We start from the raw sequence: 72,089 nt of genomic DNA on the forward strand, positions 1-72,089 counted from the left end.
AATTCTACCTGGTTTGGGATTGTATGTGTTTTAAATTCATGTGCTATTTCATATAAATTCATATTCTATTGCATCATCCAGATTACCGTGATTTATACAGCATTGAATGCAAGACCATTCTGCCAGTCAACGGTTACCAATTCTCTGCAGTATTTTATTCAACTAGTTTTAAGTATCACTTAAAGTTCAACTGAGATTATTTTCACCTAGACAATACTTCCTCGATTTGCTTCCCTCCTAAGTGAACCAGTGTCTAGGGCTTGAGTGGGGTCAAAATATGACAGTAGAGGTCCCTTCCAACCCTACCATTCTGTGATTCTGTGTCACCATTTCTCCTTTGTTTGCCTTGTTTCTAGATGGAAATTAGATTGGCTCGACCCAATGTTCGTTGTTAACCCATTCAAGCAATTGTGGACTTATACACTATATGTTTTTTTGTAGCAAAATTACTGTCTTGGTACACTATTCTATGGTGGGTAATGAGAAGACGAATAAGATACAAAAAGATTCTTTAAGAAAAACAGAGATTCCATATACCATACATAGCATCAGTAAGACCCAAAGATCAAACAAGGTGGACTGTTGCAGGTCAAACTAAAGGGAAGTCAAAGATACTTATTAAAAATATAAAACACCTGGATTGTTTTTTTTGCTTCTATTGAAATATTCTTTAGACTAGTTAATGAGATATAACAAGAATTGGAAAGAAGATACTTTCAGGAAGTTCAATGGAGGTTTTTCAAAATCACATAATATATGGAAGTTGCAAATTTAAATTGTCGTGAAATGATCCCATATTTATTTAAGTGGATTCAGTGGCCAAGATTGGACTATAGAAATGTTTTGATATAGTGTGATGTGAGAGGGGGAGAGCTCTAGATGCATATGTTCTGATTCTTATGTTTATATGGCTTATTAATTCTAGGAAAAAATAATATGAAATATAGCTGAACGAATGCACAGAAAAAAAGTGGGACAGCCAGTCATCCCTGGAGAATACAGTAAAGTAAAATGATGTGATAGTGCAACTGCAGTATCTTACCACAGAAAAACAAGTATCAACAGGTTTTCAAAAAGACTTTATAGTATAGCTATTTCCGTCAGATCTCAAAACAGGTAGTGTTTTTCTGAATTTCAACAGAAATGACCTGCTTAAATAAATCAAAGCTTTTATTATAAGGGGCGGGGAGTGGGGGAAGGTACTCTAGCCCTTGTCATTGTTGAGAAAAATTAAATGTAACCTCACTTCAAAGTAAGGTCTGAGAACTCAGGATAAACACATGAAACTCAAAGAAATTGGCATAAAAATCAAGATAGTACTAGTCTTTGAGTGTATACAAAGTTGTAATACTGAAATGTACTGCTAAAGCTAAACATACTGTGTTATGTTAGCAGAGCAAAAACCAGATCACAGAGAGCCGTATAGCAAACAGATGATACGTATAGAACAATTAAAGAGACAGTAGTGTGGTGTTGATCACTAAAAAGTTTGTCCAATAAATCTAACTCAAACTCTCTTGAAGTAAAGGCATAAATATTAAGGGGAATAAAAGTCGAGTCTATAAGGGTAACAGACCAAGAAGCAATAAGCAGCATGAGCTGATGATGGAGGAAAAATCATGTCAGATAAACTTGATTAATATTTTGGAGATTGAATTACAGATGGCTGCAATGGAACAGATGTAATTTGTATGGCTGTCAGATCCGGCTCCTATTTATACAGATGAAAATCCCGACTGATTCTGTTGACATCTATTGAGTTTTTGCTGACTGAACTTGGAGAACAGGGAACACATCCCTAGCGTTCACTGAAACAACGTTCTCATTCAAACGTGGCTATACGTATTAGCACAGTCAGGTAATACATCATAGAAAGAGGATAAATTTATAGATCTGTGGTTCTGGGGGATGTAAGAAATGAGCTGTGGATAATAATAACGTAAGCTTGTTTTAACTTGCAAACAAGATGGTCTAAATGAGAAGTTCCTAAAAGATAGTGTGCTTACTGAGAGGACATGGTTGGCTTGAGGAGCTTGTGCCATGTGTTTTACGGTCTGCGATGTGGTATGAGGGTATGCCAGGAGTGACGGAGAATGAAAACCATAACGGGGTAATGCCACAGGATTGCAAAGGCTGGAGGGAGACAAACCTGTAACCTCATTCATCCTGCATGGAGTAGTCCTTAGGAGTGCTCTTCCCTCAACGTACTTCCTAATTTTGAAGGGCACTAGCTGGAATGCCCCAGAACAGAGCTGCGGCATAAGGCTGGGAATAGCTCTCAGTCTCACTTCCAGTGCTTGCCTGTTCAGCAACAGAGATGCATCCTGAATCACAGGGTAATCCAAGACAATTTCCTGAATGAACTTGTGCCATGCTCACAGTTCCAAAATGTGAGTAGTTTCCTTTTCGCAATGGGAATTAAGGTCCCCTAGACAATGTCTAAACTGCTGATAAAATACGTACTCAGATTATCAAGAATATTAAGGTGTGAGGTAGTGACAGGACAGTAATATTGCAGAAACTAATCTGATTAAAGTTGAAATATGGGTAAAAAAAAAGAAAATTACTTTATATAAAAGTTATTTTTTAATGATAAGGAATATCAGGATTATTTTTAAACTGGTTTGAGTAATGCTGGATTTCAAATTCCCTGGAGCAGATTCCAGTGGAATGTGTGAGAGAGCCATCAGTGTATAAACACAGGTTTTGAAGTAACATTTTGGCTCACTGACTCCCATGTTACTGGTGCCGGCCATGGCATACAGTTCTCTCTGTAAAATGGAAACACAAGTGCTGGTAAGCTTCAAAGTTATGAAGTTAGTGCAAAGGGATAGAATAATTGGAATTTAATAGTGTCTACAGCATCGGGATATTTTTAAGGATACTCAATGTGCAGTGCACCAAACACTGAGGAAAAGACAGTAGGACAGACGCGCACATAGTTGTTGCTATATAGCTGGAAGGAATTATTTGATTGCCATATTACTGCTCACCCTGAGAATATTGCTAATTTGATGTTTATGCATCAAGAGGTAATATCTTGGTACAAAAGCAATTAAAGTGGCAGGAATCTTTTTCTTAGTCATCTCCGTTCTACTCTAGATGTCTTTTTCCCAGTCAGGCACCTGAATTTTCACAACATAGAGTGATTAGAGAAGAAAAGTTTCAACACAATAACTCTTTAACTCAGAGGACTATGCAGTCTTTGTTTCTCGCTGCTGGATACTTAGGATAAGTACTGAGCATACAGACCTTCGAAAATGCCAACTCTGAGAAGAAACAAACATATGCTGTGGGTGAAGCAAATGGAGGGCTAATGACACTTTTGTCAGATGCCTTTCTCTGCTTGTTGTGTAGCTCCCTTTCTCTAGCTTGCTATTTAGCCTACAAGCCTCAGGGAAACAGATTGTCTCAATCTAAGTTTTTACAGTGCCTTGCTGAGAATGGAAGCCTTACATCATAGAGTATTTGCTTTATTGATCACTCAAATACAGTGAGATTTGCCTTCTGTGCAGCTTTGTTTTTCCTTCCTGGTCTCTGGCAATAGCACAAGCCTAAGCAGAGAAAGGCTTAGCTTTTTCCTAGAGGACAGGGAATCCTGAACAAAAACTCCCCTGAGCATGCAGCAATAGCAATGTCTATCCAAGCCACATGGGACCACACTATGTCTTACCCACCTGCTTTGTAGCTGCATGTGGTAGTGAATGCAGTAAAAAATGTACACATAGCATGTTCTGGAACTCAATATTTTCATCCCTGGTGAAGAAAAGCACTTAATGAACTCAGTGGGAACAAATAAAGACAAGGAGGATATGCCATTCTCCAGTGCCCAGGTTGAGAGGCAATGACATTAGCTGCGGGGGGCAGTGAGAATAAATATTGCCCCCCCAGTCACCTCTGGCAATGGAGTTTTTTCTGTGCCACTCAGTTCCTGCTTTCTGGACCCTAGCAGATGAGCAGGTATAGGAATTTGTGCATTAACTCTTCCTTTGTTCTTCTCTAGCTCAGTCTCACTTGAAGGCCACCCAGAGCAAAGGCTCTGCTGCCTGTCAGTGCAATCCGGGGGCAAGTCCCTTTAATCCTTCCCATCTTCCTTTTTCCCAAGAGAATAAAAGTTAGAGTATTTTCAGTGCTAAAAATAGGCAGAGTAGAATTGTTCAGGGAGTTCATGTGTAGCCTGGATGAACGTGGCTTCCTCCAGCTGACGTGTTTGCGGACAGTCTGACTCATTGCTCTTCCTTCATACATTTCTCCACCACTATTATGTCTTTCATGAATGAGTCCTTAAATGTCCTTTAAAGGGAACAATATGGTTTTGTCATTGTTTGACCAGTCAGAGGATAAGAAGATGAGATAGTATATTACAGAGAACATTTATTTCCAGGCACTTTTACTGTAAGAAACTGCCTCTGTGAGCATAGCTCTGACAAGTGCTTATAGGAAAAAAAGGACATCTGTTCAGGCCTTCCATGAAGTGACAGTAATATCAACTTAATGGAGAAAACTTCCAATAGGAGACTATTAAGCTTTCCTGAATAAATTAATGTTACGCAGTTTTAATGGAGGTCTGAAATAGATGCGAGAATTAAAGAGAATATAAAACCTAGGTATTCTGTGGAGCTTTACTTGAGTTGATATAAAATTCTCTCTTTCAGATGATTGCATAAAAGTAAACTGTATTTTCCAAGCTAGCTTTAATGATCTGTATCAACTGAACTATACTGCAGAAAGAGAACTTTTAAAGTATGACTTAAGCTGACAAGTAAAGGTATCAGCCGTCAGCTCTGTGAGATGAATACATTCAGCTGGATCAAGCAATCACCATGAAGACCGGGGCTGAGAAGAATTAGTTGGGGCCAAGTGGTTTTAGGACTTGTTCCCTATCATCCCATTATAAATTAACCTTGGATTGCATCTATGCTGGTTGGTTGTGATCTCTAAAGTGTCTGCAGGTTGGGATTGGCAGAGTGTGCTTAATTCCTGCCCTTAACTCATGCCTGGTAAAATCAAGACTGCACCTGGAGGGAATAGAAACAGGTATAAAGGATCTGGCTGATCCAGTTTTGTGTTTGCTGAGGCAGGTATAAGTTTGTTTTTTCTTCTTTTTCACTCTGGAGCAGTGCTTATTAATTTAGGTTCCCCTTTTTACTGCTATATCATGACAGAACTTCAATTTGTTGTAGCAGCTTCAATAGATTGGTGAGTACTTGTTTTCTAAATATTTTAATAACTGTTGAGGGATTGTCATCTCTTTGGAATCTCTTTGCAGGTCAATTTCAATAGACTTGGAAATGTTCCACAAAATCTGATTTTGTGCCTCTTTGAGTTGACCCTGGTATAATCTTCATACAGACTTTCTATACGCTGCCTGATGTACTGTATAGTAGGGAATTTAAGGAACTCATTATTTTAGCTATATGTGTATATGCAAATGCATTCTTGTTTCTTGTAAAAAAAAAAACAAAAAACACAAAGTTTTTTGAACTTAATGAATGCTTCTGGAGTTGGTTCCCATAGAGGCAGAAGAAAGTTAGTTTACTTGGCCCTGAATGAAAGATCTCTGTTTAGGTGGTTTATTTGGTATTATTACTGTAGCTAACCATGTCCCTGGGCTTTCAATTTCAAAATTGAACACTTATGCCACTTTAAGTAGTTGCCATGGAAATCCTCACAGCATGAACCTCTTCAGTGAAGACCTTATGGCAGATAACTTAAATTATGTCTATTATTTCCCTAAACACATCAGGCACTAGAGTGAAAGGGGTTTTGCGTGCCTTTAAAACACATGCACAAGAACTACTACTTGCTTGTTCTAGCATACGTTTCCTAACCTTCTTCAAATCAGATAAATGAATGTCAGATTCTAATAGTGTGCATTTATTTGAGAAAGCAATAAAACGAATTGGAGAAATCTCTTTTAGCTCTTAGTACCCTAAAATATTTTCAAACGAACCTGTTTCTTTTCTTTAAAAGACTTCTGTATGCTGAGCTTTTAGGAATACAAATATGGGAGACGTTACTGGCATTTGAATGCTTTCCATTGTTCTACTGCAGGCTCTGCTCTGAGCAGGTGTAATCTTTGCTAGGGCAGGGTCAAATCTTAAAAAAAAAAAAAAAAAAAAATATTAAAATGAATGGTCTTTCAGTTCCAATTCATAACTCTCTATCTTTAGATGATTAATAAGCTAATTTTAGAGATTGCTTTGAACTACACTTAACTTTTAGTTGAATTCCAAAATAATGAGTAAGAAGTTAGTGAACTGAGATTTTTATTATTTTTTTTTAGATGTTCTCATTGATTTCCAGTTCTGTCTTCTGCATGTATCTAGGTGTTAACACTGGCATCTGGAAGCTGTTCCTTTTCAACAGAATGCAGCTAATAATATCTGTTTTTCTAGCATTTCTGTAAAGACTAACTCATCTATAATAAGTGTGTTAAAGCACCAAGTGTTTTGTTCTTTTATCTTGAATAAGGTGCGCTATTAGAGTAAAGTTACAACCTGCAGATTAGAAATGTCGCGTTGGAGTGTACCTTGTGTTAAGGAGCCTTCATTAACTGATGCAGTTCCATCATTGTGTCAGGCTTTAGCTATAATGCCTATGTAGATAGAGAGCCAAATTGTCCTCTTGTTCCAGTGCTGTGAGATCAGGGTACTTCTGTTAGCTACGTATTTACACAAATACAGCTGAAAATAGCATTTGTCCCAATACAGACATATGAGGAAATTAATAAAATGGGCTCAATACAAAATGTTAAGGAATAATTATGGAAAATAACAGTTTAATGACAAAATACACAGGCTGTATAAAATAATCAGTAACACGGGGTTTCAAAATATTTTCACCTGTTTCTATGTGTCTTATTTTTAAGCAAGACAAATATTAATACCTTTCATAAAGAGTATTTTTATTAGTCCTGTATGGCAAGGAACTTGAATATGACTGTTCATGTGATCATACAAACTGTGTTTATCTCTGTCCAGTTCCCACTGCCGTCATGTGGATGTCATGGAAATAGCATCTGTGACTAACTTGGTGCCAGCTGCAGCAAAGGCCAGTCTCAAATACGAGTGGAGATGGCACTAATGGTAGGTTAAAGCACACAGATGAGCAAGAATAGAAAAGAAGTTTGCTTTTCCACTTAACAGCTCCCCCCATAGTAGATAACAAGAGTACTTCATTCTCCTGAGCCTTCAGTCTGTCTCTCCATTCACTATACTCCTTTTTAAAATTGAGTCTGTTTAGCTTCCCCTGCCAGACGATCTGGCACAGTTCCTCAGGCACTTAAATATCATTGTGGATTTGGTCTTCCAAGCCTACATCTTATTTCCCTCTGAGGGGGAGGAAGTTTTGCAAGTAGAGTTAATTTTGCTATAGAGGAACTAAATGCCACGAAACCTTTCTATTAGATTAAAACTGATATGGAGGGCCAAAGGTTGGGTTTTAATGAGGAATGTTTGTGAGCTGCACAGCCCCGCTGCCTGGGATGCTGTGAAAGAGCTGGGTTAGGTGGAACGTTTAGTGTAGTCATCTTCCAGTGAAGCCCAGGATAGCGCTTCCCTCTTGTACAATCTGCTTTTTCTGTCCTCCAGCAGTATGTATGGAGTGGTTCCAACCACCAGAGAGCACAGATGTAGCTGCTCCGTAAAAGCTTCTGAAACATCCTGTGTCTGACATAAATAAAAATGACCTTTAGTATCAATCTCTATCTCTCTGACTGCCAATAATGGGCTAGTCATGTTACAAAACGCCAAGCACGCACAGCATGCTTGGCACAAATTTCACCAGTATGAGCAAGATACAACTAATTACTCCATAAAAATACTCATAAGGCATATATAGGTGTGTGTGTATATATGTCTGTGTGTTTATATATATATATAAAATATAAATAAACTCTATGAAACTATGCGGTGGAATTTTAGGGGATGCAGAACACAGCAAAGCAACATTTGCATTATTGTAGTGTAGCAGCCTGATTCTGTTTATATACTGGCAGAAATCAGGGCAGCTGCATCTAAAATGGCAAAGATGTAAGTGGTGGCAAATTGCTTTCAGTGAAGAACTGGGTGTAAATTGCCTACATTATGTCCAAAAGATGGAAGAAATAGCTTTAGACAACTGAACGTTGTCATCCATACTGGAAAGAGAAGCCAGAATTAGTTAATTTTCATTTTAAACTCTGTCTGATAGGATAAGGCAATTTGATTCCTGATTCCAGTGCTGTCATACAGTTTCCTATCTTGGTTTAAAAGTAAAGCTAATCTAGTAGGTTTTGGTGGGTAAAAAAAATTAAATGAATTCCTGTCATTCCGTGAAGCTTTTACTCGGTTTCATTCAGTGTTTACCATTCTCCTCCTGAAGAGAATAACAAGATACTGTCTAATGAGGAGACCTGTGCATTGAATGTTTATTTGCCACTCGGTAGTAAAGCATATAGGGTTTGAACCATGTGGGTTGTTAGTTGCCAATATCAGGCAGCTATCAGTAACTGTTAACATTTTTCTCAGGTTGTCATAAACAAAGCTGATCTATTTGTGGTTCGACAATCTGCTGATGATTTTTTCCCAAGTCAAAATGTGTTGTTCACCTTCATTTTGTAACGTATGCCAAGATGCTATAGACAGCTCAGATCACAAATGTGTTCAGGCAAATAATTGCTGCTGGAACAATGGCTTTGTAATGATATGTGCTTTCTGTCAGTACTTGCTTTTATTTTATAGACTAAATTTTCTGTAACTGCATTTGGGGAGTAGGAATTATCCTTTAGCTCACAAGCAATACTGCGGTGCTTCCTGCAGGGTTCAGTTATCTTGCCACAATACTGCGGAGCTGCACCAAGAAGGAGTGGAAATGCCCCTAACAGCAGAACCTGTGTCTGAAATGTTCCTGCGGGATAGCAAAAATTTGAGTTTGACTTCCTGCTCCTGTGTGGAGATGGGAGCTATCCCTGGGACTTCTGCTGCTTGCTATACTGCTCTTTTCCCAGGACAATTGGGTAAAATGAAGTTATAGCTCTCTGGCTGTGATTTGCAAGAAGAGAATGAACTTTGTTTAGCTCTTAGAAAAAGTAAAGTACAGGGCCCTGTGGCTCCTCAGTGGAGGTGGCTCTCTGCAGCACCCTGAGAGCAGAGCACAGCATTTAAATGACCCTCCAGGCATTTCCTTGCAGCTCAGCTGTGGACAGCTGTGTGTTGTGTGTGCCATTCTCTGCTCAGCACATTGGTTATTGTGGAGCCTATTTGGAGGTGCCCAAATCTGCCTTCTGCGTGGAGTCCAGATGCTGCCCTGGGGGTTTTGGAGGGAGAGAGAGATACCAAAGAGCTAGGTAAGGTGTAATGACTGTATTTCGGTATCAAACCCCAGCTGTGTTTGGAAATTGTATGCTGAAGCTTTCGAGCTTCAGTTCTACGCATTGGCACGTGTTTAGTTGCTTTGTTCAATTGGATTGTCAAATTTATTTTCAAACCATAAAGCATATGGTTTGAACTTACGGGCAACTTACATAGAAGGTTTAAGACTGCTATGAGTGAAGTACAAGCTTCATCACCTATGTGCTTTAGTATTGCCTTCTAAGCAACCTAGTTTCCTTCAAGGGGAAAAACATTAGAACATCTTTAATATTTTTTGCTGGTACATATAGTTGTACAGCACTGCAGAAGTCCTATCTTTCTCTGACATGATAAAGATGTACCCAAATTGCTCACTGAAGCTCCCAGCGTGCTTATGCTTACTTTACTTTGTCACAGCCATGACATCTTTCTCCGTGGCTTATGAGGTTATATAATGTAGTGCTTTTAGAACCCAGATAATTTTGCTTCAATTTCAGTGCAATTTATCTCCCAAACCAAGGACATAATTTTTTATTTAGCTATGTAATGGCCACATACGTGCACCTATTTAGCAACTCTAAAAATACAAAACAGTGTTCAAATCTTCCAGCATGTGGTCCTGATGCAATTTATAATGAATTACCAGGCCAAAGACCTTGGAGATGTAGTTAACCTAGAGAAACAGCAATTGAGAAAGAACTGTTCTACAATTTGCAGACCCCAAAGAGGAGAGCTGTCTGCAGAAGGGAATCTGATGTGTACGTTGGGATTGATTTGCCTGATGACTTTGCCATTAGGCGAAACATCGCCAAAATGTCTGACTTTGTGTGTGTGTATATTTATATCCCTAGCTTTCAAGCTTCAATTAAAATTCCAGTAACATTAAAAGGGAGAGTTTTTATGCACTACCATATTTTCTGGACAGTCACTGAAAATATTGCTGATGGGATCCAGCATAAGATCCTTCTGTACCAGATAGTGCTAGGGCCCGTAGGTCAGGTATTTACTGTGAGCTGCAAGGCAGATATTAACTTTGTCTTATTCATTATTACTTTAAAATCACCACTTTTACTTTGGGTCCCATCAACTATTATTCTGCATACTTTGATATTGAAGAGTAGATCTACAATTACTTTTGTAGTCAATCAGAAACAGACCAGGAGGTGATGACCTTCATTAGCCTGAAGCATTCATTCAAGTGCACTCTGGATTATTAACTGAAAATAAAATAAATAAAACAAAACCCCAAAGCCCTAAGATGTCTGCATTATGAACACAAGCTGTTTTTGTAGGAATTTGTTAAATAGCTTAAGTCATTTTTCTTCCTTTACTTATATGCAGTGATGGTGGGAGGGTTGCTTTCTGTGCATCTGTTCTATAAAATCAATGTGGCTGAAGAACTGAAATCAGTGTATGGTTAATGTTTTTAACAACAGAATGAAAGTATTTATTATCTTCAGGCAACAAGATAACATTGGTTTACAAGTGTGAGTAAATGCTGCATAGATTTGAGGAAAGAGTTTATTATAACACCTGATTTTACTAGTTTACTGATCCACCTAGTCCAGTTTTCTGCCTTTGGTAGGGTTTGTTACTTCAAAGGAACAAGCAAGATCTAAAAATAAAGCAAGCATGGAGGAAGAAGAGTTCCTCTCTTGACTTTTACAAGCTGTCAGTTTATGCACTGCAAGATGAAATGTAGTTACCATTAGATCATTGTCTTGCCTTAACTGTGTTATTTAAAAAAAAAAAAAAAATAGGACAATCTTGAGCTCTGCTGTTGATCTGTGATATGTTTACTACATGATCTGTGAGGGTCATTGTTTTCCTCTAGTAGTTCTCTTGGAACCACAAATATATGTGTTTTGCATAAAGTTGCTTTTTATAGGTCTTATTTCAATATTATAGAAATAGCTGGTGAAGATTAAGCTTTATTTACTGTACCAGGATTATTTAAGTATTATGATTACTTCAATCAATACTAGTTTTGAACTGGTGCTAATGTATAATGTAACCTTGCTAATCAACATATTTTTGTTATTGTCTCATATTTCAATACTTAATAAGGATGAATATAGTGAGACACTATCAATTTATTTCCATAATTCATGTAAGTCAGCATAGCTCAAAATAAGAATATCAGTACCCTATCAGGTCAGACCTGCCTAGCTTAGTGGCAATAGGAGGAGACACTAAATGATTTAAATATTTTTGATCTATATGGCTAATTTGCATGAATTGAAAGACTGACTGTAAGATGTAAGATACTGGCTCGATTTGAAGTACTGTAATAATGCTTATATTGCTCATTATACCATTTAAATGCTATAATAATAGAAGTCAAAATATATCAATAGTTAAAAAGGAATGTTTTATCTTTCTGTTCACAAAATTTACCAGTTTTTTCATTGGGATTAAGCATTTTAAAGGCACTGAACCATGATAGCCTCCCTTGATACTTTTCTCAAGAGCTGGCAGGATTGCTCTGCATCACCTTTTTCCACTCGAAGTGAAGAGGAAAGCTCCTGCTGACTTGTAGGATAGGTGAGATTCAGGCTTGGAATCTCTGTGGATGCTTGTAGGTAGACTCAAACTCCTTTGTGGGTGTTTCTAAGCTTTCAAGTCAGCTCCAGCTTATGATTCTAGACAGTCTTCCGTGTATTTAAGGTAATAATTCATTTATGCAGCATGGTACAGGTATGGCTTCTGGTCTGCGTAGGCTTTATTATAATACTGCTTAGAATATACATTTTTATAAAGGCTTTGCTTTTGAATCTTGGAGAAACAGCAAGCAACAGATGGACAGTCTATGCAAGACCATAAAATGAGGTTAGCACAATCCTGCCAAAATGTATAAGTTTAGTAAGTGAGAGGTGACACAATATCTGTACAATTCAGATGGAAAATGGGTTCCCAAATCAGGGTGCAGGTACACTTTGCATAGAAAAGAAAAAGTCCTGTATATACATTTGACGTGGTTTTGGGCTGGTGTGTTGTCATGGACACCCATGCACAAGCACGTTGTCAACAGGAGTGCATTAGGGCACTTTGCAGACATCATGCCTAACTAAGCCTTTAGGACGACCTGCTCAGCCCTGGTTTCTGAGCACTGGCAGTGGCAGAACTGCAGGTGACGGAGCTATGGCTTGATGCTTCTGGTCTGGGTGCCCTGATTTGAGGTGCCTTGTATGGGACTTGGGTAGAATTCAGGTGTTCAAGCACAATTTGTGATAAAAGGACTTCAGCACAAACGTAGTTTAAGTGGAGCCTTTATTTTAAATCCTTAAGTCTCTAAAGCTGGAAGAGAGGTGCCTTAATTTTTATTCTGAAATTTCCATGGCTCACAGTGCCTCTTGGTGGGTAAAGAGCTGTTGATTATTCTGGATGTTGTTCTACATGTTGCTGTGTTCTGTCCACTTGTCATTCAGAGTGAAAAATAGAAACGTTTCTGTGATATGAAGTAAATCCATAGCTAGCATTGCAGTGGTTACCCTGTAACTGGTGGACTAAAAATATAACACTTTGCTACCCTAGATCCCTCAACCATAGATGTTCACTCAAGGAGCAGGCAATTCTACAGACACACCAATACCGATGGTGATGAGAAGAATGACTCCTTTGTTCAAAGGGAGTGTTATATCTCCTTTTCATGTGTGATAGCTCACACCCAATATAGCCTTAAGGACTGGGCTCAATATCTCAAATTAGGTCCCCAGTTTTTAGGAGGATGTAGCAAAATTCTGCTGTATGCTTTACTAGAAAAGCTAGTGAACTTAAATGTAAGTTATAGATTAAAGCCAAGCCGTCTTTCTTATCAGATTTATGAACACTTGAAAAAAACCCACACGTGACACCTCAGTTTAATGAGCTTTGTAGCTAAGAGATATATTAGAGAAATATTTTCTGATCTTAATTAGAATTTTAAAAAAATCAAGAAATGGTAATGCTTTGCTTTCTCAAACATGCTATTGATAATAGTTGCAGATGTTTAAGCAACTTGTTTTCTGATGTTAATAATGTCAAGAACAACAAAAAAAAAATCATACACACCTCCTCCGCCCCCCACCCGGAGAGTTCCTGGAATAAAAGCAGGAAATGATAATTTGACACTTGTTATTTCTGCAAGAAACATCATTGTTCAAAAAGAATTAGCACATAGCAGAAACATTATAATAATTTTTCTGCTGCCGTGTCCTCCAACACGCTTAAGCTACTTTGACTGGAGATTGCTGCTGCACCAGAACACCCGTGACTGGGATGCTCCTGTGTTAAGTCATATTGCTGTGCTATGTTCTTGATAGCATAGTGCACAGACAGCATCCAGCATGGTATGTGTGACTGATACTGCACTGTTGGATTTGGTAAACCGATAAATTACCTGAAGCAAGTACGGTGGTGATCTAAGTAATGCTTGATATTGTGGCAGATACGGCTTGTTGCAGATACTGCTTCCCCCTTTACGTTTCTCTCTTTCACAAAGCTCTGAGATCCTCGAGCAGTGCAGTGGACAGTTTGTTTTGGTTTTTAAAGGGCCTTTTAGCTAAAGAACTCGGAAGATCTGTGAGCTGCTGCCAATAAAGCTCCCTTACTGTGGGCTGGGTAACTAACGTTATACCCCATTTATTACAAATGACAAAACTGAGACAAGGAAATTAAGACTGCACCCTAAGTAGGCATAACATTACCTGTCCTATCTCATTTTCTACACCTTGTGGCAGGGAATTGCATTTGAAAAGATTTAACTTATTCTAGGTAGTATCATATATATTATTACATAAGTAATCCCGCTACTTGAATCTATTTTCATTTTCTTTCAGATAAGAACTATTTTTTTAAAGAAATTACTGATTTTGCTGAAACTTTAACTACTTGGGGGGGGGAAAAAGTTTTAACTGGGCGCAGCACTTGACTCCTCTTAATTTAATGTAATCATTGTGCTAGACTATTCAAATTTTCAGGCATTCCGGCTAAAAGTTAATTAAGATAAGGCAAATAGGTTAAACTTAGTTATCATCAAAGTCAGCTGGCACAGGAGCCTAGGTATAAGGCTGCTTGCGTTTTGGATCCTGAGCAATGCAGAGCGCAACACATTCTTCTGCTCTCTTCCAGCAGTACCTGGAAAAATAGAGAGAGAGATGATCTGATGCATATGGGGGGAACCACACACTCAAACCAACAACTAAAAACATTGATGCTACTGAAAAGTAGGGGAAAACAAACAGGTTCTGTTCTGATTACGCTTGCTCTCTTTTCATGTTGATATATCTTGTGATATTTCAGGGAATTACTCTTCACCATCACTAACGTAACCCAAACATCATGACTCGGCAGAGATGAACGTACATCTACTTATGGATGAGCCAAGGGGGAAGGCATCTATTCTGATCTCAGTAACCTGAGGATTGAAACGGAATCACCTCAGTACAGATAATATTTTAATGAAATAAGTATCTACAAATTCAATGGTATTTTCCTTGTGGTCATTGCTTTTGCATTAGCTGCTTCTGCGCCAATTGCAAAGATGGCCAGAGATCAATCAGTGTGCAATAGTGATGCATACAATAAAAGATGCCTGCTGTGCAGATCTGATAAACGTCTTAATCCAATATGAACTGTGCTGGTAGATCTCTGCATGTGCATCATGCCATGATTTTGAAAACACACGCTCATTGACTAGACTGCAGGACTAGGAATTAATTTAATTTAAGTGATTTCACATAAGTGGTGGAAGTAATGGTGAAGGGAAGAGGTGGCTACATGTTGGATCACAGGTGCAGAGAACAGTTCTGTGCACAGCTGGATGGTTTCAGCTCTTTCAGCAAATGTTTTCAGTGCTCTACAAAAGGTGTACAAGAGGGCCACAAGTCATCACTACTATTTACTAGATCTTTCCTGTAGAAAAGAAGGCCGTTTTTGTTATCTGCCTATAATCTGTTGCGCTGCATTACCAGTGAGTATACATCATCCTTCATCTTCAGGGTGGGCACTTTATCAGCTTATGCCACTCATCATAAGGCTTGGCAAGTACTTTCCCTTTCCGTTCTCTCTGGAAACTATTTTCACTGTTGTTTTGTTTTGTTGTGGTTTTTTTCACTTTACATATATCACGTGTGATTAAGATTATGAATCAGTCATATGCATCCTACACCAGGAAGAGACCTGTGTTCTTAGTCTGAACCCCAAATCTTGCTGCACTGATGTTGATTAAGCCTGGTCTGAGGCTTAGAAGATCTGTTGTGACTGCCGATTCGTGTATTTGTGCCGTCTACCTTTATGCATGGTCTTTTGCATGCTGCTTTTTCTTGGTATTGCTTATCTTTTTTATTTTCCCAGCTTTAATAGTAAGAGGTGAACGTCTGTCTTTGTTTCCTCCTGAAGACACTTCTGCCCTGAGAAATAATGGAGGCTATTGCAGACACTGTGTCTCTGCACCAGCTGATGCCCAGACTGGTGTGGACCAAATACACAGAATGTATGTTGTTGGAAGCTGGGAAATCACACATTGAACCACTGTTTGTCTCTACTCACGTAGACTGGGCAAGGACAAGCAGGCTGTCACCAGCAGACAGAGTCAGGGTTTTACCATCCATGGTAACAGTTGATGTGCCCTCCTGAAGGGAAAGAAAGATAACCAGCTTTTAATTTTCCATGTCCTGTCACTAGCAGAAAGAAAATGCTGCAGGTAAGTATGGAAATATTTCCTACTAAAAGAGCACTTAAAACCTGCTCTGTTTCATGAGGCCTAGCTAAATATTCAGTTGATCTTTTCTGTTCAACGCTATTAGCATCAATAAAAACATGCTTCGTGATTCACTGTTGCCTATCATAAAGCAGCAACCCGTTGCCTGACTCTTGGTCGTACGCTGCTACCTATCTAACCTAGCAGCCTGCAAGTCGGTACAGCTCTGGAAAGTGGAGATAACTTCCTGGAGTCCTTCAAGCTCCTCTTCTACTTTTCTGATTCCTAATATCTTTTTAAATGTTGAAAAGCAGTTCATAAGTCAGCAGGGAACTGACAGAAATTGCTAACAGGAGTACATCTGCACTGGCATGGACTCGTCATTATCTTGTCAAGCAGAGGAGCCAGGTTCTTGCCAGCAACAAGGTCTTGATTGCACAGGCTGCTGTAAGCAGCAGTGTAAACAAATGTATTTCAAGATTATTATGTCTTTAATTAGTATTTGATGGTCCCTGTGAATTTCAACAGAACAGGAACTGATAGAAATATCTGCTTCCCAAGCTAGCCTGACTTGTGTAAATGAAAAGTAGCTTTTCTCTGTTTTTTCCCTTGGGCTGCAAATGTTTCCTAGAAGCCAGCTGAATGAAGGGCATCTGGATTACTTACCACTGTGCTTTAGTATAAACAAGTTCTCAGTTAAGCCTTTTTTATTAGCTTATTCTACCTGATTCTAGTTTGACTTCAGTAGGAGGAAAAATGCTTCAAGGCAGAAGTAACAGGTGATGCTCTTTTATTGTTTGGAGGCATTCTGATGTGTTTACAGGATATACCCTAGGTAGGGTATATTAAAATCCCCACCAAAACCTGATGAAGGATGCAGGTATCTCTGACCTCAACACACAAAATGAGGAAAGAGACTATTTTTATGGTAGCTGTAGTTCACAGTTATTTTTCATGATAGTTTAAAGCTGAAGGGTGGTGCCTGTTGATGATGAGAAGGAAGGTAATAATTTTAATTTCTGTTGCTGGTGCTAGAAGGCTTTACTACTGTTCAGATTGAACTGAAACATGAACTCATCAGTTCACGAGTGTGAATTGTCACATACCAGCTGCCATATCCAGGTATCTGAATTCTTTTTACTTTTCTCAGTTGTTCCTGGTCCATAAGCTATAACCTTTAAAAAAAAAAAAAAATTAAAAAAGAGACAGAGAAGAAAAGTAACAGATTCATCCCAGTGACCAAAGTGTACATATTCATCTTCCTACAGCATTAAAAACATTCTATTTTTACACAAAAATATTCATAGAAGATGACGTTATTTTTACAGACATTAAAATTCACATTACGTTTGGTATTCTCATATTGATTCTTACTGATAAAACGGGAACTGATCACACCTGCCACTCCTTATGCTCCTCTGCATCCTCACTTATCTATTCCTTCTGCCTCCTCCCACTCTCAGCTTTGCATCTATATCCTTCCTACTTCTGTTCTTGGAACAGGCACTTCCTCCTCATGAACTCTGGGCCCTGTCAAGAGCCTGTTGAAGTAGAAAAGATTCTTCCATTAACATTAAAAAAGCTGCAGATTAGACCTTATTTTTCTCATTATCTGCCCTTTCTTCTTCCTGATGGTCCCACACTCTCTGTCATTTTGCTGTAAAATGTATTGGATTCTTCAGAGCATGACTTCAAGTAAGCCAGGGAAAGAATATGTTTTGTAAACTATTGTGTATACAGCACAGTATCAAATGGTGACAGCTTCATTTACACCCAAACTAGGCTGTGCTTGACTAAACTGGGAAGTGCGATGCTTTAGCACAGCCCGGGCTCTCTGATGCTGTCCAGTTTTCCTTGTTTTCACTTTATGTATACTGAGGGGGAGGAAAAAAGTGTATTTACACACCCAGATTAGACCTGGCACCAAGAATGCTGTTCAAACATATAGGGAAGCCAAACACACTTGTGAGTAGTATTTGCATTATTCTGGTATTTTTGATTTAGGAAATATGGGTAGGTAGGGGAGTGGAGAGAATGAGCCCTTTTAATCCTAAAGGAAATGAATGGAAATAAGGTTCAGGTTGATTTGGCAAATGGAAGAATCTCAGCTAGGAAGCCCCTGTCCTAAGCTAGTCAAATCAATGGATGAAGACAGGCGCTTCCGAAGGACAGGGCGGATTAGGACTGAGTTGTTCTGTAGGGGTGCGTCATTTTCTCTGCTGACTACATATTGTTCCCAGGCCTGGATTCACAGTCTGAACAGTAGGCACCTATTATCTCTACCTTTAAAAATATTCCTGTCTTTCAGAGAAATTAGACCCCTCCTACCTCTGTTTCAAAGTTATCTCCAAACATACTCAAGGATTTCTTCTGTTTTATTTCACCACGATGATCATTTAACCAGCCTTGGAAGGAAAACGGCTCCATAACAGAAGTGGAATTTAGTGGGAAAGGTGTTTCTTTCAGGAGTTCATCTGTAAGGAAGGTAGTGGGGTATCAGTGACACTTGCTTCCCTTAATCTTTGCAAACATTTTACTGTTGTTTTACAGTTTGAAGGGCTCAATTTACAGATATTATCTGTAAATTAGTTAAGTCAGTTGTAACAGTGAACAGTTCTATGGTCATTATCAGCACCTTCTAGTTGTAAAATGCATGTATTATTTGTGTATCTTTATGGAGCTGCTTCTTTGAAGCTGTTGTGCATCCACGCTTGTTAAAAATGCATTCAAACAGTATGCAACAGACTACCTACTTCTTGCTGGCATATTCTTCAGTCTCTTTCAGACCTGCTTTTGCACTGGTAAAATCTGATATATCATCTCTGAGCCTTTGCTGAGTCACCCCTAACATATTCCCATGTAAGTGGAATTAGGCCCATGGAACCCATTTACTCAACAACTTTCATGTAGTTACTACTGGCTTTTATGTTTCTTCTCCCTTATGTGTTTTTAAATATACTGACCACAGTGAAGCAAACAGGTTATCACAACCTCAAATTTAATAAAATGCCTTTTGTGTGGTGTTCCTGGAGTTGTATCTGGACTTAATTTCCAATAATTCTCTCTCATAACTGATTTGATTTAAAATAGCTGGAGGACCGAATGCAGTTTTAGTGTAGCTGGTGAAATTCATGATTTGTGCTGTGTGTTGCTGGTATATGAAATTAGCTTTTTATGAAATTAGTAATTTACCATCTTACAGTGAAGTACAGAGACAGCGCAATCGCCTTGGTGATCCTAAGTAGTTTGTTCTGAGATGCCATGGGGGAACATCCATAGAGTAATTGCAAGTAATAATGCCAACTATGTGCCAGAAAAACTCACTAGAAGGCTGTCTCCCAAATGCATTGAGGTAATAAACTTGCAGCCAAATCTTAGTCTCGGTACTAGTAGTACAGTAGGTCTTTTTAAAGCACTAGTGTATTCACTTTGCAATGTTCTTCTGGTTCTTTTCTGAAGCTGTATTTCACTGCTCTGCAGTGTTTTGAATGCATCATTTCAATTTTTCATGGAAGGCCATTTCATATTCAGTCTTGAACACTACGTGAGAAGGTCAGTGCATCCAAGGGATAGCAGTGTACTGAATAATCTACTGCTGCTTAAAGGATCATAAACACTGCGTATCTACATCCATCTCCAGATAATCTGGATGGGATGCTAACCCTTTTATTCTACAAACAGGTTTTGCCATTGACATTTTTTCTCCCATATATTAAATTAAATGGAAGAAGTCAACATGTTTCTGCAAACTATTTGTCTCAGCAGTGCCTCTTTCAGGAAATACCGAAAGCAATCTGAAGAAATTTGCAGCAAAAGAAGGAATTTTTTTATTTGAAAGCTTTTTGCCTTCAAGCTTTCTTTTAAAAAAAGAATTATACTATTACATTATTTAACTCAAATATTTAACACACTTTTATTGAAAAGCAAACTCCTCTGGAGAAATTAAGAAGCACCAGAAAGAAAAAGAAAATCTTTAATCTATATTTATTCTAATCTGGGCCTGGAAACATTAACAAGATCTAGTCTGAACATTCTGTATTTTATTGTTTGGTAAAAATTGGTGTTAAGGTCACTGGTGATTTATTTTCACATCGCAATATGTCTGATTTTTTTTTTCTTAATTTTCACAGGTTCATCAAACTTATTTTGGAAGTAGTTAGGAATACTTATACACTTCATCCTTAAATTATGGATATACTCAACTTTAGCTGTATTAGAACGTTGCTTTTTGGCTAGGGCAAGAGGAAAAATAAAGGTCTATAATATTATGATATATATACACAGACAGTACAGAAGAAGAAAAAATTAAGACACTTTATCAGAAGGTACTCAGTGCAATTAGTATTCAAATAGATTTTTAAGTGTTTTGTTTCATTTATAGTAGCAATCTTTACCTTCTAAAGTAATGTGAAGATGATAGAGGTTTTTCTCTTATCAGAATAAAACAGGTCACTCTTGAATTTAGAAAAGTCTCTTGGAATACAAGGAAGTTACCCATTTGTAGGGCTTTCTCCTAAAATGCACATCCTAGTTGAGATAATTTAAAAACAAACTAAACCCACAGCAAAGCAAACAAACAAAAACACCAAACCTGATATATAGCACACAGTGGGGTAAGAGACACATACTGAGATGCCACGGGTATCCTGCTCAGCTCAAGGGGATACATCTTCTCCACAGGTTAAGAATTCCAGCGTCAAGGTAACAAGTAAGTTTAGACTTCATATGCTGGAGAATGAATAGCAAAACGCCAAGTCTCTAGGGTAGGCACTGTAATGTTTTATGCAAGCAGAACTATGAATGCTCCCCATGAGGTGCAAGTAATTTGGGGTGGTAGAAAAAAGCCAAAGTACTTGGTTGTGTTTTGACCAAGAAGCAGCACAAATCTAACAATGAACAATAACTATAAACTAAGTTCGTAGCTTAACTTCTGTGATTTATTCCACATAAACGTAATTTTGCTGGTTTTTCTCTTTCTAGTGATTTCTGACTCTAGCTGCCCTGACCAACAGGGACAATACACATGGGACAACAGTAAACAGTAACCTATGCATACTTAGGGCCAACGTAAGGTGTAACATGTCCTATGCTTACTATGGAGCACTCACTGTTCTTGCTTGCTTGTGATGTAGAGACACTTCCTAACAGTTTCATTTACTTCCAAGTAAAGGCGGACTTTTTTTTTTTTATTCAGACTTTAAGTTTTTCAGGACAAGAGCTGTCTTTTGACACTCATCCTGTCAGCAGGCCCTGGTCTGTGATGAGGTTTTAGCTTATTACTAATTTTGATGTTAATGATGCTTGCCCAGTGATAGCATAACAGCCTTTGAAAACTGAGTGTGGAGGAAAAGAACCTTTAGTGTGATCCAGTACAATGACTGATGTCCCTGGTCATTGCAGGGGGGTTGGAGTGGGTGACCTTTAAAGGTCCCTTCCAACCCAAACTATTCTATGATTTGATTACCTGTTACTGCAGAACAAATATGAGAGCACTGTGGCAATGAAGTACGTGACATACGTCTGACATTATTAAGGGTCTACTTGACTGAGTCCTCATTTAACCCTGATATACTTATCCTTTGCATGATGCTGAAAGCTACAGGTGCCTTAGCGCTTGTGATCTTGAGCTAATGAGTGGGATCCAATATTTTGTGATCCCACACATATTGGAGCTGAAGCTTGGGGCTTCCAAAGGAACTGAGTCTGTCTTATCAGGCTTATATTTGGATATTGTTGCATGTATTTCTTCTTAGCCTGTACATTAGCTTTCAACAATATCTCAGGAAGTGTGCGTTGGTGTGTTTTTGGAGTTCGTATTATGCTCTAGTAATACTGTGAGACAAGGAGACAACATGCTTAATGATTAAAGGGGGTAAAAACATGCCGACAAAATGCAAGAAGATGGCAATTCTAAGCTAGTCAGCTAAAAGTCTTGTGTATTTATCTCCAAGTAATGCATCGCTAAGTGGACCATCAAATCTAATATTTTCTTACGTGCTCAGGAGATATATTTAAATAGTTCAACAATAAAGTCCATTTTTGTAGATCATTACTATTAAATATTCATATCACAGCAATGCATTCTTTATGGGTTTTATAGCTCTTTTCAGCTTTAAATTAGAATGTGATGATATCATGTTAAGCTGAAAAATACATCATGTTTACTGAATGAGTTTGTAAATATTTTAAAAAGGAAATTACAGGTTTTCGAGCAAGTTGATTTCAGTTAAATAATAGAGACCGTACCGAGACTGAGAATATGAAGCTGTGCAAAAATGGAGACAACAGCTTGCAAGAAAACAGACAGTGAACATACAAGTAGTTACAGCCTCAAGAGAGACCATCTAAGGAAGAGTTTGAACTTGCTGGGAGCAATGTACTTCTGATAGCAATACGGAGGATGGGTAAAAGAGGACTGCCACTGGCCTACCAGGTATACATGGGTGTACTTGCTTACCCCAAGCTCACGTTACATGGAAACTCCCCCTTCCCTACCCCAGTGACATGCCTAAGCTTTCTTGTCAAGAAATCAGACCATCTCACTCTGCCAGAGTGTTTCTGGAGCCCTACCATCCCCAAGCTCTTCCCATAGCTCTCTTGCAAACCTTGTTTCTTTGAGATTTGTTGCAAAGGAAAAGAGCAATAAAGCACACAAAATACAATATATTGAAACAGTGTCAACTGTGAAACTGATGACATGTTGGCTTTATGAAAAACTGTATTTTTTTCAATGACATGCCATCCTTCACTTCTAGGCAGCACACTCTAGACGGAACAATCTTCGAATCTTTAAATCACCTTATATGTTCTTACTGATTATGAAAGCCCCTCCATCCCGAGTTACTGTGCTGCCTCAGAACAGTGTGTCTCTGCATGCTGTGGCACCATCTCCACAGAAGGACGTGAGGAAGTCCCTTGCAAATGGTGTCTCCCTCTGTAAAAGCAGAAGACATCCTTATCCAAAGTGGAGCGGTTAGATCCTCTTTGTTTTATAATCCTTTAACTGAGCATAAAATGGTCCAGACTAGGGATAAGGACCTCACAAATTATTTTAGGATTATGTAGTCATTTATTTCTGTCCACTTTCTAATCATCCTTTCCATCTCGTAAAGAATACAGTTTTCCAGCATTTCACATTTAATTGCCAATGCCAGCAATAATGTATACCCTAGGATGTTCTTCCCATACGTGCCTACGTAATTCCTATGAAAACTCTGCTTTATTCTCGATGTTAACAGAAATGTCAATGAGACTAGCAGGAGTTTAACACCTCTGCAAATAAAACCTGTGGACTGAGGGACATACTTTCAGGCATCTGGGTTTGAAAAAACAAGTAGTTAGCTCATTCCATATAAAAATCCAGAGTGAAAGCACTGACAATGACTGATTACTTTGGGGGTAGTTCGTTCATTTCGCTGTTGTTGAGTATAGATGCAGAAACATTTAGCTGAAAATGCAGCACTCGCTCGGTATAATCATACCTTTCCCTGTGTAACTGCATTTGTTTTTGTAGCATGCCCTGAGAATTGGCATGACTGCTAATTTATGATTTGTCCCTGTAATTATTTCTAGGCACATTTTTCTTTGTGTCGTTAAATATATGCTGGTATCTAAACAACAATTTTATTTCTTTTCCCTAATTGAAACAAAGAAGTTTGATGATGAAAGCTTTGAAAAACACTTTTGTAGTAAAGAAATATAGCCTTTTCAAAAGGAGATATCACCAGCCAGAAGGAAGGGAATATATTAGAACAATGAAATTGGAAGATTTAGGACATAATTCTGTTTAAAGTTTCTTCATGATAAAGCTAGGTCACTGTAATTACGAATGATAAATTGTACTGAGAAATACTGACCACTGTTCCAATACTAAAATCAGGAATCTCAATCTTCATTTCTGAATCTGCCTTTTATATGATTGGGCATTTCATTACTCATCTTTGTACATAACTTCTGCTTCTATAGAAGAGGAATAAGATTTTTTCATTACAGTGAGTGTTGTGAGACCTCACTACGTTTGTGAGATAAGCATTTGTACGGCATGTGTGAGCTATTACTACTAAACTGCCTTTGAAACACTAGTGAAAATGTCAGACTGACTCCATTAGTTTTCTGTTTCAGATGGTGCTGTCTGGGGAGCATTTAAGAGTGTAAGGAAGAAAGAACCTACCTTATTAGAGAAGATGTACCTGCTGTGTGAAACTGCTCTGAGCTTTAGAAGTCTCAAAATATTAGATTATTTTTTTTTCCCCACTAAATCTGAATAGAAAGGAAAACAACTTTATAGGGCATTTCTTCTAAATTTCCCTAATAGATTTATTATATACATTATGTACTAAAGGTCAGTAGTGGCTTGGTTCCCATGGTGAAGCATTAGGAGAGCTCCTGGAGGTTACAGTTTATGTTCTGCCTCTTGCTAAGGAGGCTCAGCTGAGAATACTGTGGGGGAAGCAGACTTCTTCCTGGAGACTTTTTTTGGATTTTGTTTGGTGAATGTTGTCATTAGCAGTTCTGGGCTCTGGGAGCCTAATGAACTTCTTGGAGCATTCCTGGCTCCAGACAACGTGCAGCCTGCAGTCCTGGCTTTTGGATGATGTGTTGTAGTTTGGGATTAGGAAGTTTAGTAGAAATTTTCATACAGCAAATTATAGCAGCCATACTGAAGACACTGGAATTCTACTTTATTCGTGTATTAAATGTTGCTGGCTTAGGTTGGTTCACGTGAGCTCTTCATCTCCTGTACCAGCTACATACTCATTGGGGACTGGTGTGGTGTGGAAAGCTGTTAAATATGAAGGGAGGGGAAATGCATGAGGTCAGCAATAGGTTGAGTGGTTATAGAGGATTGGAAGCGTATATTAGATAATTCTATTCCCTTCCTCCACCACTTTACTCTTTGCAGTTCGGGTGGGCTTCAGGAGAGATAGGAACACGACTTGGAAGTTACTTAAAGGACTTAGGTAGGACACGATAAAGATGAACAGTGTATTTATGCGGGCACCTTTGCCAGAATAGAGACAATGAGGATGATACGAAAAAGGAGTAGATTCAAGTTGCTGACAAAAGTTATACAGTGTCTCCAAGAACTGTACAATTATGGTTGGTCTAGACAGTTAAAAATGATTGACTCCGTGTGTCGGCTGGCATGCTGCTATGTGCTGGAGACCTCCTGGTGGCTGTTTACAAAATAGATTCCCCAGACAAACACTCCTTAATATCTAACTGGTCATATGCTGTTTCTTTTAATACACGGACTCAAAGTAGAAAGAAGTAACATATTATAGAAGGAGCAATCTACCTAGATGTGTTAGAAGTCCTTAAAAGATGATAGAAAAGAAAATCAAATATTCAGTTTTCTAAACAGCTTCACAGCAATAAAACGTATTTCCAAAATCATCGTCCTTATTTAAACCCCCCCCACAGTGATAGTATCTTTAGAATTATTTCAATGTGCCTACAACAGAAAGACACAAATATTTATACAGTTGTTTTAAGTTCAAAAGAATGGCCCTATATTTGCTTTAGTGTAAATGAAGACAGTGTTTCTCCCTGTTTTGATTTTTCTGAGGTAGTTTTAATTCAATTAATATTGCCTGCTAGCCAGTTACCTTTATTCTTTAGCTTTTTCTTATTTTCAGTTATTAACACTCTTCTCTTTTGATCTGCTTGTTTTTATACACCAGTGAAACAAGACTGAACAGTGAATACTGTGTACGGAGGTTGCACTGGATTAGCTACATGGGATGACAGTACAGAAGCTGATTTTTATAGCACTGAGTTCACTCTTAGAACTTGTCTAATAGCACTACTGAAAGCAAAAAAGCTTTTGTTTATAAACTATGCCCTAGGCTGTGTGGTATTCCTACTCCAACTGACTGAAGAAAGCACCCAATTTTCTCATACCCAATCAGATCCTTAGATTTTGTCTGCTCTGAATCACAGGCATAGAACCGCTCTCTATTTTAACTATACTAACCACATTTAAAGTCCAGACTGTAAATTACCCTATATACCCCTATAATCGATGAAAGTTTTGCTAGTGAAGTCACTACAGGACTGGTATTTGTATTTAATATCTGTATTTCCACTGACAATAAAGCTTTTATGGGAATTAAAATTTCACTGATAATTAGAAGTAGATTAATTAATTTGGATAAACAAAAACCTGACATTCTACCTACACCATTAACTTTCTTAAAGATAATTTTTAAACAACGCCAACTCAGGAAAAGTCTTTTCTTGCCCTTTTCCCCATCAAATTCCACATAATGAAATGATTTATTTTGGTGAGCATGGCAGGATAAACTTTTGAACTTCTGGATACTTTTGTGTACAATATTCAGCCATCATAGTTTATTAGAACTGGGATTTGTCTGTTTTAAGCGATCTCTTGTCCTCTTGACTATAAAACTGGGATGAAATAGAAACCTTGAGAGAATCTTGCTGCCAGTCTGACTGAACTGACAGTAGCAAGAGTTGTTTTGGTAACTGTGATTGCTTCTGTCAAAAACTGTGTAAACCAAACTAACCTATCTTGCGTGTTGCATGTTTAGACTGTATCCTAAATATATTCACCTTTATTGATAAAAGGGCGGGGGGGAGTTTTACTGGGCTTTATTTGTACACATGGTAACAAAAGCAGCTAGTAATTCAGTACAAAACGGTTCTAGGGAACATGCCTCAAGTAAGGATTGCATATGATACATGTTTCTGATTGTACTTCACCTGATGATATTTGAGTTCCTCTTCTAAAAATGTATCTTTTTAATGGCTAATGCTGCCTCTTCATACATTCTGAGCACCCTGCTTTCAGAGGGAGTTGCCCTAGTGTTGGCTGAGCCAGAAATCATAAGTAAATCAAGAAAAAATCTGGACTTAGGGTTGGGGATTTTTTTGTGTGTGGTGTTTTGGTTTTTTTTAAAAGCAATTGTATCTTGATTGATTCCATTTATAGCTGTCCTCTATACGAGTGAGCTGCAATCAGGGGTTTCTTTCAAGATGTTTTTCTTCAATTTTATTCCATTTCTTTCTAAAAAGGGGAGGCACTAGTTCAGGCTTATGTAGAGATGAACCTGCGAGTGCTCCAACTGGCACTTTTAAGCTGAGGGGATTCAGGATTTTCAGAAGAGAAACTGAAAGAGGCTGAAACCCAGCCTTATGCATAGGTCAGATCAAATCTTTTTAAAATGTGTCTTGACTGAAACATAGTGAGAAACTAGTGGTAGCTTGTTCTATGTTAAAAATGTCATTGATGGTTGTTGAATTCTACTTCTTAAGAGGGGGGCGGGGAAGAGAGAGCTGTTGAGGGAATAAATCCAAAGCGTTATTTCTCGATCAGTTGGGTATGCATCCAGAAGGAATGTATTACCAGCTTACTCCTATGTAAGTCAAACTTTGTTTTATTTTCATTATTTTTACCACAAGTCTCACTGACAGTTACAGGAGCTGCTAGCTAAAACTTTGGTAACTAAAAGTCTGGGCTATTTTCCTCATGTATAAGACATCACTGAGCTGTGAGCTCCTTATTGTCTATGAGAACTGAAAATCAGAAAAATGGAGCTTTTCCCCAGGCTGAAAGCCTGCCGTGTAACTTTGTTGACTGCTTTTTGCTTATAGCAAGAGTTAAGCCAAGAGCATTTCAAGTTATTTGTTGTCTTGACTTACTGGCTAATCCAAGAGGAGAATCCATTCAGGGGAAAAAGATGTATTGAGCTCTGAGCAAAATAACTACCTTTACATGCTTTTTTTTTTATTTTTTTTTGTCTTGAAAAAAACTCTTTTCAGTTGTAATGGATGTCTGTTACGCCTTTTAGCCTTTGTACAGCTTTTGAATAAATTAAAAGGAAAAAGCTTCTGTACTGGATTTATCAATAACAATTTCTCACAGTTCTGTGTTTAAAAAAAAGTTTCAAGATGTATCATAGCTTCTGATTGATTGTCAGGTTTGTTCTTTAGCTCTAATCTGCACAAATATTAACAATATAAATCTTTAATGTTCTTTCTTTTTCTGCACTGATATAATTACTTCATTACTGAAATATAAGCTTTTAGCTCAGACTGGTGAGGGATGCTTATTGGAAATCACTGTATTGAACGAGGATAGTATGTGTGAGATTATATTTTTTTTATTACAGCAGCATCTAGAGGCTTCATCTGAAATTATATTTCCTCTGCTAGACACTGTATGAACACACAGTGAGAGACAGCACCTGCTCTACTTACCCTCCCACAAAAAAAAAAACCCAAACAAATAAACCACCAACGCCCAAACATGCCACACATGCTCAAATTAAAATAAGCTCAAAATAAACACATTTTGATGGTGCATATAAAGAAAACTAAGATCTTGGAGACGACAACATCTTGTTTGTAAGAAACACGGAGCCTTCATCTGAGAAGTATATTTCCTAGTCAGTCAAAGAGGCAATGCCCAAAGCTGGTTCAGCTGCAAAGTCTTTCAGGCAGGGTTTCTGACTGGCTTACCATTTCCTAATTGCAAGGGCTTGTAAGGTTGCTCTCCCATACGTAGGACTCTCCCGCGAACTTTTCATTTTGGTGACAATGATTTAGTTAACTATTTTTAAGAAAGGTGATGTTCATGCAAAAAACATCTTTCCCTGATTTTAGGATTTGAGTAAGAACTTTCTTCAATTATTGATTGAGCTGGCTGGCAGGCAGCGACGGTTTTATGGTGACTATCAAGCTGAGAAATGGGACAGATGTGGAAATAATGTTTCACTAGAACTTTTGTCTCTATTAGAGTAATTCATAAAAATTGTCTTAAGACGTCGGGGAATGAATATGGAGATTAAGGACAACTGGTTCCAAAAATTTCTTACAGAGGGGAACTAAAATTTATCTTTAACTTGTGGCAAGAGCTATGGAATTTAATTTATGGGTGTGACTGAAGGATGACGTTCAAGTTTGTAATGTAGTTGTGGGAGTAGCATTGTTGGGTATTATGGCTGTGCATGTGTGCACATGCAGAGCACCTGAGCTATGAACTTCCTGGTTGGTGCAGGATGTCCCCCAGTCAGTCATCTGCACAGATGAGATGACAGACTGATTTGAAACAACAAACCTAGTTGAGCAATGGGATTGACTGAACTGGTGGCCTTCATAACAGCATTTGGCTACCTGATGGAGGAACTCTCCAAGTGGGAACCTCAGGCTGTCCTGGAGATCCCACAAGCAGCTCCTGCTGTGCTTGTGCTGATTTGAACTTTTCCATGTGTCGATTAAGAACCTGGCAACATCATAGAGACTCTCCAGGTAGTTCCTGTGGTTGGGGTAATGAAAGAAATTACCTGTCAAAGTAACTTTCATTTACATAATTGGAAAGAAAAACAGAAACTTAGTCATGTTATGTGGACAGAATCATTGCTGTTCAACCAGATACAGTAAGTGTTCTAATTCCGAAATTCATTTTCATTACCTGGATTTGGTTTTCCAGTTTTATATTGCCTTGAATTGAAAAACCTGGAATAATAAACATTTAAACACCAGTAAAAAGTCATGTTCATGTTCTGTAGGGTAATAAAGACTAGGCAGTATTACTGGCCATTAAGCTTTGTGCTGAGAACGGATCTGCCAGATCCTCAGCTACTGTCACATACATTCAACAGGGCTATACCTATTTTATTGAGAGTCCTCCAATAAACAATTACCTTGTTCACCTTTACCAACCATTTAACAAATTCATTAGTTAATTGATGACATTCACACATTTCCTCAAAAGCAGCTCTCTACCAAATTTGCCGCTGTCTTGATTATTCATGAATAATATTGATTAAAAGTACTTGGATAAAAGCAGGAATGAAAAAAGCCCTAAGGCAATTTTACTGTTTTACCTAGTTAACCTAGCATCAGTTCAGTGTTAATTTTTCATTCAGTTCTTTTGCAATTAGCAGCAATGATGTGCTTTTACTTATTCAAAAATTATGTTCCAGATAGATGTGAAGAACACTTGATTTTTTTTCTTTTTTAGTCTGATTTAATAAGTTTGGAGTATACAAGATATGATTAAGAATTTGTAAAGCAGCAATTAAATTTCAACAAGACTATGTAAAATGCAGCATAAACAGAAAATTAACTATGTGAAGATCTATTACATAATTTTAAGCATTCTTTTAAAATTTACACAGAAAAAACCTTACTCTTGAATAATTGGTATAAGTTGAGTGCCAAGGTCTTCACAGTGAAACCATTTTTCAAAGAGGACATTAGTTGACTCTCCAACATAGTATCTGACAAAGTAAAAACATTAGTCAATCCTTTTATTAACTAACTGATCAGGCAGTTTCAGTCTTTTCAAGAAAACAGCTACATGACGTATATAACAGCATGTTAATTCTCAATCCTGGTGTACTTTATTCTGAAGAAGGGTTATTTAGGGAAGCTTTCTGTTTCCCTGATTAGCTGACTGGTGGGTGGGGTGCTCAAACTTCTATCAAGGGCCTTATAGGTTTGTTGCTCAACTAGAGATAAGTCACCGAATTCCTTTAGCAAACTTTCCAGATTTAATCCTAGAAACTGATTGGTGCCTTGGGACCAATAGCTCTCACTTTGGATGTAGTTACTGCAGAAATAACTGTCCCCAAACACCATTTCCAGTAACTGCTTCCATGCAGCTATGAGAAAAATGCTCATATTTAAGAGAGCTGGCTTGAGTCTTGCCCATGCATGGACTGATCAAAATAAAAGGTGATTTATGGACTTATAGAATCATGTTTGCAAAAACAAAAAAACCCCAATGGTTTTCAGCTGCATAAATTTGGGAAGTGTTGTTTAGCTCACTCTTCTGAAGAGAAACTTCGTTCTTCCCTTGCGTTATTTTATGGCATAACAAATAAATAAATAAATTGTGCTGAGATCAATAGCTTAAAGTTGCTGTAATCTATGGAATGGTAAATACAGAATTTATATTTCTTTTATTATATTTATATATATATAAATATAAAATATTATATTTACATACAGAATTTACCTACAGATTTAAAAAAGGCTGCATGGTATGTCAAGGGAGTGATGCTGCAGTACAGTCACTCGTATTGCGACTGATTGTAAATAGGTCTTACGTGTCCTTTGTGTTAACATCACTGGAACGTATGTTTGAAGGGGGAAACAAGTCTTATACGATTATACTGTGCATGTAAGTGTATTTGTGTATTCACGTCTGTCTTATGTATCTATACAAATATTGTCTGGAAACGTTCTAAGAGCCTCCCCAGTTCCTCAAATTTTGGAAAAACAGGGTATTTGGAAGAGAGTAACGTTATTAATGCCTCCAATATGGAAAAAGCTGTGCTATGAGCATAAGTTTTGAACACAGAGAATCTACAGAAAAGAGAGTTGTTACAAATGTCTTAGTTGGGAAAAGGCTTTGCACCTGGGAAGGACTTTGCACCTTACTAGGTGTTAAAGAACCCAACCACACAACTAACATCAAACTTAGTTGTTTCTGTACTTGTTTGCCATAGGATCAAGATTAGCTAGTGCATTTTTCTTACAGCACAAAGCATGTAATCATTACTTAGGCTGAAACACCAGGGCAGGCTACTTATTCTTCACTTGTACAATAATCAGCATGCTGGGGGCTCTGATTTATGACTGAGGCTTGTAGGCATAATAAATAATGGAACAGTAATGTAATATTAGACCTTGAGTCAGCATACTTCAAAGTTTATTATGACTTCCTCTTGTACAGTCTTTGCTGCAGGTGGCTGGGAGTGAAAAAAGTTTGAAAAGACCAGAGATTCTGTTTGTAAATCCCCATCTCTCCCAGGAGCACACAGAGAGACGATGCAATTTCAAAAAAGTATGACATGATTGTTCACTTCCAAAACTTCAGGTGTCTTTGTTCATCATGTCAGTGTGAAAACAAGGGCACTAAAAACCTCTAAGTGATTTATTTTCAGGCACCTGATTAGGTATTTTCAATTAAGAGGGTCCTTTGTTAATTCAATTATTTTTTCCACCTGCAAACCATATGGTAGCTTTTAGTTTAATTTCTTCACAAAAGCATGACTATATTGGAGTGCAAATCCCTAGATCTACCTGGGATTCCTAAAAAGGCATTCAGCAACTCTCTAACTCACAGACCTCATGCACAAGATAGGTTATTTTACTTAAAGTTACCCACAGCTACGTATGTTTCTTCATTACTAATAAACATTGTTAACTGAATCACTGGCCAACTGTTTCTAGCTCAAAATATCTTTTTAAGAATGTAAATGCTTGTGATCCACAGACCTGCTATGACAGGAAAAAAAGGGACAAGTGCATAGATGAGCAATGTTTTAAAAGAACTGGATTTGTCTTTAGCTTGGAATCCAATCAGGTGTTTTTTTTGAATCGTCCCTTTCTTAGTTTCTTATTTCTGTCTTTACTCTTTTTGTTTGAATGAAAAGGCATATCTCTCTAGCTCTCCATATTCGCAATCTTCCTGCTGTGACACTGCCCACGCAACAATCAAAAGTGTAGGCAAAAGGACAAACCCAGCACATTACAGATATTACTGCAGTTTTAAATCTTTATAAATTACATGAATAGCTGTAAACTCATTGGTCAGTCATATCTGGTTAATATCAAAACAGCTTTTTTAACCTGGCTAAAGTTACTGATGTGACTTGACTTCTAAGACTTATGACTCCTGTATGACCACAGGACACAGCTTAGTCCTGCTTCCATTAGAATACAAAGGTAAACCTCTCATTTCTTTGAAGATGTTGTTCTCATATGGCAATAAAAACCGGGCAGAAGTGTGTACAATGTAGAGGGATTAGTGCTAAGAAAATTGACTTTTGTTTCCAGCTTCCCACACACTTACCAAGAAAGCCTCTTCATCTTTTAGCTTTTAGTGCTTACAAAGGAATTCATGTTCTGCTTGCCAGAATTGATAAAAAAAAAAATATCTTTTTTGATTCGTGTTGTTACAGAGCTCTGAGATTTTTAAAACTTAAGGTGACTGTAGTAGACAAAACGTAAGTAGATAGCTATAACCACAACATGCATTTAAGACATTTCAACATGTTCCTGGTCTAAATCAAATGCTAAATGAGATCTCTGTTTATATGTGTATAGATGTGTGGATAAAATTACTAAAAAATTGCCAGGGTGAGTCTGATATATTATCAGGAAAGTAAAGTACAGTATTGTATGGACATGAGGAATTAGTTTATATTATGAATCCTAACAAATTAGCCAATGGTTTATACTTCACCTGAGCCCATCAGTCTCTGTCTTTGATCTTTCCCTCTCAATCACAAGACCCACAGTGTTTGCGTATCTCTGAGGAGAATGAGGTATCCTAGCAGGTAGGAGGAACATCTGTTCAAAGAAATGGGAAAGCATCAGTTTCAGGAAGTCTTTGTTCTTTGTGCTGTCCTTCCCTTCTGCCCCCCAACCTGCAAAATCCTTGGCTCCTTGCACCATTTTCCCCCTACTCTTTGTTGATCCTGTGTTGCTCCTTTGCAGCTGCACCCACTTTGGTACCAACAGCCCAGCAGATGCTGTATCTTGCTTTCTCAGTGAATGATGACTCTGCAATCAGCACTGCTTTTATGACAGTCAGGTGCTCTGCTCCTGGTTTGATCATCATTGCTAAGCACAACTGAAATGAAAATCTAACCGGTTCCTCATCTGGAATTTATAAATTTACTACCATTTCTGAATAGCAGAAATGAAAATAAAAAGCGATATTTTTCTGGTCAGCTCAAGGAAATATCTAAACTAACCAACCACATGTATCCCTACAACACAGTGAGCACCTGTGGTTGCATGATGAGGAGTGTTATTCTCTCCAGAAATAATTAACAGGTATGAGGGACTACTTACTCATGCAAGTGACAAAGTGAATAGGCAACATTTAGTTGGGAGAAGTCTATTACTGAAGTTTGAGAATAAACCTTTTCCCAGCAGCTATCTGACTATGTGGGAAGGTGGTAAGCCTGTACTGTTCTTCAGCGCTACAGATTTCTTGGCTAAGTTTGGGCAAGTCATTACAATTTCTCTGTCTGCAAAGCAGAGCTAATGACAGTGCCTCACCAGGGCTAGTGTCAGTCTTCCCACTAAGGCTATTGTGTGCTCCTTTTCATTAATGCTTCTGGTACATGCCAAGATCTCAGCTGGATGTACTTCTCCAATGTGAAGTATATTACCAGAATCTCACTGTCCGTAGGTTTGAAAACGTAGATCTGTTTCTTTATTGAAAATGTTGTAATACTTTTAATGACATCAAGCTGTCGGGTGTAATACATGTCTTCCATTTTAAAGGCTGGCCCCACTAGATCGAATAATCCTTTCAAAGACTGAGTGCAGTTCAAGCTTGTGACAATAATAATGAGTGGCAGTTGTAGCACATCTAATAACTTGTAATAACACCAAGTAAAACACCGAGCCACGCTCTCATTAAGAGCACTGCAGTCTACGCTTTAGCAAGTCCACTACTATAAGGAAAAACAACTGAGGGTAGCTGGATACACTCTTCTCAGCTGTTCTCATATTGTGATGGTTGCGAAGGCCAGCTGCGAGGACTAAAGAAGGTGGCTGAAAATAACTGAATTTCTTAACTTTCTAAGTTGTGGGCAGTTCGCTTAATGGTGTGGGTGGCTGGTACGTACCTGACGGTGTGTAAATAAAATACTGATCCACTTGAATTCACATGGCAGATTCCATGCCATGCAGGCGAATAAGAACTCCTTTCAGTGTATTCCTGACTATCTGAATGGGTATCCCAAATGCGCACAGAGATTTTTATTTGTTATTGAAATTATGAAATGTTGAAGACAGGATATCATAGTTTGCTGTTAATTACATGGAATTTACTATCCTGCATTCAAGATTTTTTTTTTCCTGATGCCGTGTTTTGCAGTAGGGATAAACTGACTTTAAAATACTTCATAAAATATTCATTTAACATACCTATGTACAACAATAACAGAAAAACAACCCTGATTTACCTCCCCTTCTCGGATGACAACATCTTTATGTTTCCCATTTTCAATTATCTTCAAACACATATCTCCTTTAACCTGGTAAAAAAGCTGAAGGAATAGGAAAACGACATTAAGGCAACTACTCCAAAACATTCTGTACTTCATATTTTGTATATAAAGGACACATGTACAAATACATTCAATCTATAATTGCAAATATTTCCAGATTTTTTCTAACAATAACAGACTTACAACCTTTGCTGCTTCTGAGAATGTTACTAAATATGTATTATTTCCATTACGTTACATACATTTGACAATCTATCTAAGAGGTCTGTAACTGCTTACAGAGCTATGCTGTGAACCCAGTGGAATTCCATCATGCTGTCTTTACTTCTGGGAATTACTCTTTGTAGGGCTGGGATGTTACAGTTCAGACATACATTGATTAGACTGTATATGAACAATCTTCATTTCAGATGTATCAGGGTCTTCACTATTACATTCAGTCAAATTAAATGTCAGTTTTCCAAATAAGCTCGGACAGGTTTTTGTGTGTTTTCTCATTTTTTAATGGAGATTTCTCATATGGGAATAATTGCCCATTTGGAAGCTGCTCTGCTTTATTTCTGTGGATACCCTTGAAGCTGAGAACAGCTGCTCCTCTTCCTACTGTGTATGTAAAAAGGATTACATTTGAAGCATGTATAAGGATAGAACCACTGAACCCATAATTCTGTCTTCAGTGACCTTTCCACAGCTCTGTTTCCAGGGTAGCTTTGTGGGGCCTCTGCGGTGCCCAGACCTAGCCTCATGGTTCATGGCAGGACTGTGCTATGATCTGTAAGCAGATCTCTCTTTGACCTGGAATAATGGGCACATTTTTTCTCGTTTTATATAATACAGGGCAATAATACTTCAAAAAGTCAACCTTGATTTTCTGCCACTCTCTACCAGGCTTCTATAGGCTTTTCACGTTCTGTTTACCATATCTAGAAACCAAACGGATTAATTAACATAATTGCTACTGCAACTGAAATTGTATGAAACCTGATCAAAAGCTAGAACTATAATGAAAATTATTTTATTTATAGTAATTCACTACAGTTTTAGCAAAATGGAAAATAAATAGGGGAAAGAAGAAACCACCGATGTATACAAAAAACCCCTGAACTAGATCTTTTCCAACATTAGAAAAGCTTAATCAGTTTTTTGAATTAGGATTGTTTTCAGGAGAGTTTTGAAATATTAATACACACCCCTGAGAATTCAAGGAATACCTCTATGAACATAAGAAAGAATAAATATGCTGCCAAGGGAATGAAATGTTAGAGAGAACTGAAGATGCACCGGGAGCTGAGATGTGCTCTCAAGCTCTTACACGAGTGAAAAGTTCACCTTGTGCCGGGGACATCACCGTGGATAAATGATAACTCTTGTCTAGATGGCCACAGCGTCGGGCTACTTATCCTTCTTGCACTCCATTTCCCCGTGTTCTTTTCCTGTCATTTTCTTTGGTGTTACTGAATGACCGTATAAAATGCTATCGTAGCCCTCATTACAGAGCACACTGGGCAAGGCTAACTGCGCATTGTACAACATAAAGTGATCTGAGTGGGGAAATGACGTCTCCTTCACTTCAAAAAAAGACTCATCAAACACCATAAGACCCTGATGGATTATCACACAGGCCATTGGTAATATGGCACTGGTAATGCTGAAAGATCCTTTTTGAAACATCAAGTTTGGAGTGTTGTCTTCCCTATAACTACCGAGGGAGCTATTACTGAACACATGTACAGAACACGTAGGAGAGGAAAAGGATAACAGAGACAGAGGCTTATTCTGCTTGTGACCATGAATCACAAGGCTAAGCAACTTTCTGGTAATGAGAGACTGGGGAGGGGAAGGGGCCCTTCCAGTTCAGTAGCTGAGCATCACTGTTATAAGGAAAGATTCTGAACACTGACTTGTTTTGCAGTGGGAAAGGAGGAATGAGGTGGGCTACGCATTGTCAATAAAAGTGTTTTTCTGACTGAATTTAAATAGTACCTTTCACTATAAATTATGGGCTATTCTTCAAAACTCTTTTTTGAAAAATGTCTGAATGCTTCAGTCACCCATAAATCATCTGATGTAACTGTGATTAATACAAGTCGTGGTAATTATTGATTCTACTGCTGTGCTTATATTATACCCTGAACCTTTATCAAGAAAACTGTCAACTGTTTTCTCAGTGAGTTACGGTCCATGCCTATTTCACAGGACAGTTTGGCAATGCAGGGTTGTACTGTCTTTTTGCTAGAATGTTATTTTTATTAAATGCTGACTGAGCTTCGCATTGTGGGCAAATCTAACCTCTTCCTAAGTATCTCCTGGAAATATCAAGGCCTGAGTAAGGAAGTACTGGTGTGTGTGTAGGGGTGCGCCCACACACATGTGTATACGTATGCACATAAATATGTATGCATATATACAGAGCATGCCAGTAGAGTTCATGCCACCTGAAAATATAAACTTTCCTAGTTGTTCTGTCTTTACTGGGATAATCTGGTACCCATTCTCCACACTAGTATCGAAAACTGAGGAATGTATAACATTTTCGCTCTATTAGCATCTTATTAATGACAGGGTCTCTTTGTTATGTGTAAAATATATATATATATATATGTATCTTTGCAAAAAAAGCCTACATTTTACATTGCTACTGCATAATGGGTCAAAATCGGACATGGATTTGTCTTTGTGGGTGAAGAATGTGGCTCAAGGAAGAAACAAAGGTTGTTGACTATTCTTTTTGTCCCTTTTATTACTACATATGCTTATTTGGTTTTTTTTTTATTTTATTATTTTTATCCCTCCTCTTTTCTCCCTTTCACTTTTCCAGACTTTTGCCTTTCATTTAGCTTTTCTGCTTAGTGTGTTGCATCTTCTTGTTACGATTACACTAAAAACACCTCTCCTTATTAATTCTCACCTTACCTCTAGAAGCAGAGCCACATAGAAGTCATTCTTTATGCTAAGCATAACATTTTTTTCTTAACATTGCTCAATATGATCATTAAAACTGCAGTTATACCTATGAAAATTAAATGAAAGCCCCTTAATATTGAGAGTTTATTTTTTGACTCATTTAGTTTTCTGTAAATTCTCTTTACTGTAGGAGAATTACATCCTCCTTCCTTAGTCTGCTTCACCCTTCTTGATCATGCTTCAAACCTGATAACGTTAACCTGCAGTGAAAGGCAGCATGACCAATGCTAAATCATTGTCAAGTCTGTAAAAGGGTATTTCACTCAATTATGTAGACTCATAAAATAAATTATGCAGATGTTTCTGGAGAAAACAGGTCAAGATACAGAGAGGTGGGAGTTCACTGTTCCCTTCAGTGGGAGCATCACGGAAACTATTTGTCTTGGTAGGAATTCATTTCAACAGGGTAGTAGAAAGTGTGGATACAACCTTAAAAAGAACACTATCATCCCCACCATATTCATGTGGTGAGAACTGTATTGCTCCTTCATCCAGGTATGCGTATCCTAGCAGAGTAAAGAAGGAAGCATGTAGTAGGGGAATAACACAGTATTTCTAATTGGTTTGCACAGGCCAATAAAAAACAAGTCTATTTTATTTTATGTACAGCAGCGTATGTAATTTGATTTAGATCCACCTTTGATATCAAATTCTGCCTAGATGCAGGAGCTCAGAGCTCTGTGAGGGCTTATGTAGCTGAGAGCTTCTTCACGGGCCTCTAAAGATACCCGCAATTTGCAGCGTACTTTGAGTACTGACTGCTTCCGAAAGTGTAATTTGGGATTCTTCAGCCACTTCTGGGATTAGGCCCTGATTTGGCATACCCTGGCTAGTATTGCTTGTCAGATTGCTAAATACTAAATTAATTTGCAGAGCAAATAAAATTCTGGTGTGGGAGTAGAGCCTGGGTGTTCTCCAGACTTCGGTGGTGAATGATCTATTTGAGCACAGAAAACCAATTTTCGTCCTCTCTCATCACAAGACTTTTCAGGCATCAGAAGTCTGGGAGGCAAACAGATGAGGAAGGTAGAGAAAACTATGTTGTGGGCTTGGGTTTGTTTTGTCTTTTTTTTTTTTTCCTCTGGTCATTTACATGTCATCTGTGAAACCTGAACACTAGCCAAGATTCATCCCAACTATTTTATGCATCAGACTTATTTCTGAAGACTCAATCTCTTTCTGATGCAAAAGGATTATCACTCTTACTATGTTGTAATAGGAACTTTGTTTCTTATTAAAATATTCAAAGAGTTTTCACCAGATAAATGTGGGATTATTTAAATGTAAAGAAGCAAAAAGCTTTCTCTTGCTTTGCTGCAACTCATATTGTCAGTTTTATTTGGAAGATAAGCACCACAAAACTACCTACTGAAATGCTCACCTAGCCCCTTTCCCCTCCTTCTCAGGCATCCAGGATCCCCATACAATGCAAAGGGAAAACTGAGCTGCTAGGGAAGAGTTTCTCAAAAGCATGCTGCCTAGAGAGTAGCACATGGTAGAAGAAGGGGTCAGGCTTCATTTAAGCAGGTAATTTACTCAGAAACTGGAAGCGAGTCTTACTCATGGTGTGTGTGCGTTGAGGAGGAGAAAAAGAGAAATTGAAACTCAGGTTAGAAAACTTGGATGAGCTGTGGCAGATGTGACTTCAAATCTATACGATGTTTCAGAGCAAGACGTTACTACATCTCAATCAGACCACGTAAATACACAAGAAGAAGCTGAAGAGAATGGCCAAAATGATCAAAGGAGAGGGAATTTCTGTTCTGTTCTGTTCTGTTCTGAGAGTCCTCTTTAGGCTCTGATCTGTGGGGCTGCATCACTACTTAGGTGGCTGTATCCATAGGAAAAAAAACCTAGATGTTGAGTGCATAAACTTAGGGTGAAATACAAACAGCAAAATGAGAAGCAGGGGTTTTAAAACCCAGCAGAATATTGTGCCGATGGAAGTGTGTTGCAGGTGGTAGACGAAAGGCTGATTTGAATTTCTCTGCATGGAACTGCACTGTTTTATGTAGACTCAACACCAGAATATAAACTGTTAAGAGATCAAAGTTGGCTAGTTGAGATTCGTTGTGTTTAACTGGTGGACTGAAGTGGATAAAGAGACAGGAGCCTAACTACTTTTGTGATCCTAGATTTAGCTGTTAGCACATCTCACTTTCCCCCAGAGCAGCCCACACGATGCAGTAAATAAAACCCGAAATTGGTTTTACTATAGCTAAGCTTTATTACGATCATGGTTTTTATCTGTCATTAACTTCCTCCAAAACATACAGTCCCCTTCAGTTTTCACTTGCCTTATTTCTTGAAAATTACATGGTGAGTTTATAACATAAGACTAGAGGGTTTCCCACACACACCTCAGGCGTTTGCAATGCTGAAACTCAGAAATGCCACTGTATGGTGAAAAGTTCAAAAGACAAAGGTACATCCAGGACTGTTCCCTGGTACCTGGAATGCATCTGCTACCCTGTAGCCATCACGTCAGGGCTGCCACAGACGCTTTCACAGGTCTCATCAACCTGAGCACACAAGAATTGTAGTCACTAGTCTGCGTAATCTGAAGCTCTCTTGACAAGTGGGGTACATTGGAATAACAATTCCTACAAAAACTCAAAAAATTAGCTATATATCACAAACACTTTTTTTTTAGTGCATGTTAAGAAAGTTTTGTCTGTATAGCTATGTAGGTGCATTCTCACAGCAGGTTTTTTGCCATTTTTCAACAGAAGATGCATTTCCAAAAGCAGTTCAGTTTCATTTTAAGAATGAATCTGATTCAGAGGCAAAGAACACCTGAGCAGATGTTTGTTGACCCTATCTCTGTTCTGATGGAGAAGCGAGCAAGGGGGAACTTAACATTTACAAATGGGAAAAAGAATGAACATGACATAGTGGTAAAGTCAAGCCAAAGAATGTGAATGATTTATCTCTTGTAAGATGCAGCTTGATTTGGCTCCTTACAAAACCTGTCCAATGGAAAACAAAGTCTCAGGTATGAGGCAGTACTTCTGTGCAGAACGACGGCAAATAAATAGTGCACAGAAAATTAAGAAGGAAGTGAAGTAGTGCAGAGAAAACTAAGAAGGAAGAAAGTGTGGAGTTACATATTCAGGAAACTCCTGTTTGTTGAGAGAAGGAAAAAAATTGTGCCAGACTAGCTGTCGTTTCAGCCTAAATGAGGCTGAAATCCTAAAAGGATTTCAAAGGCTTCAAATCCTAAAAGGCTTTGAAGACAGTTCAAATCAAGCCTCCATTTTTTCTCATAATTAGCCAGTCAGAACTGATCTTTCTGATACACCTGCACGTTAATGGCACCAGCAGAGAACAGCCTGGGAGCACGAGGATGCTCCTAAGCCCTTATCTCTGCATGTGAATCCCTTGCTGCTGTGAACTGCAGGCTGACAAGTGCCAGCTGTGCCTGCCATGGGACACACTATTAGCTGTGTCATAACAGGCATAGAATAATGAGTGAACAGACATAAGCAATCCTAAACTTAACTTTCTCTTCTAAGCCAACACTTCTTTGCTATCAGAATACTACTAGTAGAAGAGCATCAGCTAAACTTGCGTAAAGGATTTGTGAGTTTTCGAATTCATGATTTGGCCTGTTAAGAGTATGCCTATATAGCTTGTCTTTCAAATTATCATTCAGAACTATAAATGACCTTCTGCCTGCCAAAATAACGAGCTGAACATGGTCTTGAATGTTTGGGTTTTTTAATCCCAAGTGTAATTTAGGAATATGCGCTTTTACTAGAATACTCTCTGCCTCACAATTCTTCTCTAAAGAAAAAAGTGGATTTAAATTAGATCACAGGAAGGTGCGAATGTGTCTGATAAAAAGCTGTGGTAAAATGCAACGTATGACTATATTGTACCTCCATAAAAGTGGACAAAATTGGCCCATGTGTTAAACTGATATGTAACTGATAATGCTTCTGATGTATGTATTGCCAATTTTACTATCAGAATAGGAATTTGATGTTTCTGGTTTTGGCTGCTGAGTAATTGTGGGAAATTTGCTATGTAAATGATGATGTATTGATACCTAAAAAATCTTGTACCCAGTTGAGTTAGCAATAATTTACTACACTGTTGCATACTGATATAAACGATGCCTTTGTTGATATGGCTAACTTTTTATGTTGTTGGAAAGTTATATAATGGGTTTAGGCTTATTAAAGGTAGGACAAATTCTCTTCAAACACTGGAACATCTTGCAAAATGAAATAAAAAAGGTCATTATATTAATCTAACTTTCATTTTAAGGGAAGGGCAGGTAGAAATAAAATTTTTAAAAAATGAAACAGCCCAGGAATGGGTTGGGGATGAAGGATAATCCTGTGTGAACTGGGAGATGCAGGGAGAGACAAGATTATAAAGAAAAGAAAAAACCCAACGATTTATTTAATATTGTAGTACAAACTATTGTAGCAGTTAAACTTCAGCTCATTTTTGTGTGTTCCTCTCTTAGCGTGTAGCTCTAACGTATTCTTCAGAGCAAGAAAATAAATTAATTGTATAAAACCAAAAAGGTTAAGTTACAGAAAAAGAAAAATTGGAATCATTAACCTTCCATATGTATCTTCACGTACTTTCATCGTACTTTCATTTTATGCTTTGCCAAACCTTGATGTCGTTGACCTTGATAACAAAATTCACTCACTCTTTTTTAATCTAACTTGTAATACTTAACAATATACCATTACAGCAGCAAAAAGATTAGATATTATTCTCAGTGCTTTCTAAGCAGTCACACTACAGATGTGGTTGCTCCTTTCCCAGGGATTTGCTCTTGTTGACAAAACCACATTTTGTTTTCCCCAGCTAAGTATCTCTGGAATTTTCTTGTAAATATTTGATGGATGCTAAATTTTTCTGGTTAGCAACAATCTCCGCACAGGCACTGCCCTGGGACCTGGCTTGCTCCTTCCCAGCGCAAGCAAGCTGCTGGCGCGGTGCCGGCTGTTGCCAGAGGTCCCCCTGCGCAGACGATGAGAAGGGACATGATGGCGCATGTCGGGTAACCTGGTACGTGACCGGAGGTGCCGGTGCCCACAGCCACGGGTGGGCTGTGAGACCGTGGCAGCAATGCAAAGCCGTGCGGAGTCTGACAGCGATACGGTAATATCTGCTCTTTCAGAGCAGCATGGTTATAACGAGTACAAACACCTGCACGGCACAATTATAACACAATTCATGAAGGCTCTTGTGAAATGGTTGGGTTGGTTTTGTGAGAAATGATTCAATGATAAGTAAACACAAATTTTTGTTTCTTTGTAGAAGGATTTATTGAACTTGACTCACTTCTGCCTTGAACTATGTAGATTCTTAGGCTTGGGTTTCCAAAGGTACTTAAAATCAGTAACCAAATTTTACTGGAACTACATGAAATTAAATTGCTCTGCTGGGAAGCAAGGCAAATTCTCTCCCATCCTGAAATCCTTACTGCCAGGCCTCTAGTGTCCCCTTTCCCTTAGGGTTCCTTCAGAGCCAGCTGTGATACCTCTGACTCAGAGGAATCTTCAGGCCAAGCAGACAATTCCATGAAAGAGGCAATAAGCAAAGTAAGTGCAAATTGTTACAATTTTGATAGGTTTCTACTCTTTCTTCCTGTATTCTGCCTTTGGCACAATGGCTACTCACAACTCAAAGCAGTGGGACGGCTTTCTTTTGATACAGAAGATGTGCAGCGAAAGGGACTGATTTGAAACATATTTAGAGAGTCTATTCTTTAACCTTCCAAACCTGAATGAAAGCTGAAAATGCTGCTATTTTTCACAAAGTCCAGAAAAATATAATTTCAAGCCAATCAAAATATCTGATTTTGATTTTTGAATTTCAAAGTTACTTTTGAAATATAGACTGAACTTCTGCAGCAACATATCACTTTAAAAATACCATTACCTTTCCAAAGTTTTGTTCCAAAATGTTGAAATGAGACATTTTGATGTGTCAGAACACTTGCTCTAGTTTCCTGTTGGAAATGAATTACAGCAAAATAGATCTGATCTCATGTGCCTGTTTCAAAGGAAATGCACAGATGGTGTATGGTTCTGGTGAATGATTCTGTTTGAGTCTTTGAATGGATCTAATAAATACAACATCACTGAGCCTGGCACTGCTAATCTGTAGCTGTAGCTTCAAAAGTAGCTGCATTTTAATCATGACAGATCAATTAAAACAGTAAAATATAAACAGCCTATAGGTTACCTCTTCTCCTTCTTCAATATGATAATCCTTCCTTTCATTTGGCCCTCCAACAAACATCACATTTAATTGATGGCGATGCCTAGAAAAGAAAATGACAATTTACAGCTATCTCCAACCATGATGTTCTTTATTTCACATAAATTTGGGGTTTGTTTTTTTTTTTTTTTTTTTTTTTATTCTTTGAGGACAGTGAGTCAATGAAACAATGCTGAGTGACAAGCAACATCCAGAATGAGAACTCAAAAGCTCTCCGCTCTGCCACTGTCCTGCTGGGTGACCTGAGGCCAGCTACCTCCCTCCTGGTGTTTAAATGCCTCCAGCTATGAAAGGGGGATAATGATAGTCACCAAATGTGGAAAGAGCTTTGAACTGTAAAGATAAAGAATGCTAGGTAAAGTGAAAGGAATGAGAGGGAAACGTCTTTTCAACCTGAGCTGATTAGATCAGGATTCTGTAAAGGTAAGACACTTTTAAAGGTTAACAAAGGTAAAAACATACATTTTTCCCCATTGGTAGAATTGCCAGGGATACTGATGGTAGGAATTATCAGCTAATTTCTCTTCTATTTATACTGGTTTTGCTAAGGTGGAACAACACACGGTGGTTTCATTGCAGTTTGTGGCTAATTCAGAAAAGGAGATTCAGACCCTTTATCTTAACTCTGCCCCTTTTAAGAGCCCAAATGAGATCCTAGTAACACAAAACCAGCAAAGCCACCCTCCCCTGCAACATGGGGAAGAACAATGTGCCTCTGTGTCAGCACCTCATAAGCCTCAACTGAGAGAAGCTATTTTGAATGGCTGAACGTGTATATTTGATCTGCCATCGTTATCATGTTTACTTTGAAGAGTATTTAAATGATAATGAACAACACAGTAGGATCTAGTAAAGCAGAAATAACAAGTAACAGTGACAAAGCAGTTGGCCAAATAAAAGTCTAAAGAATTAAATTAGATTACAACTCTTAAATTGACTATTTTCACCATAGGAAGCTGTATACATTACAGCACTTGGCTTCATGCCTGTATCCTAAAATAAGGAACCGAAATCAGAACTGTTTGTACCATGCAGATTTAATATTCGTTTTCAAGAATGCACTGTAATACTTCTGCATTAATGAACACTTCTACTAAAGAAAGGCAGGAAGACCAAAACAGTAATAACATAGCTAATTAATGAAATGCATTAAAATCAACACTGGAGAATAAAATAAGAGAAAGGCAATCTATGAGTATCTTGTAGCCTATGGTTAAGATCAGTTAAATTTTTTATAGAAACCCATACAGTTTTGTTATTAGTTCAATAACTAAAAGTTAAAATATTGCTCTAAAAATCATTGTTGCTTAACTTTTTGTTTGGCAAATCTACCATTAATTCTGCTACCCTATGGGTTTAGCTGGGTATAACATAATGAACAGGCAACTAACTATGTGTTCATCATTCCTATCATTAATATAATGACACCATCAAAAAATTCCAGCTATGAAATACAAGCAGGAACGCCAATAGGTTTGTTTGTCCATATTGCTAAATAAAGTTGCCTGCTTAAAATAATTGCCTTAAGGTAAGAAGAAAAATCATAAGGAAAGCAGTTTCAGTTAGGACTGCCAAAATGCAGTTAAGAGTATCATAATGGTTTCAGCTGTGTGAAAATTACTTGATTGCACTGTTTTTAGAATGAGGTGCTAATCAGCGGTCTAATAAGTTTTATATATTCTTATACTTCTCTTCTTGACCACATAAAGGAAATGGTGCCAGCAGGCAACCTTTTAAAAATGTCTTAAGACCAAGAAGAATCAGATAGTCCTTGACCACAGTTAGGTCTCCTTATAGTAAGCATCATATTCTGAACTCAAAGAAGAGCTTTAAAAGTGCCACAGCTACCCTGTAAAAATCAGCTATGTCAAGGGTTCTTGCACAGGATTTTGCACTAATTGCTCACTGTTGAGGTTAAAAGGCATTTAAACTTGCAAGATAGTGTCATTAAAATAAATCTAATGAAAGCTCTTACATTGTATCCTTTTCTTGACTTGTAAAACTTTAAACAGGTGGTGACTCACGAACTGAGGTTTTGTTTTGAAATCCCAAATAGGCATTTAAAACTTTGGATTCTCTCAAGTGTATGGAATGCAACTGAATAAAAGCTTGAAAGCCGTAATAAATTTAGACACCAAAAGTCCTACTGATTTGCTGTAAGATGTAGATTTTAACCATTAATTCTCTCTTGAAACACAGGATCATAAGTTACTTAAATGTTTTGAGGTGGTTGCCTTCCAGTGACGCAGAAGTGAAAAAATTGCCTTATAAATCTCTACTCAGCACATAAAGGATCAAAACTGTTGGAAAAATGGTGGAAATCTATTAGTCGCTTTTTGGAAAATCGCCTAAAACCTTTTTGAAAAATCCTGAAAACATTCATATAGCACCAGGAGCAAGTGGTGAGAGACTCAGAATCCATATAGTAGATGGCTTTCCTCTCCTTCACAAGCCGAAGCTACGGTGGAAGAAGGATTATTTTTTTTAATCGACGCAATTTTTATCACAAAAAAATTGTTCCTTGTTTCACTGTGGCTTCTTGCAGTGTTTATGGGGAAGACTTGTCACCACCGAGTATTTAGCGATCTAGGTGGCTGTCTGACCTCTGACACAGGTCATGTTCCAGAGTTACTTCAGGATTACACAGAACTGCTGGTAGGGGGTGCAAACAGTGCACTAGTGACAAGAAGGTTCGTCTTACTGATGCAGAAAGAAAACTATGAATATTACACACACTGTAAAGTACTAAAATTTTACCACCATCATTGCTAAGCTTTAGAAATGGCTATGCTTAACAAAATGCTTCCTAAATCCACTTTGAAAATGAAAGAAATTAAAACACTCATAAGGAGAAGACACTTTCCTCATTCTTTCCCACTGTGAAACTATTGTAGTGATTCAAATCTCATAATTTCTTAGCTAAACACACAACTGTAGTTTCAACACAGTTATCTCAGTAAGGATGTACCCTTTACCTTATTTTTGTCTTGCAACCGTTACTTTCAAAAGTAACCCTTGAACCTGTGAATGGAAATTAATATCACTGCTACAGTACTGCCTATTCAGCTTTTGATTAGAGGTAGCACTTCAGAGTTGGGCAAGAGGCACATTCTTTGGTGCTTTTTTAATGATTAAGTTGCAAAGCAAAATTTAAAAAAAAAAATTTACAAGAAAGAGAAATGCTTTCCATTTTCTTTATAAAACCTGGGTTTATATTGCTCTCTACAAAGAATCCTTTCATATGAAAGGCTTCTGCTTACAGGGTTTTGGACAAAGTATATTGTCCGCAACTTCACTGACAAATCCTTATTAATGTTGTGACTAGAAAGTGCCACACGTTGGACCATCTACACTGGAATTTGCTTGAGTTTTGACACTGAGAACATGCATGCTATACAACTGCATAATGCCCACGCTTTTTTCTTATATTAGCTGTCTCATTCAGAATATGGTTTGTAGCTCTAAGGTGCCAGTCAGTGCTCTGAAACGCTGCCTTGTCAGCCTCACGATGAACAGAGGGTCCTACCCTGCCTTGACAGCTCTGGAAATGCCCTGGAAATCTGCTTCTCCAGTGCTCCTGCCCTTCCCTTTCTCCTTATCTTTCAGTGATATGTCCTACTGGTTTTGGTTGCTCTTGCAGCTTTGGCTCCTCTGCAATGTTGGAATGACTCTCAGCAGCTCTGGCAGCTGTTTTAGGTTGTAATTTGGTAGCACTAATTTGTTAGCTAAATCTTACAATTTGTGGATATGATGCCATCTCCTTTTATTTCTATGAGTTTATTGTCTCGGGGCCTGACACAAATTCCTTTAATTCAGTCTAAGTGTGCCTACAAGAGACTTTGAGTTGTATTCAGGTTTATCTTTACAGCTTCTGCAGAGTTACTACATAAGAGATTTTAACCATTTTCTGTGTTTCGAAACAGCACTCTGACCGCAGTCTGAGAGGAACTACAGTTCCTCACTAATCTTTGCCATTTATGCATTTTAGCAGCTTCCTCATAACTAAGAATATCTGCGTATATCTGAGAACTGAGTTAAAAAAAATTAAAATCTTCATTTACTTACATAAGCTTATTGCACACAGGTGGCAAAAAGGCAGCTTTGTTTTCTTCTATCCATTTTCTTACATTTACAAGAAGCTCCATGGTCCACCAGCTTTTGACAAAGATATGAAAGTTTGCAGAGGGCTCTCTCCGTGAGCAAACTGCATGTGACTTCAGGCCCAGAGCTCAGGGGATTGGCTGGTAGAAGAGGTGTCTTCAGGCTTGAGCGTCCACGGGGACCGGTCCATCAGCCAAAGGTTATTTCATAAAGAGTACTAATGCTCCAGCAGTTTAGCTAATAATTGACCAGTGCTTTTAAAATATATATTTTCATCGGAGACTCATTCTGCCCAAAGGAGGAGGTTTCTTAATTCTTTTACGCATCAACTGGAGTATGTGCTACCTCTGTACAGAAATTGCCTTTTTACATAAATTGAGAGAAAAATGGGCAAGACTTGGGCTTGCACACTCTTGAAATCTAATGCAGAAACAGGTTTCAAAGCTAAATGTAAGCTGGGAGCAGTTGCTCAAATTTTAGTTACATATAATATATATAAAAAAGGGGTTTTTTTTAATACATGCATAACTATATACAGGTGTTTCAGGCTTGAGAATAGAGACCATTTCCTTTTCACACCTCCCCTCAACCCTGTTAAGCTGAATGTTTGGGGAAGTGGCGTTTGAAAATATTGGGATCATCTTCTGCCAGATAACAAAAATAAAAATGTCTTTTGCATTTCTAAGACCAAAAGCAGTTGTCTGTAAGTGCTCATTGTAATTTGATGCACTCTCTGACAATGTTACAGCAGGGCTTGTTGGAGAGCAGAACATGCTTCTGTGATGCCCTTTGGGAACGTGCAGCATATTGCCATCAAATTATCAGGGAAACAAGAAACTGAGACCCACCAGACATTCCAGATCCATATTAGTCTTTATTCCCTCAGTAGTTTCTGTTCAACATTTACATAGTTCCTACAGGATTGCTCACTCTGTTCCCTGCCACCCCCATTTTTTAATAAGAAAATGTATAAACGTGTTATTTTCAGACTTGAAACACGTGAAACGGGTGGTAAACAAAAAAGCCTAAGACATTAAAAAATTTTTGCATTTTTCAGTTGCTCTTGACATAGCTTCATCTTCTAATTGCTTCTACACTGGGCTTAGTGGGTGAGTGCATGTGGGTATAAGGTTATAATATGATTTGTTAAAAGTGAGTGGTACATCCTCATGGGTTGTGCATGAGCAGTGCAGCTGCTGGACTGAAGGGTCAGTTCGCTGGGACAGTGCAAGTTTAGGAGTTCTTTAGCTTATACCATTATAATTTTGCAATGGAAAAAAGCAATGGAGTGTGAGTTTGAACTCATATCATGCTCTATTTCCAGTATGTATAAGGGTGACCCTGTTTTACCTTCATCTTTATCGCTTCTTTGCGGTTTAGTTTAAACTAATTACATAATTGATCAAAAGAAATCCCTTTATTTTGGGATAACAGGATCCACATGCAGATTACAGTTCCACTATGTTAGTACCATCACAATGCACTGGCAAAAACTTCCTCTGAAATAAGCCCAAAGTAACTATTATTTCACTCAAATCATGGGGGGTGGGTGTGTGTGTGTTATAATTATTTAGCACACAAAAATTCTGCCATTGGAATAGCTGTAGTGAGACACCAGTGCATAGCAAAGTCCTTAGGCCTTTTTGGACCTACAGACAGGAACACTTCAGTGCTTTTTGTGCTGTAAGCTGCTGGCACACTATTTAGTTGCAAAGGAAAGAGAACTTCTGCTTAAAATAAACTTTCACTTGGGGGATTGTGACCCAGCCTGGTGGGACCAGGAGACCTGAAGGCACTCTATTTTAATGACCATGGTTTTGTAAAAGTTTTATCTCATCATTACTAACATGTATTGCAGAGCAGGGCTCCATTTGTCGGCCATGAAAACCAAGAGATTTTACAACGCCACAGCAGGAAACAGATCCTGGAATTGACAGAGCCAAGCCTTGTTCACCACAATATTAATGTGCCAGTTTTCACTGCAGGGCTATTGTCCGCAACCCCTACTCTAATCCCTAGTCTCCACTTTTTCCACTAGGCAGAATACAAGGTACTATTACCTGCAGAGAAAACTATCTCAGTTGCAGGCTGATAAATCCATTTGGTGGCTAGAGTGAGGTATGAAAACCCGACAGCCAGACCTACTCAGGGAGGAAACCAATGAAGTTCACTTATAAAATTCACCATTAGTGAAGCTGAGGTTATTATCACAGGGTAGCATTTTTCTGCAACCTTCTGAAATCAATAGGTTTTGAAAAATGCAGTTAATGGCCTCTCCATGCATATAAGAGGTGTAAGGGAACATTGGGGTTTTTTTAAGGAGGAATAAGAAATGGTGTGTGTGGCCTGGAAGTACTGGGCCATGAAACCCCATTTCTGTGAAATGTACTGGAGAAGCAAAGAAAAGAGCCAGCACTGCAGGCTCCGTGAGACCTCAAGTAAATACATATGCCTTGTGACCTGGCTGGGGCCTGGATTTTTCTTGCTAGTCTACTTTGCAATGACTTTTCACATCTATCAAAGCCTGTTCCAGCAGCTGGGGTTTCTCCTTTCACTTTCAGTTCTATGCAAAAGGAGTTCATTTGTCAGCTTTTGCGTCCACAGAGGTGCAAGACTACTGAAGCACAAAACTGCTACACAAAAATAATCCGTCTTTTGCATTGAGGGTGCAGGAAAAAAGTGATAACGGAAAAAACTGACTTGAGGACAGCACTTACTCTATTTTTCTACTTTTCTCAACCACCAGACCTATTAGAGACTTAAATTTACTAGCTGGTGTTCAGCAAGCAGCATGCGTTAACAAAAAGCACATAAGCTAAATATTGTGTTTCTAGTCAGAAGAGGTATTCAGGTTCATTGCCCAGGACTTTTACCTGTATTAAAGTGATACTTGGTCATTTTTCCATTACTGCCTGTATTCTTTTTTTTTCACCTAAAGAACTGGTGATAAAGACCTAGAATGGTCTAGAGCCCATGGGAAAGGATGAGGGAAACAGACTGTAAAGCCAGCAAGCACAGATGCTGCCTGCTCTGCTCTGCACTGCCCATTCTACTCTTGAAAGCAAACAGCATTGTGAAAAGTGGCTCTTAAGACTTAGGTTTTTTTCATACTTAGTGCGAAGAAGTATTCTGAAAAATCTTCACCAGGGGAAGTTTGCACTCATGAGCAATTTGAGGACAAAATCCTTTTAGTATCATTTCGATATCTGGTGATATGCAATGCAGAGACTGATTTATCTACATTGGTGTTAAAATAGTGCAGCTACACTGATGTGATAATCTGCAGATTCTGCAAGCAGCTGGAAGCATGTAACTTTCTGCTGCATTAGGACAGCTTTAACTTCTGTGTTTTATCTTTTCCTTTTTTTTTTTTAATATTGTGAAAAAAAGGAAAAACAAAGGCATAGATATGACTGAATAATCCATTTCACCCGTTTGAACGTGCTTCCAATTTTTGGTCAATTCTGTGCTTTTTCTGTTTGTTCTTCGAGAACAATGACAAATGAAGTACTTTTTTTATCTTAAAAACCCCTATATAGTTTCTGAAAACAAAAATTCAAATCAGTAACAAACCTACTATTGAACCCAAGCACAGTTATGTTCCCACAAACTAATTCACGTGGCCAAATCTCACTGCTATAAACATACTGTCAAAGGCCTCAGTCTCTGTGAGGATAAACATGAGCAGGAAATGAATCACATAGCACAATAGAAGAGTTAAAGATCCCACAAAAACTACTAGAATCTTCACCGTTATCTATGTTACTTTTATGGGAAGGCTCATTAAAATACAACAAGCAGTGAGTTATCATCTATATAAACACCAAAATTAGACTTTCTGAGTCTTCCCTCTTGCCTGACTCTAAGGTTAAATCTGCAATAAAGAGCTTGTCTGTATGTTCACAGCTTCAGCTTTGATTCTTCCCGGCATTCTTGTATTTGCCAAAAAAAGCACTTGTTTGGATGAAATTATGTGCACAGCAATCTTTGCGTGGCATAGAATATTTTTTTTCTAGTGTAATGATGCACTGCTAAGGATAATGAAGGCAGCTGCTGTTTTCTTGTATACCAGCTATGTGATGATGGTAAATTTCTCTACGAAATGAACTGTCACTTCTCTTTTTCTCCATGCCAGTCACCTTCCTCAACAGTCAGATACAGCAATTGCATGTTACTTCACCTGTCAATGGTGTATACCACTGAAACGTATTCTAAGTAATGCCCAACAGCAGAACAACTTCCTTGACAAGCGAGGAGCACCTTCTCTTCATTCAAAATACTCTCAAAAGGTTTCAGCTCATTTATGAATCAGAGGTGGACGGAGGAGGTAATGAAGTCACACACAACTGCCACTCAATCTGCCAAAAGTAGTTGGGAGATCAGTGCTTGTTACTTGAAACTGGCTGAGGGCCTGTCACCTGCTGCTGGGCCACCCGTAGTTCATTTTTAGAGACGATGGAAATCCAAGCACTGTGTAGCACCCTCTGCAACCACCCACCCTGTCATGAAATGCCCAGTGCTTGTTGCACAGTAAAGTAGCCATAAAAAGGAAAATGCTCTAGTACTTACGTCAGTAGCCTGACAGAGCTGTCTAGGGAAAGCAAATATGGTGACAGTGCTTTACCACGGGTGGAAAAAAAGAACGAGTATGTCTCCTTCTCAACTGTGTAACAGTGTTGGGGCATTGCTTGGGTTTAAATAGCTGCTGATGCCAGTTATGTTTACCATCTTCCTGCCAAGTAAAGATAAGAAGGATCTGACTGCAAAATAAATCCATGTTAGCGGTATACTTAACAATAAACACGTGCATAAAGCTGTGTTTTCTTCCAGTAAGTGTTTCTGAGCATGCAGTACTTCATATATGCACTGTGCTGTTTCTATGTATGAGTAACGTTAGCCTTTTAGATCTACTCAGCATTTTCATATCAGAACACCCGATTCCATCCTTGAATTTTAGGGAACAGCAAGAAAAAACCTTCAGGTATTGAAACAAGCAGTTTAGACTCTGCGTTATGTGACGCCTTTATATTATGAGCGGTCTGTACTTAGTAAAGTATTTCTACTACAGTGAAGTGAGATGAAGTCAGTTGGAGGTAAAGCCAGCCCTCAATGCATTGTCTGCATGGGATAAACCCCAATATTTCTGGTTATTTCTATTCATCATGCAAAAATAATTTTGTATGGTTCTTTTTAACCTGTACTACTTGTTTTGGAAGTGCCAGGGCATCCCTCGTGTTGCACCACAACGGTGGTGGAATAGCAAGTGGACTGAAAGCCCAAAATACTACAGGGATAACGATTTAATTTACTGGCAGTACTTAACTGCTTTTCTCTCTTGCCTCGAACCTGCGCACGACAGGCAGGTGCGTTATTTCCCCGCCGATGTGAATTACCGTGAGGATGAACCTCGCGGACCCAGCGGCTAATGCCTTTTACCAAAGGCCGTGAGCAGCCCCGGTTCCGCAGGCCCTGCGGCCGAGGGCCTGCCCGCCTCGTCCCCGGCCGACGGCCCGGCGGTGGCCGCTCCACCCGCCAGCAACGCCCGGGGGTGGAAGGGGCGGAGGGGAAGCCCCGGCCGTTCCCGGCGGCCCGGCCCGGAGCCGGTCGGAGGCTGCGCAGCGGGCGGCGCTCTCCGCCCGGCCCGGCCCGGCCCGGCGCGGCAGGCCCCGCCCTGGCGGCGGCGGAGGCCGGGCTCTCCCCGCCGCCGCGGCCCGCTGTCCGGCGGGGCGGCAGGGCTTTCTCCCGGGCACCGCAGCCGCTCTCCTTCCTCCCCTGCTTGGGGGCGCAACGTCCGCCAGCCCCCTTCTCCCCCTCCCCGCGCCGCTGTTAACGGCCGCTAACGACGAGAGCGCGGCCCTGGGCAGAGAAGCGGGGTGTCCCGGGGTCGCTGCCCGGCGCGGGGCGCAGGCGACGTGGGGCGCTGTCCTTCCCCCGCCGGGGCCGGGGCAGCGCTTGATAAAGCGTTCGGGAGGAGTTGGTGTCAGGGCTCCAGTGGCGCAATCGGTTAGCGCGCGGTACTTATACAGCAGTACTAAAGCCGAGCAATGCCGAGGTTGTGAGTTCGAGCCTCACCTGGAGCACAGAGCTTTTTTGGGAGCGAAACGGGCTTTTTTGGGACTCGCCCGCTCTCTCCGGGAAGAAAAAAAAAAAAAAAAAGTTGACGGAAACATTATGCAGCCCTGGCAGCAGCGTGGGCCCCCACGCGTGAACCCCGCCGCCCCGAGGGGTCGGTGCCTGCCGGTTGGCGGCGCCGTGGGGTTTTTGGTGCGGGGGGGTGTGTGCACCTAGCCGTGAAAAGTGTCGGGTGGCGGCCACAGCAGCGCACAGAGTGAGAACATGCACGGGGCTGCCTGTGTTCAAGCTGTATCTGGCGATACGGGTGTGGACTCGTGTATCCACCCAAGTGCGGTGTGTTCGGGGCAGCCTGTCAGTGTGGAATAACGGGCGCTTTCCTGGGAAGAGCTGCTTGTGTGAACTTGTAAGAAGTAATAGTTATTTTACACTGTGCCACTTAAAGTGGGGCACTGTAAATACTGACTGGTGCTGCCTACAACTAACAAAGGTAACAAAATCTTCCCCCTTTGCTGCCTTTGGCGGTGACAGTCTTTGCAACGGCTCATTACCTTGGTAATGCTTCACAAATGTGTAGGCCGCAGCAGGAAGGAAAATAATTCAAGTAATTTCAGATTTCTTTTCACAACTGGAGAGGCAACCGGGCCACGGGAAGAGCACAGCTTCCTGAAAAAGAAGGCTGGGGGACACTGCTCGAACGTTTGTTTAGGCCCAGATCTTGTGAACACCTGTGTTAACATCTAATCTACTATTGCAGCAGTGAAATTTATACTAAAAAGTTCAGTGAGACCCTTGAGATCATGCAGCCAGAGGCCCCTTCGTTGCCCAGATCAGTCCCTTAACGTCTGTATGCAGGTGTTAACTCCTCCAAGTGCCACTTCAAGGCTTTTAATTACCACTTCTTCCCTATTCTAGTTACCGCTTTGTCCCCTCTGAATTGTGCATTAACTTCATTGATTTCGGTGACAGTACGGTCATGCCTGAAGCGTGTGCCATATCAGCGTAAGGAAGTCGAAATCAACAAGAGACATCTGTAATATATCGAAGGACAAACAAAATTCATCCTTTGCTTGCAGAGAGTTTTGCGTTTTCTTCTTCATGATGGAGTGCCATGTCCTAGTGGTGAGGGGTATGGACAGTATGGAGGTGTATTTGCAGAGCTACTGGAAATCCTAAAAAATGAAAATGCTGCTTTTGTGTAGCTAGAAAACGAAACCTAGCAGAGGGAGCGGGACTCCATTGCCCAGCCAGAGACCACTTTTTTCAGGGACTGAGCGAGGCCGGTGCTGCTCCGTGCTGCCTCTCCCCCTTCCCCTGTGTGCCTCCAGGCTCCTGCGCTCCCTCCCCAAGGAGGAGCCACCATTTTGCGTTTGGGGTCTTGCTTTGGTGTGCTGGGGGGTGTGTGCGATTGTGCAATTTGTGCCAAACACAAGGTGCACCATGAAGCAGATGTCGTTCGTTGTGTTTACAGCTTTTTTGCGACTCGCGGTGCCAGAGAACCGGTGGGACAAGCAGCGAGAGCTGCACGGCACTGGGGCCTTCTTCACAAGACCTCCTTCATCCCCTTGCTCCCGCTTTGGCTTTTACTCTCGCTCCAAGATGATTTTTGTCTTGCTTCTGCGGGGAAGAAAAAGAAAAAAAAAAGACCAAAATCACCGTGTGAGGCGACACTTGTTGCATTCCGTCCACAGAGGCCTTACCTCCTGACTGACTCCTGTGCCTGACACCTGAGGGAAACATGTTCTGAGGTAGGGATTTCACACTGAAAATCGTGCTAAATCAGGACAATTTGTGGGAATTTGCTAGAAATCCCTGTACGACAAAAGAATGCTATTTATCTAGTGGGTACTTACAAAATAAAGTGAACCCCTGCTAAAGCATGAGGGCTTCCCAAAGGAGGCAGGGCTGTGACAGAAGATGACATGACACCCCCCCCCATGGAGCAGTGTGGCTGCCTGTGGCCTCACGGTGGGCAGCTGGGCAGGGGCCTCCTCCGGCCCCCACCCTGGGGAGGCCTCACAGAGCCTGAAGGGTGCCATGTTAGAGAATCATAGAACCATCGAGGTTGGAAGGCACCTTTAAGATCATTGAGTTCAACCATCAACCTAACACTGCCAAAGCCACCACTAGACCATGTCCCTCAGCACCGCATCTACCTGTCTTTTAAATACCTCCAGGGATGGTGACTCAACCACTGCCCTGGGCAGCCTGTTCCAATGCTTGATAACCCTTTCTGTGAAAAAACTTTTCATAATACCTAATCTAAACCTCCCCTGGTGCAACTTGAGGCCGTTCCCTCTTGTCCTATTGCCTGCTACTTGGAAGAGGAGGCAGACCCTCAACTCTCTACAACCTCCTTTCAGGTAGTTGTAGAAAGCGATAAGGTCTCCCCTCAGCCTGCTCTCCCCCAGACTAAACAATTCCAGTTTCTTCAGCCGCTCTTCATAAGACTTTTGCTCCAGACCCCTCGCCACCTTCGTTGCCCTTCTCTGGACACACTCCAGAATCTCAATGTCTTTCTTGTAGTGAGGGGCCCAAAACAGAACACAGAATTCAAGGTGGGGCCTCACCAGTGCCGAGTACAGGGGGACAATCACTTCCCTAGTCCCACTGGCCACACTGTTCCTGACACAGGCCAGGATGCTGTTGGCCTTCTTGGCCACCTGGGCACGCTGCTGGCTCATATTCAGCCGGCTGTGGACCAACACCCCCAGGTCCTTTTCTGACGGTGAGCTGAGGTTTTATTTCCTTCCCTTCCCCTGTTTTATTTCCTCCTCCAGGGGGTTGCTGCGGGGAGCAGCCGTGCCCGGGCAGGGGGTCGAGGTTTGGGCCTTGGAGTGGTTTCTTCCAGGTGTACGAGGAGCCTGTCCTTGTCGTGGAGCTGAGCTGGGGCTGCCATGGCGCCGCCGTTGCGGCCTCTCCAGCTCTGAGTGGGTGGAGTGCCCTGGGCTGTTGCTTCCATTTGCAACTCTTTCTTGAAAACTAGGTATCTTACAGGCATATGAAAAGAAAATATATGTTTTTGTTTACACTAAGGTGTTTTGCTGTTGGGCTTTTTGGTCCTGAGTTGTTGGTTCATGCTTTAATGCTAGTTAGCAATGGCTTATATATTACGCATGTATATTTATATATGTAGATATACCAATATATGTATGTGTAAAGATACCTTTACACCGTTATGGGAGAGTTCCCAATGTCCGTGTGTGAGTGCTGTCATATTTTCTAAATCTTACGTGTACTCAGGTGATGTATTTAGAAAACACCTGCGTGTGAGTGATGCCAAGTGACAGCTGGGCTAATGTGATCTAGAGAGAGGTCACCTCTCCTTCCCCCTCCTGCCTCCTCCCCAAATAATAACATGGTTCACCTGTGCCTTGTTTTCCTTTTGAAAAACCAGCTGCCAGACCTTGTTGTTCTTCTTCTGAGCTACTGTCTGGCATTCATCATCGTCCTCCTAGGAGGTGTCCAGGGGAGAAGCCTGGGGGCTGCTGTTAAGGGGCTTGGACAGGCCATGGGTTCTCCTGGAAGTGCCCTTAGGAAGAAAGGTTTCCCCATGGTGAGTCCTCCATGCTGCCCAGTTTATCTAGGGCCCTGCCTCTTCTAGCTTATGCTGTGTTCTTTATTTCTGTATTAATTTGCCTGGTGTGGCATGGCTGCAGGCCTGTATCTCCCTAGCTCCTCTGAAATCTTTTCAGAGTCTTTTAAAAGGTCTCTCTTCTTAAAATTTGTGTTGTTCTTCATTTAATGTTGAGTATGGACTGTGCATACTCTATGGGCTTATTCTGGCTGCTCTGAGTTCTCGCTGACTGTGGAAAGAAAGAGGGCTTGCATATAGACACAGAGAAACTTTGTATGTGTGCTTATTGCTGCAAGCAGGATTTACAAAGATCTGGCTATTGCCTCATCTTAGAGGATTAATAGTAATCAAGTTAGGGAGCAGGTTTTGTGTTTATCCCTATATGATCTTGCTCAAGCAGGGAGTCCCACTGGAATGGCAAATGTAGGATCTAGTAGAATCAAAGACAGGCTCATGCAGGATAGCCTTTCCTGGAGTTTATTTCTAAGTATGGCAACTTTTGTTTCTTTGAATGCATCAGTCTGGAACTTTCCATAATATTGGGGCTTGCATGTCCTAACAAATGCCTGTAAAAGCCTACGATAAAGACTTGGCCTACCTAATTGTTTTTAAACCAAAGTAATAAATGTTTTTAGTCTTGACTTTACAAATAGTAAAAAGAGTCTGCTCTTCATGACTTTCCCAATAGATGGCACTGTGGTCCTGCCAAGCGAAAAAGAAAAACTAAAGCAAAGCATTCCCAGACATCCTAAAAATAGAAATCACTTGCCGAATGCTCTGCTGTGCACAGCAGAGAACAATAGGCAAAAATTCCAAGGGTTGCTTGGAAAACAAAGTCCGCTGGAGGTATAGATGCGTTTTGGTTCTTGTTTTGTGTTCCCCCCTCGTCTTTGTATGTAACAACTTGAGGACCTTTCTGAAATTAAAATCTATTGATTAATTGTGTTTGGAGTAACCGAGGTGTTTGGGGTGTATCATGTTTTTTAAGTCTGTATGAATTCAGTACTGTGTCCAAGTGCCAGTATAGCAGGCCCAGTTTAGATTCTCCTGAACGAAGTTTTTAAAGAGTAGCTGGTGTCAGAGGTTTTTGTGCAGTGTTTCCTGAAGCCCAGGCGGCTGCTTCCCTCTGAGGGTGCCTGTGCTATGGAGGCATTAGGCTTGGAAGCGGCAGCTGGGAGGGGGGGGAACCAAAATGTAGGTGCTCGAAAACCATGGGGAAGGACTCTATTAAACCAAATAGAAATATGCTGCTCTTGTGAGGGGAAAGATAATGTAAGGGGGGTGGGGGGAAGTCAGATGGTCACATGGAAGTTTGCTTGCTGAAAAGAGGGCCTGAAAAGTGAAGGTGACATACTGACAGGAGAAGTGAGAATAACTTCGTAAGATCTGTAAAAAAGCAAGCAAAAAATGAGAAAGAAGTAGTGCATTGCTCTCTGAAACAGGGAAAGTGGATGTTACAAGGAGAGAGCAAGAAAAAGAGAGGGAGAAAGGAAAGGAGGAGGGAACAAAGGGAGCAGATAGAAGAACGTAGGTAAGGAAGCTTTAAAAATAAATAAATAAATAAATTGGGTTGTCTGGCTTATAGCTATATAAATGTGCTGCGTAAGTCAGTGAAAAATAAATGAGTGTTAGCCAGTCCAGCCAATCTAAGATGGAGTTGCTGTTCGAAGTGAATTGGCCTGTACGTTTTGCTTGAGCAAAGAGTGATCTCAGGAGGCAGGGTTTTCTTCTCTGTGTTTGGAGTGGTTACTTTAGTGTGGCAATATAAGAGACCCCTTGGTCTCTCTAGGGATTGAAGCTGGTGTTGGGAGAGCTAGAGAGCTCAGCTTTCTGGTTTGGAAAAGGAAGGAAATGGACAATCAGTAGTGGATTTAGTGCCCACTTAATTTTCTTGCTTATGCTGAGTTTGCTGTGTTAGGCTCTGCTTTTAAGGTGGAAAAAGACTCTTGGTTTCTTCAAATAGTTTTGGTGAAGCCTAAATATTTGAAACCTTGGAAAAGTCTCAAAATATAGCAAAACAAACTAAACCAGACCCAGAGAAAGAACAAGCTGGGGAAGTGGCTGAAATGGCAGGGGATAGTCACAGAGTCTGTAATTAAAAATTTTGGAGGAGGGATGCTCCCTTGAAGGAGGCAATTGAGCCTGTACTGTCTGCTTTAGTTGAGAGATCTTTATACGCGGTTATACAGGTTTATGGTAGTGCTAAGAAATACTTCTAGAAATTTTACTATGAAGTCATATGTATGAAGATTATGGGGGAGGATAAAGCAACAATTTTTAAACATTTGTCTACCAAAAAGACTGTATATAATTCTTAAGAGGCAGTTGTGCTACAGGTCATGTTGCTATATGGTGTGACTTAGAGACTTAGATGGTTTTCTGGTTTTGTGAAGAGAGGCTGTCAAATTAATGACAAACATAAACATCCAAAATTATTTGCATGGTCTCAGAGTCACTTGACTTCACTAACTTCTTCCTTTAAATAGCATGTAAGTAGTGCTGAAAATTAAGATGTTAAAGAAAGGTAAACATCTCTATCTTTAAGGAAAGTCACGTCAGACATGTGACAGGCATGTATGAAGGCCATTTAATATTAAAAAGCTGTTAATAATGTAAATTTATGAAGCTTTGCCAGTGGGCTGGGTCCTGGAAAATGCCTCTGTCAGTTTTGCAAAAACTCATACGTTGTTTTGAAAATGTCTCAGAAGTGAAAATAGGAAACTGGTGCTGGATTTTGAGGGTGCTTTCAGCCAAGGTGAGTGGGGGTTGTCTGTTAAGTGCCCCCATGCATGCTTGGGGTGTTACTGGTTTTTGCGTGCTCTGGGCTGCTCTGCCTCTCTCTACTGACCTTGCTTCTGCCCCACCTTCCCCCTCATGGAGGGGCTCAGTCTCAATAGATAGCACTTTGCTCAAGTGCTCTAAGGGTTTCACACTGCAGGGTGAGATCTCTGCCAGTCCCCTTGTCTCAGTGCAGCTGCAAACGTCTTCCTTTAGATCCCTGTGGAATGGCAGGGATTCCAGCAGAAGGTGCTGCGCTTCCCCGGGGGGCTCAGGAGGGGGCTCCATTGACATGGGTGGCTGTGAGGTGGTAGTGGCTTGGGCCAACTCAGTGGCCAAGCCCTTTGTTGGATCCAGCCCTAACACCTCAGGAGGGCTTGTTCCTTCTTGAAGACTTGCAAAGTCAATTAAGCATGGTGGCTGTGTCCCACTGAAATCAATGCCAGTAAAAAAATGCCTAAAAAAAAAAAAATAATTCAGATCTATTGAGATTTATAGAATCATAGAATCTTCACGGTTGCAAAGGACCTTTGAGATCGAGTCCAACCAAACAACCTACAATCTCTGCCACGAGAGCATGCAAGGTGCTTGCATATGTATTTAAGCAAAATTTATTCGTGCTTGCATATGTATTTAAGTCCCTAATAGGTTTGAGAATTTGACTGCCAATACTGAACTGTTTGCAAGGCCTGTAGTAGCCTACATCTGTTTAAAATGCTGCTGTAACTGATGGGTGTATCTAATTGTGTCTGTCATTCTCATTTAGCTATTCTGTGCCTGCAGTGTAACCTAGCCAAAAAAATACTTGCTGCTATTTATTATGACAAAGAAAATGTTTGTTGTGGCTGTGTTGTGATTTTTAAGTTCTTAACATGTAGTATCCATGGAAATCAATTTTTTTTTTGGAGTTGGAGACTTCTGTATCAGTAAGGGTAGAAGGAGTGCTATGGTGTGTCTTTGTGTTTGAAGGCAGATTTGTTACTAGAGGATTAGGGTACTTGCCTCATTGTTTTTATGTTCCTAATAATCGTAGCCCTTTGACAGGATTCTTATGACGCTTGGCCAAATTTTCAGAGCTGTTTAGGGATGCCTGCCTGATGTTGATGTTTGTCTACCTGCTTCTAAGCATCTGGATGTTGCAAAGAATATCTAGCAAACAGATCTCTTATTGCAAATGTAATATATTTGAAGTATTCTTGCAGGAGTAGCCTCTGTCATCTAAATACCTCTGACAGTAAAAGCCAAACTGTCAAGGAACCAAGATGGAGGTGGCTGTTTTTGAAATGTGGTATTAATGTATAATACAAATGGGGACATTTTCACTGATGTCAGTGAATTTGCTTCATGTTCCATAAGAGGATAAGGATTGGCCCAAAGTAATGGGAAGCTTATGTCTGGCTGTGAGGAAACCAGGAAATTCATGGGGCTTTAAAGTATTACCCACTGCAGTATTCAGTATGTGTGATTTTTGGCATGATTCATCGGTAAATACTAGTTGAAAACAGAAGCACAAATTATAGCGTAAATAATTCAGGCCAAAGAGAGGCCTCCTCCTGCTTATGCATACATAGTAAAGGAAATGGCAGTAGGACCACAAAATACAATTGCTGGGAAGAACAGCAGCCGTTTGGAACATCCATAGCTAAAACTGTGGAAATGCTCCTCCTGGATGACACCTGAAATCAGAAGGGCATAATCATCTCCTTTGTATGTATGTGTGTGCACTGACCAGTAAATCATGTGAAGACTGCTGCGCTTGGCAGGCATCATTTTGGAGGGGACTTTCTGTTCTGTGGCTGCTGGGTTGGAGGATATAATCAGCGTAATGCTGCTTTGGTAGATGATCTAATAAACGTCTGTGACTTGACTTTTAAAAGTTTTTTTTGTCGCGTTTATTTTTTGCGGTCACTGGACTATAGATTCATCATGCACTAGAAGGAGAGAACTTCTTTATACTGAATTGTTTTTCTCATCTTTCACTTTGCATTTTGTTTAGTATTTAAATAGTTTTGGCTGCTGACATAAGGCAGTGCTTGTTTCCTACTTTATACATAGAGAGCCACCTAAGCAATGTTCTTGCATGTCATTTGATATGATAATGTTTTTCTGTTCTGCCAAAAAACACAGACAAGGTAGTCCCAACATAAGTGTTTGGCTAGCACTGTGGCTGAGTGATCTGGCTTCTGCTTGCTTCATTTGGAATGAGGTGGACCTTCGGAAATCAACAGGTCCCTTCCACAAGTGAGTGCAAATTAAGGCAAATAGCAGGATCAACCACTAGCACAGTAACTTCTCTAGTTTGGGCATCTTTTAGTTGCTCTTGGAGTTTAGATTGCCTTGGCTTAATGTGCACCGGGCATTTCACAATGGGGAGGGGCATTACTGGTATGTGACTTCTGTAGTGCCAGGAGTTGAGGAGAATGGCGAGCAGCATTGATCAGGTGTGAACCATGGTGAGCTGTTGCTTCAAGATTGCTTCCTTGTGCAGTATGATAATTGGAAAACTACAGTTCCTTGATGTTTCCAGTGAATGCTAGTTTGAAATACTAATTGGACGGTATTTAATTTTTTATGGAATATTTCTACTTATTAGGTTGCTTGTTTTCTCTGGAAGTTAATCCATGGGATAATGGGGTGAAAATTTCTGTAGCGTACTCCATTAAATGACTGCTGGACAACATAAGAAAGTGGAGTTTAAGGGTCAATTTGGAATGTAACTTAGACCAGAAGTTTCCAATAAGAATTGTGGTTTGGGTACAGTTGAAATAAGAACAATACATCTATCAATTTTACTTGCATTGGCTAAGTAATAATCTCAGAGTAGATGTGAACAACACATGTTGGCGACTAACAGGTCATATCCTGATAGAAAATTATACCTGATACAGAAAGACTGGGGGGAAAAAATTGTAGTTGATTACAAGCTATGAAAGTGCTGGTCCTAGCTGTCCCATTCAATAAATAATCCTGAAGGAATACTAGCAGCATTAGTAGTAGCAGCATTTAGCCATTTGGCTTGGCTTCTGTGGGAGGTTTTAAAAAACAAACAAAAAAAACCCCACCAAGCCCACTGTTAGTGGAACTGCGTCCGCTGAAATCATAGGAGAGCTTGGCCCTATGTTTTAATGTTGCAGTTCCTTGTATGCTGTACATCCTGCACTTGGATTTCGTGTGATCTTTTGATTTGATAGGGCAGATGTTTCCTTGACGTTTGCGGACTATCAGTGGTCCGTGAAGTCGTGGATAGCGTTCAGTTCAAGTTACCATGCATCAGTCTAACCATGCTGGTAGTCTACAAGAAATCTTGAGGTGGCTTCAGACCTAAGAACCTTTGTCCTGTAGCACTGGTGGCTCCAGCTTCAAGCTTGTGTTGCCCATTGCACTGTGGAGAAAAATAGCTGTTTCTGTTTCTTTCTTGTGTAATCAAATCTGGTATCTTTACTGTTTCCTTGGCTTGGAATTGTAAACATGAGTGATCTGGCAAAAATGCTTCTTGCCTGATCTTTACTGAATGGGTATTCTTGAGCTACTCTGAGTAAATAAGTCTTTGGTATCACCATGACTGCATTTCCCACGCGTTCTGTTTGTGTCTTGTTTTACTGATAAACTCTCTTCATCTTGTGTCTGTGTTAACATAACATTCACAAATTATCCACTTAAGTGTAAAATGTCAGCTTACTACATCTAATTTTTTTGACTAACATTTAATTTTTTTCATAAAATTTGGCTGCCTTTATCCTATACGGAAATTAAGCTAAAGGTGAATGTTTTAATCTCTGAGCAAAGGCTTTTTTGCCTTTATGCGGTTGGCTTTCTGGGCTGCAAGTACACATTGCTGGCTCATGTTGAGCTTCTCATCCACCAGCACCCCCAAGCCCTTCTCCTCAGGGCTGCTCTCAATTCATTCTCTGCCCAGCCTGTATTTATGCCTGGAATTGCTGTGACCCAGGTGCAGGACCTTGCACTTGGCCTTGTTGAACTTCATGAGGTTCTCATGGGCCCACCTCTCAAGCCTGTCCAGGTCCCTCTGGATGGGATCCCTTCCCTCCAGTGTGTCGATCGCGCCACAGAGCTTGGTGTCGTTGGCAAATTTGCTGAGGGTGTGCTCAATCCCACTGTCCGTGTCACCAACAAAGATGTTAAATAGTACTTGTCCCAGTACTGACCTCTGAGGAATGCCACTCGTCACTGGTTACCACTTGGACATAAAGCTGTTGACCACAGCTGTTTGAGTGTGGCCATCCAGTCAATTCCTTGTCCACTGAGTGGTCCATTTGTCAAATCCATGTCTCTCCAATTTAGAGACAAGAATGTCACGTGGGACACTGTCAAATGCTTTGCACAAGTCCAGGTAGATGACGTCAGTTTCCTTTATCAGTGTAAGTGATGCGGTATGAATCCATAATACTGTTGAGCTGCACCAAATTAGATGATATGATTGAGGCTGAGTTTTTTCCAATGGATTTTATTGAAGAAATGAGAGTTGGTAGCAGAGAGGCAGGCTGTGTAACACTCCTCATTTGATGTGTGTGTTTGTCCTCCTGTATACAGAAGAGACCCATTAGATTGCTTACAATCTGTTCAAAGTGATTATTAACTACTATTCTAATACAGTAGTGGTATTCTGTTCTTGTTTACTTCAGTGCAAGGCATAGATAAATCAGGCTTGTACTGCTAAGCATCTGTATCTGGTAAAGCCATGTGTGACTAAACTTGGTGCAGTGGCTCGCATCCCTGATTTATTTATGCTAACAGAAATTGAGATCCATGTTTGCTCAGCTAAACTGAGTTATTTCAGATTTATACTGATGAAATGGGAAGAAAAATATCTGGTGTGTGCTTTAAGTGTTGTACTAGGATAAACTCTTCAGTCTCATTTATCTGAGAAGTGCCAATCAAACAGTAGAGGACAGAGCATGAATGTCAGACCGCTTCATTGGTAGCAGTTGTGCAAGACAGACCATACTACGCGAGAGCTCTGTATGAGTACCTAAATTTAGTTACCACAGCTAATCTAGGTCACAGTGAAGATGACATTGTGGTACTTTCACATGAGTTCTTTTTTTTTCTTTAGTGGCTTTTGCTATGCAAACAACTTTGGTTTGGCCCACAGATGAAAAATGTTGTTTCTTGGCAAACTGGATATGTATTTTGGCAATTACAGCAGGCCATATCCATCACTTAGAAGAGAAGACAACGTATTATTCCATGACTAGATACAGGCAAATAAAAAACAATTAAAATATGGACTCCTAAGTTTTCCAACATGTCTGCCACCCTTGGGTGCAGCGCTGGTAACTGGAACACCAGCCCAAGCTGCTGGAGGGGGGTGGTGGACATGTGGACATGTCACTGTCCACCGTGACATGCAGCTTTCCTTTGTGCATAGCCAGAGGAACCTGCAGGCTTGGATGTCCTATTCTAGAGTTGTCACTATGCATGAAACATTACTTTTGGGGCCTGCTGCTGACAGGGGGAGCCTTCTGCAAGGCTGCGGTGCTGCACTGTACGCAACACATGGAAATGTGGGTTATTACCAAGTGTTGGGTTAGAGGAAAATAGAGCTACTGTACTTGACTACAGTTGACCTTGTATCTGTATGCACAAATGCTTGATCCAACAATATTTTTTATTCTTCCTCAAATTGATCAGATAAAACAGGTCTAAATAGCTTTGAGTATTCAAAAGCCTATAGCTGAATCTGTGGAAATAGTAATTAGACCATTAAGACACACAAATTTCAGCAGATGGCAGCATTGCACTCTGTAACTTCATTTTTCCAGCAGTGGTTTTGCAACTCTATTACTTGGGCTGGTAGGAGGCTGACAGCTAAGAAGTAATCCAAAACCACTTCTAAAATGTTTTGAAATACAGGTCTTAGTGGATTATGATAATTGTGTATTGTTTCAGAGTCGAGGCTTCCATATGGAAAATACCATTGTGCTGCATAAGAAAATATACTAAAGCAATGCGAGTACATCCAAATCTTTTATGTTAACTCTTTAAGTAATTGCTTTGAGACAGAGGAAGGCTATTTGATAAAAGTGTTCTTATTTGTAAAAGTACTAGCAAATCACTCAAAGATGCAAGAGTTAAAACTGGAACCATGTGTGTACGGCTGTAAGTGACTTCCTGCATATTATGTCTTTAAGACTAGAACACTCCCTCATTCCTTCTTTAGAAAAAGACATGCTGACTTTTGTAGTCCTTTTTGTACTATACTTTTTAAACAACATGCAGTCTGATCACCAGAGTCCATAACTAGGCAGATGTACAAGTGGGCGTACTCTTGTTAAAAGTTATCATAACTAGGCAGATGTACAAGTGGACATACTCTTGTTAAAAGTTATCAACTGTTGGACCATGTTCAAAGGTTCGGATGCAATAGTTAATTTTTATCTGTGGGAATTCAGTTAAGAATATTGCATTGTATACAAAGCACATGCTTGATTGTACATTCAATCTGGTCAATTTACAGCAATTATGGCAAAATTGGAGAGGTTCTCCCCCCCTGCCCTAGCTCCCCCGTTGATTCACGGGAGTTCCAGTAAGATGAAATGAAAGCTCTTCCTGCTGCTAAAGGAAAGAGCTGACTTCAGAGACCTCTTCAGAAACAAACCTTCTAGTTCCAGATAGACATCTGCCTGTGATGTACTACTATATATATGTAATCCTAAACAGTATAAAAGATTTCATTTTTTTATGTATTCTCATAGGGAGAATATAAGACTAGTCTTAGGTTTGACACAAGGTGCCCTTTGAGAGTACTGCATTACCACCACTAGTGCTCATGTAAATGGCAACACAAAACACAAGGCAATAATAAATGGAAACTAGGTCAACCATTGCAGCCATTCAGAAAGAGGTTAAAAAACATACTTCTCTTGCAGATTATGCCCCTGCAACTGCTGGGTAGAAGCAAGTATCTGGACATCAATTTAAATTAGTGGTATCTTTAGGAAGCTTTATGCACCTACTTCAGAGTTTGGCTTCAGAGTGAATGAAGAAGCCTTCATCCTTTCCCTGTCCTTTTTTTTTTTTTTTTTTTTTTCCCCTCCCTGCAGGACAAAGTAATAGTATCAGTAAAACCAAAGTTCACGCTGAATCATTTGGGTTTCACTCTGGTACAATTATGCCTTCTGTCACGCAAGTGCACCACAATGAAAATTTAGAATTATTCTGTTTTCTGATGTCAAAGTAGAATATTGCAGGTACCAGACTGTTTTGCTGAGATAAATGAATAGTTGTTCAGCTATACTCTGTCAGTAAGTGATCATCTCAGTATTCTGGAACAAATTAAGCACATGCAAATTTCACTTGAATGGGAGAATTTCAGGAATATCAACAGCATGGGAATTGGTATTTTGAATTGAGAGGGCTCCCCTGTACTAGTCACATCCTCAGAACATGGTCTGGTGGTCAGAGCAGTTTAATGCACTTTTTTTTTTTTTCAAACCATGTAAAGGTATTAGTGAACAAAAGTTGCGTGTTATGTAGTATAAATCTGTGGCAAGGGACTTTGTGGCCTACCTGGACTTCCGTTGCAACTTGAGCAGAGTAATAAGAATTGGAATTAATTTCCTGTCTTCATCAATGGTTAAATGGAGCTTGCATAAGCCTGTTTAAAACAAAATGCAAAACAAACAAAAAAGCTTGGTTAATGTTGTAGGAGGAACTACTTTGAAAAGATCAGCAAACTTAGTATTTTGTCCTTTAACGGTGCATTGAGAGACTAGGGTTCACTTGCCTGTGTGCGTATACTGTGAAAAGATATTATTAATTATCTTTCATTTTGGTCACATTTTAAAGCTTCAGCGTGAAGATTTTGGATACTTTGAGTAGAGTCATCCTTTACTTTCTGCTCTCTACAGTTAAAGACATAGTATTGTTGTATTCTCATGCAAGGGAGCAAAGCAGGGAGGGGTGGGGGGAGAGAACCTCTTAACTGTATCTGCCCTTCCAAAGATCTTTCAGAAAGCCAAATAACTGTCAGGAGTTTTTTGGTCTTGGAATCAAACCAGACAATCAATCTCCCATGTCTCTTTGGGTATTAAGTTTGTGAGATAAGTCACTCCTAAAACAGCATTCACAGATAATTTCAGAGTGTTGCACAAATTATTTTTTTAAAAAATAAGACACAAATGATCCTTAAAAAAAAAAAAAAAAAAAACCAAACAAAAGAACACCAAAACCAAACCAACAAACCCGAAAAGCTCCCAACCAACTGCAAAAGTCAGGTTTCGCTTTGAGAGACTTGTCCTTCCAGCTATCCGGACTCTCTTCCTTTGCTGTGTTGGAATGAGCAGTTCTGGGGAGGGCAGCTACTTTGGGCAGCTTCTGCTGCTGGAATTTTGTCTGGAAGAATGTCTTCCATGTTCTATTGCTCTGGTTTTGCAACAGCATTTTATATCAAGAAAAGTTGCACCACAGTAACGATAGGCTTAGTGATTCATTAATTCCTGGTGTCACTTCAGTAACACTGTAGAGTGTGTCCTGAATTTGAGATAAAAATCTTAAAGATTATTTTAATCTTCCTCATCCGCAATATGCGCTTATCTGTGCTTTTTCAGGATTGAATGGCACGCTTGCTTCTGGTCTGCTCGAATGACCATGTTTTCATATTTTAAAGAAATACTGGTTTTTGTGACTCTGGTCTTCCAGAGGATATTATAAACTGCTTAAATAATCTGGCTTCTCTGAGATGCCGAGCAACGCTTACTGTGAAAAATATGTGTGATGTGTGAATCTATCAGTTCCTGAAGTCCCTGCTGCAGCTGATATGGCTGATGTAGTAATTAAGGACTGATCCAGATGACTTTAGATGATACTCATCATACCTTGTGGGTAGTTAGTTCTGGGTGTGTAACTGAATGTGGAACATCAGTGGTTCAGCATGTAGAGGTTATGTATTCTCAGTGTGACAGGAGATGCCGTCAGTTTCCTTTTTAATACTCCCAATGAATTAAATTGTAGTGTGGTTTTTTTCATAGCAAATAAGCCTCCAATTCTGAAGGCAATGAGTTTGATCTTTGTTTGCTAAATATCTTCTTAGTCGATTATATGTCATTGTTGCCTGTTTCCTGAATACGAAGTAAGTGGTCTTCATTTACATGTTGAAGAAAACAGAATAAAAGATGTTTTTTCATGTGTTACAGCTCTGTAATAGTTATTTGCATATTGTATACATTTTAGAAGGGACCTATTCAAATAGCTATGTAAACCATTCAGAAAGACTCCCTTGGGCTCTGTTGTTTGCTTTTATGGGGCGGATAATTTAAGAATTGTTTCTTTTTAAAGGATTAACAGCTTTAAGAAAGTGCTTTCTAAAGAGTTGCTTTTGTTTTCGAAGTGGGACAAAGTCAGCTAGCGGACTGGCTTTCAAAGCATCTCAGTCCTGGTGTACTTTGAAACTTGCCTAAAGAAATGATTTCCTGACCTGTATAACCAACACTACTTCTTCAGAATAAGACTTTTAAAAGGCTGCTAGGAAGACTGTCTCCAGCGTTTGGAAAAAGGAGAGATCCTTATAGCTGCTAAAACCATGAACTGGGCTAGTTACTTTACATACCTTTAACATACTGAAATCGGACAAGTATATTCACAAAACTCAAAATCTGTTTTATCTTTCCAGAGAGAGTAAATCATGGTGTTCTGGGATTTTTTTGTTGTGGTGTGGTGTGTGTTTGGCAAAAGCTGTTTAAGGACACGAAGAGGAAAGACAAGATTTGTAGACAGATGTTATGTCCCAGTAGTTGGACTGGTACAGCTGGTAAAAGCAGCCAAGCTTTTGGGTACCTAAGGCCAGGCACCTGCATGTGTATGGGAAGTGTTAGGCTTCAAAATTAAATACGTGGGGGAACGTGACTGATTAGATAATGTCTGTAAGCGGGGCCAGCTTGTACCTCTGGAGCAGAGATGATGCTTGAGACAGGGGTGGTAATGAGGAGGTAGCTGTTGTAGTGTGGGGAAGGGTTCTGACACATGAAAAGGTGTACAGTTTCTGTTTAGGAATGGAGGAGAGGCTGTACGTGGGAAAGCTGAGGAGACATGTTACACCTTTATCAAGTGGGATGCGTAGTATCCAGTACAGTTGTGACTTTCCAGGATTACTGTTCAGTGTAATAGCACAAAGTCATGATGTAACATATAAATAACATCAGTTCATTTGTTATAGAATGAGGAAATCTAAAGGATTCTTAAAACATCCATTTCTACTCTTAAGTTTGGTGGAATCAAGGAAATGACTTACCCTGTTTCATCTGCAGTAAGAAAACTTATAGTCATCACCGATGGAGGGGTCTGGTTGGGACTCTGGTGCTGTGTACAGAAATGGTCTTTGTTTCACTCTCAATGAGAGGTGAAGTATAGGAGTGTTTCATGTTTCAAATAGAAAAAGAGATAACCACATGGACTGGATCAACTTTTAAGTGTTAACTTCCAGCTAATGCAGTAGGTCAGGCTTGTTTCTGTGGTCCTCTTGTCTTATCTGCGGACATTTTCTATGCGTTGGCTCTGTTAGCTCACTGCTGTAACATCCCACAAATATTTCACAGATTTATCTTATAGCATCCCTTCAAAATAAAGACATAATATTCCCTTCTTGCTGATAGGCAGGGGGGAGAAAGCAAAGGGATCTTTGTTTCTTTGAAGTCAGATATTAAGCATATTAAACTTTTCTGGGAAAGAACAGAACAAGCATTGTAAAATACAGTATTTGCTTCAATGCAGGATTTCTTTTTCTTACTACACTTTTAAAATCTTTAAGTTTTATGCTGCAATCTGCAGTTGTACATAAAAGTTGCAGTGGGGATAGGAATAACAAAAGTAATATTTATCACTCTAGAAACATAGGGTATTTAAAGTTTTACTTGGATGACTGCTTGTATCTTCTGAAACATCCCAGTTACTAGCAGGAAAGCATTTTTATGAAGACTCAGCTTCTAAATGAGAAGCTGGAGCACTCTGTTAACTCAGTTGTGTAGCATGAAAGCAGGGAGCATGCATTTAAAGTGAATTGCTCTGGAACTCGTTTAGCCCTGCATTTTAATGTGGTGGTTTTAATATCTAGACTATTTGTTTTAAAGTCTTAATAAAGCCACGTGTCTCATATCTAAATTCAGGCAATCTGAAACTCTTATCATTAGGACTCTGTAGAAATATGAGGCTATGCCTACACTGCTATCCTTGTAAGATATGGGAACTTTAAAGCTTATCTTAATAGTGAAATTGTAAATTGGGATGGGGAATTTGTAATAGTAGATACTACTCTGGGGCTGACTTCTTTTTTTACCACCCCCACACCCCCCAGTTGCATCAAAGTAAATCATTGT

The 72,089-nt window shown here is 39.6% G+C and overlaps 1 protein-coding gene and 1 non-coding gene across 3 annotated transcripts; one reads left to right on the plus strand and one right to left on the minus strand.

The window, feature by feature from the left end:
- Positions 1–3,267: 3,267 nt before the first annotated feature.
- Positions 3,268–48,455, minus strand: HAAO (3-hydroxyanthranilate 3,4-dioxygenase). Of its 2 annotated transcripts, XM_054196255.1 has the most exons (10): positions 48,297–48,455; positions 44,196–44,274; positions 34,971–35,054; positions 33,233–33,339; positions 30,168–30,257; positions 29,447–29,490; positions 18,340–18,485; positions 17,118–17,186; positions 15,861–15,943; positions 3,268–14,447 (listed from the first exon to the last, which is right to left on the minus strand). In XM_054196255.1, exons 1-10 carry the CDS (start codon positions 48,374–48,376, stop codon positions 14,369–14,371), a joined length of 861 nt encoding a protein of 286 aa, XP_054052230.1. In that variant the 5' UTR covers positions 48,377–48,455; the 3' UTR covers positions 3,268–14,368. The 2 variants fall into 2 exon arrangements, with proteins under 2 accessions (XP_054052230.1, XP_054052231.1); XM_054196256.1 differs by lacking the exons at positions 3,268–14,447; positions 15,861–15,943 and adding an exon at positions 15,962–16,993.
- Positions 48,456–54,317: 5,862 nt separating this feature from the next.
- TRNAI-UAU (transfer RNA isoleucine (anticodon UAU)) lies at positions 54,318–54,412 on the plus strand. Its single transcript has 2 exons — positions 54,318–54,355; positions 54,377–54,412. It is a non-coding gene; the product is annotated as a tRNA-Ile (tRNA).
- The last annotated feature ends 17,677 nt before the right edge of the window (positions 54,413–72,089 follow it).

Source organism: Rissa tridactyla, chromosome 3 (assembly GCF_028500815.1).
Source record: "Rissa tridactyla isolate bRisTri1 chromosome 3, bRisTri1.patW.cur.20221130, whole genome shotgun sequence".
In the NCBI taxonomy this organism is placed as follows: Eukaryota; Metazoa; Chordata; class Aves; order Charadriiformes; family Laridae; genus Rissa; species Rissa tridactyla.

Coding starts and splice junctions, on each gene's coding strand:
- HAAO (XM_054196255.1), bottom strand. CDS start 48,376: ATGGAGCTTCTTGTAAATGTAAGAAAATGGATAGAAGAAAACAAAGCT. Junction 44,275..48,296: donor CCTGTGTGCAATAAGCTTAT/GTAAGTAAATGA, acceptor TTTCTTTTCTAG/GCATCGCCATCAATTAAATG. Junction 30,258..33,232: donor ACAGAGACTGATGGGCTCAG/GTGAAGTATAAA, acceptor TTACTTTGTCAG/ATACTATGTTGGAGAGTCAA.